We start from the raw sequence: 71,629 nt of genomic DNA on the forward strand, positions 1-71,629 counted from the left end.
AGTCTGAGATTTGAAAATGCTAACTTAAGTAACAAATGAATTTCATCCAAATCTCAGTCTTAAATCATTGAAATTAATTTAATGGTTCCAAACAACGAATTTGATAAAATTAAAATTTAAATCAATTATTTTTTAGAGAAATTTGAAAAATAAAAATATTTAATGAAAAGGCTTTATCACTTTTTTCTTAAAAAACTGTATCTTTTATCAAAAATATTTAAAAGGCCTCTGAGTTAATTTAAACTTGTATTAGCTTATAATTAGCTTAACCAAATAGAAACATTCTATTTATTTAAATATTTATTTTAAAAGTATAAAACTATTTTCACCATCTTATTGTATAGAAAGAGTCTTAAATAAAACAACAAAGGTAACTTTGAAAAATTAAAATTGTTAACTTAAATAAATGAAATATTTCTTGCTTGCCTTTGATCTAGGACTATAACAAAGTCTGTGGGCACATGGTCTTAGTTTGTTTAGAGCTCGAGTCGAGCTCTAAAATGAGGCGAGTTAATCTAATTTTTTGAGCTTGAATATATTATTGACCCGAGTCGAGTTGGAGTTAGCTCACTTGAGCTTGGCTCAATATTATATCTATAATATTAGATGCTCTCTCTCAATTTTTAAACCTAGAAGATCAAAGCCACTCTCGTCTTCATCGAGCTTCTTCTTCACTTCCCTCACTAGATTTTGCTCCCATTCTCACCAAGCATCTTCTCCTCTCTACCTCCATCCCTTTGTCAAATCTTAACAGTCGAGTCTGAAATGGTATTAGGGTTAGGTTTAGGGTTTTGGCAGGGACCTTTCCGAGGCTACGATAGAGGCTGGCGTGATCAGTGCGGTCGAGGATGGAGACTCATCGGCTTCCAGCGATGTTGATGTTAGTGGTGTGAGAGCCCTACAAAGTCTCCCCCTCCAGTCGAACCCTTCATCGCTCTACTCTCTAGTAAATTCTCTCCGCTATTGGTGAGGATCGAATCCTCTGCTTTCTTGTCGAAAATGAGCTAAGCTCGAGCCTTATTAAGCTAGATATGAGCTTCACCTAGGGGGGTAAAAGAGCCAAGCCTAAGCAAGCCGGCTCTTGCTCAAGCTCAGCTCAAAATTAATTTCGAGCCTATTTTGAGAATTAGGCTCAATTTAGCTCAACTCGATCCGCGCTAGACCGAGCCTGAGCTTAAACCTGAGTCGAGCTCGAGCTTGAATGAAGCATGTAATCAAGCCATACACTGGACTAGTCAAATCAAGTCGGTGTTAACCCAAGTTTGAAATCAGTCAACCACGAGGAGGTGGTGGAGGAGGCATACTGACAAAGGAGGCGACGACGACTTGAGGAAGAGATGGTGGAGGTTTGTCGATGGAGGAGGAGAGGAGGCGACGCCGACTATTGATGGAGGAGGAAAAGGTGGGCCAACGGCTAGAAGAGGAGAAAGAGATTGGTTTGGAGATCGATTTTGTGAATGTTTATGTTTAGAGTTTGAAAGATAATTTATATCAAGCCTATTCAGTCGAGTCTAAGTGAGCCTGCTCCACCTGAGGCTTGGCTCAACTTGAACGGCTAGAAGAGGAGAAAGGGATTGGTTTGGAGATGGAATTTGTGAATGTTTATGGTTTAGAGTTTGAAAGATAATTTATATCAAGCCTATTCAGCTGAGTTTAAGCGAGCCTGCTCTGCCTGAGGCTCGGCTCAACTCAGCTCAAGTCGAGCCAAGCTATGCTCAAGCCAAGCTCAAGCCGGTCGTTTATTTTGAGACCCCTAGCTTCGTCGAGTTAAGCTTTTCTAGCTCGATTCAAGCTCAAGCTGAGAAAGTCCAACAATCAAATTGAGCCGAGGTTGGCCCAGCTCACTCAAGCTCAGCTCGTTTACCACGCTACTTTAGATACCGGCCATTATGGTCTTTTTCAAGAGAAAAAAAAGGAAAAAGAATATAAGGTAAGGTTTTAAATCATAGAAAGCCCATAACAGAGGGGTTTTTAATGTAAAAGTTTGTCCTTTGACGGTAACCTTATTGGTTGGTGAGCGCACCTCCTTGTGCTTCCATTATCAATAACGTTTTTGTGGTCTCCGCTCCGCATGCGCGGGAGCGGCGTTCGGGTGCTCCCACCAGACACGCACAAGGGGTGTCCAGGGAACAACCACGTGGCACCTTTTTCCGTACATCCATCACATCTGGGCCATCCGTTCTCTCCACGTGGCCAACGTGGTGGCCGTCCAGGCCCGTCGCTATCGGCTTTGAAGTGGAGATGGGCTAATCATAGAGAGGGTGGGGGGACCCACTCTGGGAAGCTTTAGAGGCATGCCAAAGCTTATCCACTTAAGAGCTCGCCACTGCATCACTGGCCTATTTACCGAGTTTGCCACTACGGGTTACAGATACGCCCAAAATTACCAAATTACCCTCTGTGGATCCATGCGTCCCTCTCTGTCTGATGTGAGTAAGTTGATAAGCCATTATGACAATTATGTCAAAAATGATGTGTTACTTATTCTATATACTTTTTTTTTATTGGAAATTATCTCTAAGTCTCAGTTTTGCTAAAGAATAAGATATCCTCCTCATCCATGAATTAGAGATTTTTTATTCATGGTTTATAATTAAACACCAATAGATATATAATATAACTAGTACTTAATGGTGACAAAAATTGACCTGATCTAATAATCCAACATGATAATTTAATTTTTAAATGAGTTTGAGTTTTAGATTAATTGAGTTCGGATCGTACACAGTTGACCCGTTTATTGAACGGATTGTAATCGTGTTTATTATTTCAACCCGATTAATTTATTTATGACTCAACCGGCCAACTTATTTGTGACATGATAACTTGACTATCTCGTTTATGATCCGGCTAACTCATTTCTAACCTCGCTAATTTGTTTATAACACGAAAATATCATTTTCGACTCGAAAAAATTCATTTATAATCCAAATAAACCCATTTACAAACTGACTAATTTATAATTTTTTTGATAATATGTTACTCGATACCCCATTTATAATCAGGGCTATCAAAATAAACGAGTGGCTCGGGCTTAGCTTGGGTTCGGCTCGATTAGAGATGAGCCGAGCCCGAGCCGTTGAAATTGGCTCGAAATTAATATCAAGTTGAGTTTGAGCTAGAGTCGGCTCGATAGGCTCAGTATAAAAGGGGTGAAAAAATCCTAATTCCCAAATCACACATCCTCGCCACCGCCTCCTCCTCCTTCAGCAATTATAAGCCGCCGCGGTGCTAGCAAATCTCTAGCGTATCAAGGTGAATCAGCACCTCCGTCACGCAGCTCTCTAGCAAGTCCCCTAGCGCTGTCTCGCAAGCTTCGCCTTCGCCGTCCGACCCAACGATACTCGAGAAGACGACGCCCATGGAGGAGGAATCTTATAAGGCTAGATGGCGAGGCTCGGCTTGGGCTCGATATGGCTCGGTCTAGTTTGATTTGGCTCAGCTTGAATAAGGCTTAATAATAGGCTCATTCTATGCTTGAGCTCGACTCGAGCTCGGGCTCGGGCTCGACTCAAGTTGAGCTAAGCCGAACTTGAGCCCAATTTTAATGCTCAAAATTAATTTCAAACCGAGTCTAAGTCTGAGCCAGCTCGTTGGCACCCCTATTTATAACCTATGTAATCCGTTGAATAAACAAATCATGTTCATATTTGTAGTATCGTGACCTAATCCAAACTAGACCTGACTCGACATGAACCCGACTAACCTGAGTCGATTCCTACCCTCCTAGTACCATAGATACAGAGACTTTTTATCATTGCTTTTTTGTTCAACTTACAATGAAAACAAAGTGAGGACCCTCTATCCCAGTATTTGCAACCAAACATAACATATTCACACACACACACACACACACACACACACACACACACATATATATAGCTCTTTTCTAAATTATGGATGAAATATGAGTATAACACTATCCATAAGTTACCTTATTCTTCAATCAAACAATGCCTACAAATTTACAAAAGTAGAATAAATAGGGACAAGCACAAAGATATCTGTGGGTCTTACTTTTCAACGAAGAAATTTAGGTTTAAATTCTTACAATATGTTTAACCATATTGTCTAGCTTATAATATGCTCTATAATAATAATAATAATAATAATAATAATAATAATAATAATAATAATAATAATAATAATAATAAGGGCCTCCTCTGAGATAGAAGAATAGGGAAAATATGGGTTTTTTTTTCCATGTGTACCATTCCAAAATCTCTTATTTGTGAGCATATTTTAAGTTTATATATATATATATATTTGTCAAAACAATAAATTTTTATATATGAATATTTTTAAAACACTTATTTATTTATTTATTTATTTTGCATGAATATTCTTCAAACCTACTACTCTTTAAAATATAACCAATTTAATTATAAAAGACAAAAACACCTTTATTCTCTTAGGCATCAATGCAAAGAACCATAGAAGGGGTATACATGTTGATCCTCATTTGGATAAGATACTTTCTTTTAGGTGTGTGTAGAAGAGGCATCTTTTTTTTTATTATAGTTATATTATTCTTTGATGCTTCTTCTACTTCTCAATAATCATATTTTTTTAAATAGATTGCAGTTATATTCAATTAAATGGTTCTAATAAACTTCTCTGAAATTGATCCAAAAACTAAGCTGGCATTTATTATTCGGTTTAATCTTCGCAAATAGAGTTAAATTTAACCTAATAGCATCGGCAGAATAAAAAACACTCTAAGTTGTGCCCTGACTCAGTATTTATATTTATAATTAAGTTAACTAATGTATATAATTACACTTAGTAAAAAAAACTATGTTTTTTATTATTAAGCCCTAAGGTAGGGTATAAGTAATTGTAAAAATAAAATACAGTGTATTTTTGATCAATTTCTCTAAATTTTATTATTCAATTTCTTTTGCTTTAAGGTATGATATAAATATAAATAAAAATAAAATGCAGAGTGTTTTCGATTAATTTCTCTAAATTTTTATTATTATTTTTGTATTTTCTAATGCAAGTGTCTATATTATAGATAATTAATAGTAGCTTAGGAGTTTAATTAAGCAATAATCTTGAAAGAAGTTTGGCACGTGCAAGGCATTAGGATGGATTAGTTGGAGAAAATTACGGATCACAAGTAATTATATTTTTAGTATAGCGATGGAATCGATATATATGTTTGAAAAGAGAAGCAAGTCCCAATTGGATGTAATTTATTTTGACTACTATAGTCATCAATGCAGGAGATTATTATATTACACATCCTACTAAAATAGGGGCATTTTTTTGAAAAAAGCTCTTTAGTTTTTATAATAGCAAAAGTAAGTCCTTGTGGGCAACTCTTTTATCAATTGTATGCATTTCATTATTAAAAAAAAATTCGAATTTAATGTTAAAAATAAGTGCATTCAGTAGGTTTTTTATTTTGTCACCCAGGCCTTTTATTTTATTTTATTTTATTTTATTTATAGATGAGATATTTTCTATTTTTTTCTTTAAAGTTTATCATCCTGTCATTTTAGTATCTCATTAAATGCTGATGGAACACTACAAGAGAGAAGTGACCTCATACACTTTTTCTTCTTTATCTGCTTCTTCTCCTACTGTTGCTGTCGTTGCTTTTTCTTCCTCTATTTCTTAATCTTTTTCTTATTTTTTTCTATACAAGTCTTCTTTAATCGCTCTTTAATTAATAAACTAAGAGACTAATTAGAAAAACTTTAAATTTTGTGTAGTAATTATAAAATTTTTAAATTAACTATGTTCCTAATACGAAATCATACAATGAATAAATGATTGTCGCTTTCTATTAACTACCCGTAGTACTAATATTCTCTCTTTTGAAAGGTTGATTATAGTATTTAATTTTTTTTAGTCCTTTTAATTGGGAGAAAAATCTCATACACACTTAAAAAATTATGTTAAATTAAAATATTGCTCATAACAATTAGAAAGGTGTCAGTGATTATGAGCCAAAAATTTGAATAGAGTTGTATCTCTCTTATTTCTCCTCATCATCTTTCTTTTTATGATCATAATTTGTAGATAATTAACAAAATTCATAGTTTATTTATAAATTCCTTTTAACCCTACTCCTTTTCTATTTATTCTTATATATTTCACTCATCCACCTTTTTATTTTCATTGTCTAAGAGGCTTATATAAAATTATTTTTAGTCAAAAATAAGAATTAAAAAAAATATAGTAAATATAACTACATAATTCATAAATTAATAGCAAAATTTTTAGATTAATTGCAAAATTCGTAAAATTAATAGAAGAAGAACAGTAGAAGAGAAGAGAGTAAAAAACTCTATAACAAGCCTATTCAAACATTTATAGATTTTATACAAGCCTCCCATACAAGAAAAATAAGGTAGTGAATAAGTAAAGTATATAAGAATATGTGGAAAAAAGAGTAGAGTAAATTTTTTTATAATTTATTATAAATAAACTATGAGTTACATCATAAAAGAAAGATGAAGAAATTTCATAATCACTAATATTTTCTAATGGTTATGAACATTATTTTAAATCTAACACAAATTCTTAACTATAAATAAGACTTTCTTTTCCTAATTGAAAGAGCCAGGAGAATATAATGTTATAGTCAACCTTTTAAAACGAAGGATACAAGCTTTTTTTCTCTATTGAAAGAGCTAAAGAAATTAAATAAAAAAAATTAACCGTTCAAAAGAGAGAATATTGGTGCTGTGAATACCTAAAAGAAAGCGACGACTATTTATTTTACTACATGATTTCGTATTAGATATATAGTTAATTTTATAAGTTTTATAATTAATTTATAAATTTCCTAGTTAATTTATGAATTTCAAAATTTTCTAATGAGTCTTTTACTTTATTAATTTTAAAGTGACTAGAGAAAATTATATAAAAAAGAATAATTAGGAGATTGAGGAAGAAGAACGAGAAGAAAAGCAAGAGAATAAGATGAAAAGTACAATGCCACTCCTATCATCACTCCTTAGTATTTGATTAACATTTAATAAGACAATAAATGATGACAAGGGCAAATTTGAAAAGAAAAATAGAAAAAATACTTTGAAAGGAAATTAAAAATGAGCCTAAGTGACAAAATAAAAAACTGCACAATTTTCATATATATATATAAATTATTAATAGAATAAATTACTGTTTATCATTTCGTAATTTAGTCTAATAGTTACTTGCACCTATCTAATATATTTTAAATTTAAGCACTTAACCTTCTGTGCCGAGTTACACCTATTAATTAGCCATTGATGAAAATATAAAAAAACTTAATTACCCTCATCAAAATATAATATTGAGAATGGCGGAGTTAATTTATTGATTTAAAAAACTAACAGTTACACAAGGTCAATTGTAAGCCCTCTAGAGAGTCTCTTACTCTCATCTTAAAGCAGACAAAAGAGAATAAAATTAAGAAAAAAATGATTATATAACATTTTTCATTAAAATCTATAGTTTACAAGGCTAATATATGCTTTAAAATAAAATTGGGGAGTGAAAAAATTGAGGGGGGTCAGACTGTAATTGTCCCTTCAAATAATTGCTTGTACTTTTTGTAAGAAAAGGAGGAGGATAGGTTATTCCACTTATAGGTAAGTTAAAGTGAGGTCACCAATTTCAAGGCTAACCTAATTAGGTAACTTCCCCTCCAATAATTGGTTTCTTCCTTTCACCTAGAGTGTCATTAGCCATAGCTCCTCATGGTGGAAAGCCTACATGGTGTCCAAAAGAACCATCATTTGGATTAACAAGTCACTTTTATATAGTGTGAGTGTATATCATATATCATAAATTCATAGTGAGATACTTATCAGCGATTTTATAACTCATCTAGTATCATATTTAAATTTAAAAATTAATATTTTCTAAATACTAAAGAGAAGAATATTCCTCCTCCTCCTCCTGTGCAAGTAAAAATACCCTCGTCTCTCTCTCTTCATTATTGGATGGAGACCAAAAGAAGCCCAAATTTTGTGATCTACTCCAGAAGACTATAAGCTGTCTCAATTGGAGCTTTTATGGTGGGCCCACCCCCCTTATCATTCCTCTCATCATCTCACCACACCTCTCCATCCATCCCATTTCCAAAAGCAACTCATTCACCTGAAAAATAATAATAATAATAATAATAATTAAAAATTTATCTTATTTATCTAAACCCCTACCTACCCTTTTGGCCAGACCCCCCCTCACCATGTCCGAGTGAACTGGAACAAACTTTATCCCGATCCACCGGGGCTGGGAATTAGAAGAAATGAACGAGGGCATTTTGGTCTTTTCCCCGTCAAGCGAGGGCGTTGGCGGGGGTAGGAAAGGTACGTACGTGCAGAGTCCCCCCCCCCGCTCCCACAAAGAGAAGGGCAGAAAACAACACACTTGCGTGCAGGGCTTGTGCACTCTTCTTTCTGATTGGGATCCTCAGTTTGATAATTGGAATTCCTTTTCTTTTCATTTCACACCCTGGTTTACCTGTTTATTACTGTTTACTCCGTTTATCTTTTTACCACTTTACACTTAACCACCACCTTCTCCTTATGAGTAATTCTTTTTCCCTACTTCATTAATCATATGTACTAAGTGATTTCGATCGCGCGGACTTGAATTCTTGGGCTACTATTGTTGTGTTTTGAATATGATATCGTAGTAGTAGTAGTAGTAGGCTGGCATCTAATCCATGTTATCATACGTAGGGTATTTCTTTTATTTGATATCTTTAGTTAGGTTAAAATAATATTAGGGTTAGTGTCTACTTTGATAGATTAACTTTTGGTCCAATTGAGCGTATCGGAAACACGGAGTGATTTTTGGTATTTTATTAAAAAAAAAAAAAGGAACGCAGAGGTCGAATAAAAAGTAGTTAAAAGGTAGGGTGGAAAGAGAGATAGATACATAATGTAGGGTGTGAAATGAAAATAACTACTTGATAATTTCGTCCCTAGCGCGCTCTCTCTCTCTCTCTCTCTCTCTCTCTCTCTTTTGCTAAATTTATTAGTTTCTTTGGGTAGATAATGGCGTTCGCAATCAGATGTCTCTCCCATAACTTATTATTCTCCCTTATTCTCTCTCAGGAATCTTCTTTCCCAGAACCCATGAATAAGGACTTCCTTCTATCATCACCACATCATCCAGTTTATCCCTCCCCTTCTTCCCCTGTTCCGGGTCAACCCCTTGGGACCAAATAGTGTGGTTGATTTTCGGAAGTCAGATTGAGGAAACTGAGATTTTAAGCCAGATTCCTTGATGGGTTTCGTCTAGATTAGTCTGCTTTCTTGCTCTGTCCTTGTTTTGTTCTCCAAGCTTTGATCTTTTTGAGGTTTTTAGTTGTTTATCATATGGATTTTGATTGGGGGGGTGGGGGGGTGTTTACATGTGAGGTTGAGGGGTCCAAGCAGTGAAAGGATGTCAAAAGGTTCTTCCTTTGCTTGGGGAATTGGGTTTCGTTTTCAATTTTAGATACTTGGGTTGTATGTTTAGCTATGGGTTATGGGTATGATGATCTCTCCAATTTCTTTTCTCTTATAAGTTCGAATACTGTGGCTTAGTGTTCAACTGTGAGCTAGATAGGACTGTTTGAGATGGTCTGAGGGAGAAGTTTCCTTTTTGCATTGAAGGCTACTGTGGTGCACACGCTTCTGTTCCTCCACAGCCCCTTCCATTTATTAGCTGGGCTCTTTCTTTCTTTTTTTTAGTGTTCCATTGTCAGATTGGCTAACCACTTGGATCAGTTCTTTGGTTGAAGTATAGGCTGGATTCCAGTGTTCCTGTACCTTGTTTTAATGGTATGTTGGAGATCCCCATGACATGGTTCTCCAATGCTGAGGTAATGGAGAAGAAGACTAGCTTGATTACCAGTAGTAAGAGCAATCTCTGGGTGGAGTTGCCGGAGAAATTCTCGCAGAAAGGCTGGAGGAGCCATCTTTATAACCACTACTTCCCATCGAAAGTGGACAGAAAAACATGGTGGTGGAAGCTCCTCTTCTTGTGGGTGGTTGCTGGATTTGTGGGCTCTCTTTGGATTTTCTTGTTAATGAACTCCCAAGCTATTGATAAGAGGAGAGAGATCCTCGCAAATATGTGCGACGAGCGTGCCAGGATGCTTCAGGATCAGTTCAATGTGAGCATGAACCATCTCCAGGCCTTGGCAATCCTGGTCTCAACCTTTCACCATGCCAAAGAGCCATCTGCCATTGATCAGGCAATGACTTTTCTTGGCTTTTCCTTCTTTCTTGATCTAATTAGTTTGTGTTTCTTATATTGTTGCCAATATTAATGAGTAAATGGAACTTCTATTCCTTAGTAGTGCTTAATTCGGGCTATTTTCAGCCAAAATTCAGGAAATTGACTTATGTGATGCTAAATCCATGTCCTGCAGATGACTTTTGCAAGGTATGCAGAAAGAACTGCTTTTGAGAGGCCACTTACCAGTGGAGTGGCTTACGCGGTGAAGGTGCTCCACTCTGAAAGAGAGCAGTTTGAAAAGAAGCAAGGATGGATCATAAAGAAGATGTACTCCTCTAAGCAATCCCCGGTTCGGGGAGACAAGGCAGTAGCTGAGATCCAGGAAGCATCACCTGATGCAGAGGAATATGCTCCCGTTATTTTTGCCCAAGATACCTACAAACATGTCGTGTCTCTGGATATGTTATCTGGAAATGTGAGGCCCAAGTTAAATTTTTCCATGTGATCTTGCCTTCTGTTATACTTCATCATTATCATAATACCATACATGCAAATACCTGGAAGATTCTAGGTGGAATTCACCTGCTTTTATGAGCTAAGATGATTTCGTATACATCATTATCATTTCCTGGTGTTTACCACAATTCTTACTGTGAGTAAGTGTTTGATTGAGCCAAAGAATAGCTTATAGTTCAAGTCATTATCTTTCACCAGTTCATCTGTATTTGATAAAGTGATACTTTATCATTCAGCTAATTGATTCTCAATTTTCATTTAAATGTTCTCCATATCCTACTGTTGATCATTTTGCTATTGGCTCTGAAACTTTGTCTGATATAGTTCGGCTTTTCTTGTCATCTTATCATGTTTGATCATCAATCTAAAATGTCTATTCGTACAGGAAGATCGTGAGAACATACTACGAGCTAGAGAATCTGGGAAAGGTGTCTTAACTGCTCCTTTTCAGCTTCTAAAATCAAATCGTCTAGGAGTTATTCTGACTTATGCAGTATATAAGCCTGAGCTTCCTTCAAATGCAACTCCAGCTCAACGTATTCAAGCAGTCATAGGGTGAGTTTTATATGTTTCAAGTTTCTGAGAGGGTAATAAAGCATTCAGCTAATGTGTTCAGGACACATAAAGATCCATTAACTGTCCTAAACAGGTATTTAGGTGGAATATTTGATGTAGAAGCACTGGTGGATAAGTTACTCCACCAACTTGCATGTAAGCAGTCCATTATGGTCAATGTGTATGATACCACTAACGGTCAGATCAGCATGTATGGTTCCAATGTGACTGGTAACAATATATATCATAACAGCTCACTTAACTTTGGAGATCCAGTAAGAAAGCATGAGATGCATTGCAGGTAATTGATCTCATCTTTGATATAAATCACTTTTTCAGGAGAGCAAGTCAGGGATGTAATCTTATATAAATATTTATTTCAACAGGTACAAGCAAAAGTCACCATTGCCTTGGCTTGCAATTACGACGTCAATTGGAACATTTGTGATTGTTTTACTGATCGGCTACATATTTCATGCGACGGTCAACCGCATTGCAAAAGTGGAAGATGATTATCGAGAAATGATGGAACTCAAAAAGCGCGCAGAAGCTGCAGATGTTGCTAAATCTCAGGTATTAGTTTCAATATTTGCCAATTTTCATGAAAACTTAGTATCTGGTTGATAACTTTGATCTTTCACCAATTATACCTATTTGGCTTGTACTTCTAATAACAACAGTTCCTTTTCATGTCTGTAGTTCTTGGCAACTGTTTCTCATGAGATCAGAACTCCAATGAACGGTGTTCTAGGTGACAATCTAAAACTTCTGTTAGACCAATAAAAGTTTGGTGGTTTAGCATGAGATGGTCTTGACAATTCGCACCTTTCCAGGAATGCTGCAGATGCTTGTGGATACTGATTTGGATATAACTCAACAAGACTATGTCAGAACTGCACAGGCCAGTGGAAAAGCTCTGGTGTCGCTTATAAATGAGGTTCTTGATCAGGCAAAGATTGAATCTGGTAAGCTTGAGCTTGAGGCTGTCCCATTTGATCTGCGAGCAGTTTTGGATGACATAATGTCTCTCTTCTGTGGCAAGGCTCAGGAGAGTGGAATAGAGGTATCTAAGAGATCTCAACATCATGTTATCAAATATTTTTTTTTTTGTCTTCATAGTTCATCCCCTAACTTCATTCAGCTCTTTCGTATAATTTAGTTGGCAGTATATGTGTCTGATCAAGTTCCAGAAACTCTCATTGGTGATGCTGGGAGAATGAGGCAAATCATCACAAACCTCATGGGAAACTCAATCAAAGTAAGCATCTTCATTTGATGTTAACAGGAAACAAGGAAATTTGTATTCTTGAAACATTTGTCATTTACACCTCTCTTTGGCAGTTCACAGAAAAAGGACACATTTACGTGACTGTTCATCTTGTTGAAGAGGTGCTAGATTCATCAGAAACAGAAATAGCTGAATACAGCAATACCGTAAGTGGATTGCCAGTGGCAGATAGAAGGCATAGCTGGAAGAACTTTAAGATATTCAGTCAGGAATTATGTTCTTCTGAGCAGTCTTCTTTGTTAACCACCTCGTCTGATCTGATAAACCTAATCATATCTGTTGAAGATACAGGAGTGGGGATCCCTCTGGAAGCCCAATCCCGCATGTTCACTCCTTTTATGCAGGTGCGTCCATCAATTTCTCGCATCCATGGGGGAACTGGAATTGGACTAAGCATCAGTAAGTGCTTAGTCGGTCTCATGAAGGGAGAGATTGGATTTGTGAGCATACCTCAGATTGGTTCTACTTTCACCTTTACTGCAGTCCTTACAAGAGCTTATGCTAATATAAAAAGCTATAAAGTATCTGAATTTCAAGGGATGACTGCATTGGTGGTCGACCACAGATCTTCCCGTGCCAAGGTTACAAAGTACCATTTGCAAAGGCTAGGAATTCATGCTGAATTGAGCAAGGACTTAATTCAAGTCCTTCCGAGAATTATTGATGGGGCATTGCTTGTAAAGTTGGTGCTTATTGATGAGGAAACCTGGATAAAGGAGGCTAATTTCTATCCTTATTTTATTAGTGAATTGAGGAATGTAGACCAACCAGATATTCCAAAATTTTTTGTTTTAGCTAATCCTACAAGTTCTATCAAGAGTAGCTTACCTGGTTCTAAGGAATACAATTCAACTATAATCATGAAGCCCCTCAGAGCAAGCATGCTGCAGGTGTCTTTGCAGAGAGCTTTAGGTAGTGAAGATAGAGAAAATTACAGAAATGGAGCGCTCAGTAGTCCATCCTTGCACAGCCTGATTCATGGGAAGCAAATTCTTGTTGTAGACGACAATATAGTGAATCTCAGAGTAGCTTCGGGTGCTCTGAAGAAGTATGGTGCTAAAGTAACTTGTGTTGATGGTGGGGAAAAGGCGATCATGATGCTGAAACCACCACACTCTTTTGATGCCTGTTTCATGGATATTCAAATGCCCGAGATTGATGGGTATATATTTTACTTGCTTCATTTTGTTTTACTTTTATTAGCAGGGTTCTACCTAATCATACTTCATTTCTGCCACTTGGTTATATGTGTTAAAAGCTGTATATTTGTAATTGTTTCTCCAAATGGATTAACATTATTGAGGCGAGAGCCTTGTCTTATGAGATATCTTAACTTCGTTCTTGATATTCTCTTGTTAGATTTTAGAATAATGAGTTTCTGGTCTTGATCACACTTCTGAATTTTTTAACCAAGTAAAAAAATTTAACTCTCGAGTAAACTCTCTGATTTTCTGTCAGATTTGAAGCCACAAGGAGGATAAGGGAGCTGGAAGCTGATCTAAATGACCGCATTAAACAAGGAGAAGTATCATCAGAGACTTGCGGAGATTTTCTGCACTGGGACATTCCAATATTGGCCATGACAGCTGATGTGATCCAGGCAACACAAGAGGAGTGCTTAAAAAGTGGAATGGATGGATATGTCTCGAAGCCATTTGAAGAGGAGCAGCTGTACAGAGAAGTAGCTCGATTTTTCAAAAAGATCAAGTAGCCATATATGGAAATGATATTGGAGGATGTCAGCATGAGCTTTATCCATGGCGGGCACTCGTGGGCCTGATTAGGTGCGGGGCTTCTTCAAAGAGTAAGCATTTCTTTTAGTTCATTTCATTGCCTTAACAATTAATTTCATTCAATTGGAATCTTTTTTAGTAAGCAATTTGATCAATTCAGAATTCTCCATGTTAGTATTTTGGTCACACAAATTCACATTCCACAACTCTACAAAGTGACACGAAGAAACAGTGAAAGGTACAACATAGCAATACATATATAATTATTCTTAGAATGTCATAAGATGAAAAATGAGAATCAATCAATATCGATCGATATATTTAATTGAATATATTACGGTGGAGTTTGGTTCGTACATAAGGGATACTTATTTATAAATTAGGACTCTCTTAAATATATTTTGCAATCAAACACTTATTTATATTTTAGGCAAACCTTGTATAAGGTAAGTCAAGTTATTCAGAAAATTTTATCATAGGTAAAATGTGTGATAAAATTATGCATATTTTCTAAACAAAATTTTTAGTACAATACTTGTTCATAGTTAGTGGCCAAACACAGATTCTTATATAAATTTATTCAAGATAATCATTATATTTTACAACTAAACAATAAAATGTAAGTAAATTTATAGATATACCTAATTTACATTTAAGAGGTGTATATAAAATTATTCTTAAAAAACTTTATGTACGAACCAAACGAGACCATATGTTTCATGCTGCATGATAGTTGCTATGAACCAGCCCAAGGAGGTTGCAAGTAATTTTTCTGAATTGTCTATATTTATAAGATAAGTTACAACTATGTAATCAACATATCAAATTCAATCAAAAGAGAAGAATCAAAGAATAAGAAGGAAAAAAGAAGATAAGAGAATCATAATTATACTATCAAAACAAAGTATTAAAAAGTGTCAATAGTTTGGAATTAGCAAAAAGGAAAGTTACATCTTCTAACAATGGTGACTAAGCTTAACTCTCGACAACTATCAAATTAGATACATCATTTATCATATGCTTCCTACTAGATTCGCTTCTATTTGATATCAGAATCATCCATTAAACATTTTTGTCTGTTTCTTATTTTCTCTTGATAAATGAAACTCCACTTTTTTGATGTAAAAGGACCTAGCATTCTTTGATTATATAGTTGATGAGCAATAGTGGACCATATATTCTCTGCAACCCTAGCGGTAGGAATTTCCTATAGTCGAGATGCCAGTGATCGACAACAAAGTATTTAAAAAGTTAAAACACTGTTCTAACTTTCCTCATATTAATCCTTGAAAGGAGAACAAGATATAAGTCATATAAACAGAATAATAAACTTGAATATGTTCTATAGGCTACAATCTGCCATGGCTGCTGCCAGTGATTGACAACCAATGTAGTTAAAAGTTAAACACTCTGCTAACTTTCATCATATTAATCCTTGAAAGGAGGACAAGATATAAGTCATATAAACAGAATAAGAAACTTGAATATGTTCGATAGGTTACAATCTGCCATGGCTTCTGCTGTGAGACAGTTCTTGAATTATACGATATCAATCTGCCATTTCTGACCGCTACAGCAATTGCATAGTGATGACAAGGCAAAATCACCATAGCTGATGCCAGGACTGCTCTTTTAGATCAATGCTGGACTGTGCAGTTGCTCGTCGAGAAGCTCCATCAACTTCAGTTTGATCTACTATAATGAGATGAAAATTCTCTATCGCTGTTCCGTGTGTGCATGACTCATATGCAATTTGTTCTCTCATGTCATGCACGCTTTGCATATGTGCCATTAACACGTATCGGCCTTTTACTGGCAATCTACTGTAACCTTCTTTTTTCATTCAGGGATGATTTTGGAGCTGGAACAAGTATCTTATGTCTGGCATGCCATTTAAGAACACAGTGGTTGTAGTAGAAGACCACAAGATTCTTAAAAATCAATACTCGAAGCCAGACACAAACAGATTCAAAATTTGACCATCTGCAACATTTAGAAGGAGACATTTCTGAACCCAGAGTCGTCTAATGATATCCTCCATCATGTAAGATATACAAAAGGTTTAAAACTTTTCATTGCCAGGAATACGAGTGTACATAGAGAACAGTTCTTGACATTTTTCTTTTATTTGTTCAACATGTGAAGAATACATGTCCTTCAGCAAAGAAGGAATTCATGGTTGTAATTACACATTAAAATAAAGGTTTATGGTGTAATCATTTCGGATAAATTTATATCAAGGTCTCTTTCTCATTCTTTTCACTTGCATTTGTGGTTATAGCAATCATCCTTCCACCACAATAAAATTGACCCCCTCATCTCATCCAATTGGTACAAATAAAAGGTTTCAGCTCATAAAAGATCACTAAATTGTGACCTATATAATCTGTTTATCCCATAACAAATTTATGGGAAATTAATTGAAAACACCCAGCATTTATTTTACTTCTATTATCATTTACATCGTATATTATCGATATTTATCATTCGACTACTATATTATAGGTTTAATCCTCAAAACTATCCCAACATTAGTTTTTAACCGAAAATAACTGTATACATTAGTAAACTTAATCATAGGTGTCATTGAATATTTTTTATCCCTTTACTCTTCATCTGCTACTTATTTTAATAAAAAATAAGGGATAATTTACGGATATCAAGTTAATATTTTGAAAGATTAAAACCTATAATACAGAGTTCGAATGATAAATACCAATAACCTAGAGTGCAAATGATAATAAAATGTAAACTACAGAGTGTTTTTTTTTAATATTTATAATCTAAATAATATATAAATATCTGAATAATTTATATTTAATTAAAATTAAACTTACCCAATTCGACCCGATACGAACCCGACCCGATCCGATTGCCATCGGGTTCCCTAAATACAAATGATGCCGCGGATCCCGTCACCTCGTTCTCTCGTTTCCTCCTCGAGAACCACACGAACCCATCAAAACCTCGTGCGGCGGCGGAAGAAAATAAGGGTTTTTGTCTCAACCGAGAAAGGAACTACCACAGCCGCAATGGCGATGGATCCGGATTCCTTAGCGAAGGCTTTCGTGGAGCACTACTACCGCACGTTTGACCACAACCGCGCGGATCTCGTGGGGCTTTACCAGGATAACTCGATGCTAACCTTCGAGGGAGCGAAGACCCAAGGAGCGCAAGCCATTGCGGCCAAGATTGCTTCTCTCCCTTTCCAGCAGTGCGCGCATAGCATCTCCACCGTCGATTGCCAGACGTCTGGTCCTGCTGGTGGTGTGATCGTGTTCGTTAGTGGGTCGCTTCAGGTCGGCGGCGAGCAGTATCCTCTCAAGTTTAGCCAGGTTTGGTCCTCTTCTTTCTCGATCATATCTCGGGTTCTTAAGGTTTGGATGGGTTAAGGTGTGTTGTTTACTGATTTGGGTCCTCGTCAAAACTGTTTCTTTTTGGGTAAATACTTCAATGCCCGAGAACAAATTGTAAGTATGAGTTTGTATATGGTTATTTATTTGTACATGTATTTAGTATTCCTCTTTCTGTACAATGAAATATAAGTGAACTTATATGATAACATCCTCTATATCATTTTTGTGAAATTTCGTATTGTAAGCTATGCAAAATCTATTTGTTTGGTCTCGTTTACTCGGCCCAAGAATTGTATATCATGTAATATTAATTGTATGCTACTATTACATTCTTTGTCTATTTCACGTAGCTTACATTTGAAACCAGATATTTTATGTGTTGACTGTTCTCAATAATATTTCCTGTTTAATGGTAATAACTTCCTGACTTTGAAGTCGATAATTGGAATAGTTTTAAGTAAAGTGATAGGTGTTTATTTAGCAAACTTTGTAATTTTACCTGATCCATATCCAATGAATAATTGAGTTTATGGTTAATGAGAGAAATATCACTGGTTTTCATGTTATACAAAAGGTCCCAGTTTGCTGTGCAGTATGATTCTGGTGGCCTTTTTACTCTAGAAAAGTTCTTAAGTTAGCAACTCCTGTCTTTCAGTTCTTCCATGATTAGTGGAAAGTTTTTATTTATTTGTAAGCAAAGCTAGCAACTCCTGTCCCAGTTTGCTGTGCAGTATGATTCTGGTGGCCTTTTAACTCTAGAAAAGTTCTTACGTTAGCAACTCCTGTCTTTCAATTCTTCCATGATTAGTGGAATTTTTTATTTATTTGTAAGCAAACCTAGTTCTGTTCTATTGTTTTACGTCTCAACCTATTTTGTGCTTATGTTTGTAAAAAGATAAGGGGAGCCCAGCCTAGGTTAATCTAAAGTTCAGTTAATCAAAGAAGCGAAAAAATCTAAATTTCGGACATCTTGGTGGAGCTATATATAGAGATGAAAGGAGCTCTTGTGTTTATCTTGGTTGAAATTATCAGATAAAGGACTATTGTTGTTTAATATGCATTGAGATGCCAACGTGTCAAAATGATTAGCTGATATTCGAGAAATTACTTGAAAGAAATATTTAGCTGTTATCCTTATTCTAACAAAAGCAGTTATTCTACCTTGTATTATGTTCAAATGTTATTGACCCTAGGGAATATCACTTACCTCTCCCAAGCTGATGAGCTTTAATTTCTTTGATGCATTATAATGGTGCCTGATTGAAACCTATACAATCTACGATCTCAGTGAGATGAAGCCCTTAATTTTTTTTGTAAAACTGAAGCTAATAAGAGAGCTTATCTAATGGATCAGCAAAGCTTGAGGCCTTCCATCATTAGGCATATAAGTTTCATCTTTTATCAAATTTTATTTGTGGTTGGGATATTAAGTTTATATAATTGTTCATCTTGTTTGCATCTTGGTTTGCTAGTGATGGCTCAAGCAAACTTCAAGAATAACCTCAAATGTCTTCTTGTCTTACAGTCTCTCTCTGACTGACATTTATGATCTCCTCCTATTGGGGGATAAGGGTCAGTAGTATCTCGCTATCGTATCAAATATATTAACTTTTAGCTTAAGATTAACAGAGATTCAGTCTCACCCACCTCCTTTAGCTTAAGTAAATATATTTACTTTTACCTTTTTTTTTCTCTTTTTTCATTTTTTTGATAAGTTGAAGACGGGTGTGCCACAGATTGAAACCCAGTTTACATACTTGTTTGAGATATTTCATTTTTCTTCTTGGACATTTGGAATTTGTTGTTGATAAAAGTAGCATCTGGTTAAGTGCTCTGGTTATGTTCTGGTTAATTTCTGATGTAATAGATGACTTCCCTTTAATTTACTTATGTCCACTGCTGCAGATGTTCCATTTAATGCCAACACCACAGGGAAGTTTCTACGTGTTGAATGACATTTTCCGCCTCAACTATGCCTGAGATTCGTCACAACTATGCCTGGGATTCGTCACGGAACATGGCAGTGGCTGTAGTACCAAGTTACCAACCACCCACCAATACAAGATACTATCTTTTCTGATTAATGGAACCTGTAGTTCTGGTGACTGTTCTTCGTTATATCTGTTTGAAAAGATTGGTGGTGATTGAGATGCTCTCGTTCTCTAGTATTGAGACTGCCAGTATTTCTTATTAGATGCTCAGTTTTTCTAATGTAGTTTCTGGATGGTTGGTTTGCTGTTGGTCTTTTGTATTGCTACTGACCTTCATAAATGATCGTGCCAAAGCTTGATTAATTATTATCCTATGTACTTGGTTCTTGCTGCATTTTCTCTGCCATTCCATTGTTATCACATGAGTTTACTGCTAGATTTGAATGTATACTGTCATTTATTTTGGCAACATTCAGTTATCCCTACAATCTCCAGAAATATTAGAGTTGGTCTCATGTACCCTAAAAATTAGTTCCTGGATTACTCTGGATCATGCAATGCAAGACAAATCACATTAATGCCTTTAGCTTAAAACTAATAAAGATCGTCAATATGCAAATGAATCAAATATTGTATGTGAAAGACTCAAATTCTGGCACATTCACCAAATGCCATATGATAGAACTGTTCAGTTCTTTCTTCAAATCATGCAAGTCGAAAGCAAATTAATCCATGTGTTTGATCTTTCAAGACAACTATGTCAAAATATCAACATTCATGTTTCATTCAGCAATCCATGATATACCAGATATGCTCCAAATCATGAGAAATGATGCATCTACTGTGTAAGGACCTGTAACTTTTTCTCCATATAACAAGATAAAATCACCGTACAACTTCAAGATGAGTTGAGCAAGAAAATTATTGGAATATTATCAGCAAGCCCTACCAACTTATATACAGACTGTTAAACCTACAAACTTCTGCTGGGATTAACTGCTTGCAAGCAAAACATGATATAAATATGAAAAGCAACATGAATAATAAATATCTGGGTTCACAACCGAAATTTTAATCATCAAAATCAATGTTCATGATTTGGGTATGATTTGAACTACATGTCGGCATTTTCCAGTAAGTTGCGGATATCGTTGAATCTTGACTTCGCCTGGTCAAAGATCTGGTTTACCTAGGTCAGTCTGCAAAAGGAAAACAAGGAAATCTTTTTTCTTGTTAAAATTTGGTAATTAGAAAATGAGTTGAGGAATTGTTGTGGTTTGTAACTTTTCAGTTGTTACCTCTGCTTGTTGGTATCTCTCAAGCATCCGCCTGTACTGCTGCCGTGCTTCAGGACTATCTACCATAGATAGAACCCTTGAGACAGCTTGATCAACAATTGCATCAACTTTTTGCTTGCGGAAAACTTTGAGTATGTCCTCCTTTTCCTCTTCATCAATTGGTTCTGCTTCAGCTTGAAATCCTCGTAACCCGACTCCTCCCCGACGCCACCTGAGTATGAGCTTTTCCAGGACACCAACTGTCTGGAGAAAATCCTTGTACTTTTTCCTGGCTTGATGAGCTCTTACATGGGTCTGTGAAGGTTAAAACAAAAGAAAAAGAAAAATCTATGAGAAATAAGTGCACAACACCTTCAACTGAAGAATGAAATTACTAAGAACTGATCAGTACAAGGCTGTTTAGTTTAATGTATTTGATGACGTGCATCTAATAAATATAGCATGACACACGTGAATCATTCTATGGTTTAAGAATCCTCAAAATGTAGTCTCTCTTAGTACAAAGCCAGATCCATATGCAGTACACTGAAACCACTTAAAGTTGCAGAAAGGGAGGTGGTTTAAGGTTTTCTCTTATGCTAATTTCTGTTTTGGAGTTACAGAAACGACACCTTCAAATACATTAAAGACAATCCAGCAGGAAAAATCTTTGTCTATGAAATTTCCTAAAATTATGATATGATCGATCAAGCTCTCGTGCTTCAAATGCCACAATTTTCCAAGAACATGAAGTAAATTTGCTACTGGATATAAAAAATCATACATGAATCTAGGTACAATTGTGCTTGATATGCACATAATAATTGTCTTGATTGTTAGCACAGAGTCAATCAGACTATGGATGAACATAACCATTAAAAACAAACTAAGTTCATCATTGTTGGATGGCATCAAATATTACTTAACGGCCCAATTAATCTTATGAAGCTTGCAAGCAATTACAGCAGGTTGACCTATTTATCAAACACTATAGGCGATACTAGCTTTTCCTATAAATCAATGATCCAATAAGACATATGAAGCCTGCAAAAAATTCTAGCAGGTTAATCTTCAGTCAATGACGATACCTACAATTTCCTACAAACTTCTTAATATGAATTGATGATTTGATGGTTTTAGTGTCTCAACTGCCAAATTGTCTGCCTAACGTTCTGTAAGACACGGAAATTATCAACAACAATCAAGCCTTTGGTTCCAATTGTTTAGAATTGGTAATGTGTATTAATTTCCTCCATTCAACTTTTTACTCAAAGTTGAAAGGAATTGAGGATCCATTTTTCGTGGTCGCCTTGGCAAAAGTTTTACATCGCCTGGCACGCTGCCTAATGAACCCTTCTTCTTTATCTAGGCATGGGATCGCTATTGAAAGATATTACACTGAGCATGCATAAGTACAGTAACAAACTTATTAAAAGTAAAGAGATGAAAAAGAAACCCTCTTACTATGCAATTTTACATGCTCATCCAAGATAAAGAGAAAAATTCAGTTACCTGTATCTTCACAACATGCTTTCTTAGTGTTAGAAATTCTTGCCGTCTCTTCCAACGTAGATAGTTCTTCTGAATAGACAGAGCAGCTTTATCAAACTTAACATCAGAAAATCCAGAACTGGCCCTTTGTGACTTTATTGCAGATGAAAGTTGATATACATCATGCAGAAATTCACTTTGTTGCTTCTTTCTAAATGAGTATGCACGGAAGGCAACTTGTATACGTGCTGCAGCCTGAGCTGCATTTCTTATTGCAGCTAGAGAATCTTTTAGTGAAAGCTGTTCCACTGTCCCACCATGTAAGTGGGCTCTTCTCTGGGATATTCTATCAACGACTCCATCTATCTCCGTCGCCACAACAGAAGAACCCCTGTAAGTCTCACTTTGTTCTTTTGGGAGAGAAAATAAATGGTTAGTTAGTGCAGCTTCTGAAAGATATCCAGCAAGACCTGTGTGGCCATTGGCAGCAGCTACTGAAGCTGGTGTCCTGCCATCTGGATCAAGTGAAGAAGGATCCGTCACTGCTCCAGGTGAAGCACCGGCAGCAAGAAGAGTAGCCACCATCTTTTCCCTGTAAAAGTACTATTATCATATCTCTAATAAATGTTTCCACACCAAGATAGAAAAAGAAGAAAAAAGAATCATTTTCCTAGGTGATCTAATGGATTTCATTCCTTAAGTTCAAAGGTGACGAGAGAATATATAACATCACATGAACTCCCACAGTTCCAGTTACCTTCCAAAATATGCTGCCCAATGAAGAGCAGTCCATCCATTTGCATCACGATAGTTTATGCCCACACCAGAATTGAGTACTGGATTCAAGGCCCAGTCATATCCCAAGCCAGAAATTATATGTATAATGCATTTATCACTCTTAGACAGCAAATGATCTTCAGTATATTCCTGATGCTTAGATGACAGCCATTGCCGAAACTTGTCTTTTAGTAGCTCTTGCACGATCCAATCAATTCCCTTTTCTGGAGCCAGCTCAACTTCTGTTCCCTTAAGATATCTTAAAAGATCAAATTCCGATCCATCATCAGATTTAGAAATTGATGCACCAACAGGTCCACCTAAAAGAATCTGCACAAATTGTCTAAGCAACAATAATTCCTCATTGCTTTTAACTGACTCAGATTGGTTTATAGTGCTAGCATAATTAGATGCATCTGGATTTTCACGAAATTCAAATTCTCGTATTTCACTACAACGATCTCTATTGCCAGCTGTGATGCACAAGCTGACCTTTCCAGCAACATGCCAAGGAGTTTGGCAGCGAATTACACCTTTTTGAACAATTTCTAGAGGAACTTCAATGTCATCAAATAGCACTGCCCATGGATACTCTGAGGGGTTGCAAAGGAAGTCTCCTGTAATGATAACCTGCATTGCACATTCAGTTCTTTAGCTCATGTTCTTGACCTGTTTATTTGTTTGCATCACAATTGAGAAGCAAAGTTATTAATAGAAGTGTACAGAAAAATAATTCTAGCTTGTTTGGATTCTGAATGTCCTTTTCAATTTAAAGAAAAAAAAAGCCACTCCAAATAATTATCCATCATCATATTTTGTCAATAATAAAATCAGAGAAAAAGAGAGATAAATCAAAGTAACAAATATTATCATTTGACAGAACTTTTTCCTAGTAGATTCCTTGTATATACATACACTTTCTGGCACTTAACTCATGACTCAGCATACAATTAGCTCTCATCTAGTGAAATTTGGATTAATTTACTAGTCTAGCAAGCGTTAGTGACCAGTGTAGTTAATGTTAATACGATTGTCTTTTTGACTGACTTATGTGACAGGCCCTCTTTTCTTTTCTTCTTCATTTCTACTTCTTCGTAACAACTATTCAGGAGGCTGTTGTTCACATTGATTGGAATTTGCTAAGGCTGAAATATGCAACCTCTGCCTAGTTAGTCAGTTCCTTCATCTCATATTTATCACCTTCCACAACCTATTTAAGGACTCAAACAGGCACATCAAGCATGTTTAATTTCAGCAATTCTACTGCATAGTCACCTAGATTGGCTATATTTAGGGTGCCCATAATCATTCTACGTTTGTACAACAATCACTACAAGAACGGTTGTTCCCTTATTCTATGTAAATGACATGATTATTATTGATAATAATTTAACTACTATTTGATCTTTATAGAAGCACCTGTTTTAGCTTTTTCAAATGAAGGACTTTGAAGTTTGAACTTCTACATCATTGTTGCATCTTGAGATAGCTCAAGCTATGGTGTACTTGTATCTCACCAAAAATATGCCCATGATATGATTAGTCAAGCAAATATATTTGATAATAAGGCAGGTAATATACCACTTGAGCTTCATGTGAAGCTTCGTCCTACAGATGGCTTGTCATTATTGGATCTGACTGGATATAAAAAATTCTGTCTATCTGTGTACTTATGTATCACCAAAACAAATACCTCTTATGATGTTAGTAAATTAATTAGTTTGTGGCAACTTCTTGATATGTTCATTATGCAAAACTTCTTCGGATTCTTAGAAAGGTGCGAGGAACTATTACTCACTCTCTTTTCATGTATATGGATTCATCTCTTTTTCTTTGTGCTTATTTTGATGTCAGAAGAGTTGGCGATCCTATCATTTGTTGCTCTATTATTGGGTTTTATGGGTTTCTTGGAGAGACTCTTTATCTCTTGAAGCAACAAGGAAGGCGTTATCTCACTCTCTATAATTGAAGCAAAATAGATAGCTATGTCTATGACTAGGTGACATGAGGGAACCAACTCCTATGCTATTTAATCTTTCTTGTGATAATCGGAGTGCCATACAAATTGCTAGCAGTCTAGTACGTCTAGTACTTCATGAGAGGACTAAACATATCAAGGTGGATGCTCATTTTGCTCGGTACTAGTTTCTTGCTAGCACTATTAGTCAACCTCATGTATCTTCTACTAAGAAGATATCTGATCTTTTGAATCGGAGAGGGGTTGAAGAACATGTGTATTAATATTTTCTTATGTTTCTTATATTGTGTCCAAAGGGCAAGGTGGACAAAATACCATGTATACGTATCATGTATAGATTCACATTATGACAAGAATATTAGAGAGTCCTACCTTTCTTGTAAGTTGTAACAACATGTTAACTTAAACTTTTGAGTTAACTAGTTATCCAAAAGTTAGTAGAGCTAGTATTCTATAGATCATAGCTTCAAACCTCGTTTAAGTCCTAACTTATCCTTATCTATAATCTATTCTTGCACAGTGTAGAAGGCTACATGTCCTAATCTATCATTCATTATGATGCGTATGGATGATTTACATTGTTAGTTTGTTGCATAATAGTTTAAACTTTTAGGTCAACTGGTTATCTCACAATCTCACAAACCTCCCTATCATAGCTCTTCGTGCACCAAAAGGTGTCACAGTGTTCTAGTTTTTGAACCCCTCAATCCACAGCATCCTCATGGTATAGGCCTGACAATAATCATAACTTGAGAGAGGTAGTAAAATGACAGATCAATAATTTAGTGAAAAGAAAAACAGTTGTAAAGGATCAAAATAGAGAAAATATATGAGCTTGCAGGGGAGTATTATAAATATTGAAGCTCAATTAAAATAAACATCCATAATTTTTTCACAGGAGATTTTTGCTCCAGTTTATGGACTATATGGTGTAGTCTTGCAGTGTTCTGAAGAATTCTATACTAGACTACTAGTACATGTTCATGTTTGATAAGGAAACTGAGAGCACTGAGGTAGTTAATATATTTCATACATGGAGTACTATAATGAATTTCACATATACAGAATATAGTATTCACAGAAGGATGCTTGAAGATAAAAGCAACATGTTGGTAAGAAAGCAGAAAACATGAAACATATATACTCTCTAAGTTGTACCTTTGTAGTTTCAAGAGAAAAGGCCCATTCTGGAGAAATCTCACGAATCATAAAGCACTGTTTTTGTGCCATAATGAAATTTGACACTGCTCCAAAAGCAGTTTCAGGTTGATTCAGGTCTGTCCACATATCTTCAAAGAAGAAAGACTGTCAAATGTTACATCTTATCAAGAAGTTTCAGAGTAGTTTATGACATGGTATATCATAGCAGAACGATCTAAGATGTAAATGAAAAGTTGGCTAGATTCCATTGTCTTATTGATTATACTAATACTACAAGTTCGCTTTATAGGCTACATGTTGGCTTTATAGGCTTTATAGGCTATATGATTACTTGGTTTTTCTGCTTTTTGTTTTCCTTTTTCCTTTTTAAGAATGAGCACGGTAAACAATCCACTTCAAAAAGGGTTCGTGCCATTTTGCATTGTGGACAAGTTTGTTGCAAAAGAAACTTTTCTTTTTTGTTAGCCTTTCTTTAACACTGTCACAAGGATGCTCTTCCTAAATTCTCAAATCAGCATAAGTGAAGTAGGAACATTACACTGAAAGGGCAAAGTTAAAGATAAAATTCTTCCATATAATATGACTAACAATTAAGTGAGCCTAGTCCAGTAATAAGAATGTCATCTCATAAAGATCCAGCAATCTTGGTTAATCTCCACACACCTGAATTTTTTCGCATCTCAACCATGCTGGAACCACAATCAGTTATTTCAGTTCTAGTTTCTTCAACATGATCATTCTCCTTTCGTATCAATTCATCAAAAAGAGAGTCAAGCGTAGGTGCTAAATTGTTTGGCTCATTCTGACTGCAGTATGAAGGTGGTTGTCCAACTTCGTTCTCATCATTGTCATCATCATCCAGACTCAACTGAATTTCAAGCTTCCGCAGTGCTTCAGTGTATTCTGGTAGTAACGACTGCTCATAAGTTTCTATCCAATCTAATGTGTTAAGAGTTCTGTATCTTACCTTCCCTTGTAACAAACTGAGAACTAACTTCTTCGAGAGATCCTGGACTGCATGAGCTCTGACAAATTTCAGTTAATTCACTAGTTCGAGTAAGGTAACCCAGCCCTTGCTCATTACTAACACTGGTGTTCTGGTTGGGAGTTGAGAAGTTGAAACTTGGTCCAGGAAAATATTTTCCCTAATTATAATTAAAGGAGTGATGTAAAAAAAGCAATCCGATACCAATGAATGTAATACTAACCAAAGATGACTTGTAAAGCTAGCGTGACAATGGTTACAATAATAAGGTGACGGCAATTTGCTACCATAACTGTAATTGACATTGAAAGAGAAGAAATAGTGGTCAGCTGAAGTTTAGAATGCCTGGAGTAAAAAAAAATAGGGCAAAACCCCTGAGAGAAGGATTTTGAGAAGAGTAGTGCTCCAGGTGCTTCAGTACATCACTTAGGGGTATGACCGTACAAGTGTAATATATGGGAAGGTAACAGTATTAGTCTAAGTTATGTATGCAGTTATATCACCCCAAGAAGGAATCCAAGTCATAGAGATTAAAGGACTCGAAACATTTCCATTTTGAAAAGCTTACTGCAATAATATTAGTGAAGTAGTAAGTTTTTCTTCTTCTTTTTTCTTAAACCAAAGTTTGCATGAAAGTATCTATCATGTGTTTACTCTACTCTTTATGGACCTAGTGTTCTTTAAATGATAGTTATCAAACGGGAAAGCAAAGCCTAATGGTTGAAAACCTATAAGGATAGCAGTGCAATGTTAATCAAAGTAGTATCAACAAGACAAAACAAATAATAAGTCAAAAAACCCTCTCAAAATATTTCTCTGAACTAGCAATCTTAGATGGCCATGCCGATCAGTATGCACTGTGCCGACTGGCACTTGCTATGCTAGTAATGGCATGGCAGTTGGCATGGAGTGTGCCAGTGGTACACCTTCTTGCCAAGCCGTGCCAGTTATTGTGCTATGTGGAGTCTTTTTTTTATTTTTTTATTTTTATTAATTATTATTAAATTAATTGATCAATTGACCATTTAGAAGACTTAGATAAAATTGTTGATAATGATAGTGATGGTAATAATGATAAGACTTAGTCTAGTGGTGCTGATAGAGATGAGACATGCATCCTTATTACATAATCTTCTTAGAGAGGTTTTATTTTTATAGAGAACTTGAGCATATAAGTAGCGGGATATTAGAAGAGGTGCACCCACAACATAATATAAGTTCACCATCATTACTAGCATATCAATCACTCATCAGAGCCACAGCACCATTATTATACTCTATGTCCACAATTTGTATATGTTTATGATGTGTCTATGTATGTGTTGGTGCTAATCGTTCCCGTATATTTTCGATATCCATATCATATCATAAGAGAATTACGAAATTCCTATTTGTATGAAGACTATGTGAGACGTTATAACGAGCAATACTATTAGTAGATGAATTTTAAAAAATATCGATAGTATTTACCATGCATGTTTAATATTCATATCATATCATAAGAGAATTATGAAATTCCTATTTATATGAAAACTATGTGAAATATTATAACAAGCAATATTATCAGTAGATGAGTTTTCAAGAATATCAACAATATTTAAATGCAACAATTCTCATATTATTCTTGTGCTGGCAAATGAAGTCTTTGATTATCCTTGTCATTTTATGTTCCATTAGATATTAGTTTTAATTATTGAACTATTATCAATTAATATTGTGTTCAATTTTAGTATGGAGTATTCAATTATATTATCAAGTGTTCAATTATTAATATTAGTTTTAATAAATATATTTAATTAAATTATCTGTTCTAATATTTATATTTAACTATTACTTTTATCTTTAATAAAATAGGTCATTTACAAAAATAATCTAAAGAGAAAATACTATAATGTAGGTTTTAATACATATATTCAAAACAAAAATTAAAGATTGATATATCGAAGATTCAAAAACATCTCTAAATACCTTAAAAAGTTTATTAAAAAAATAATAAATGCGTGCCACGCTACGTGTCGCTCGACACACCCCGTGCCGATAATGGCACGACATGGCACATGGCGCTGGCAAAGCCATCGTGCTAGCAATATATTTACCATCTTGCCATTGCAAAAATATCACCATCATTTTTCATGAAATACATCATAAACTAAATAATTTTGATGGTCTTTTGATCGCCTTAGATGTGACCATTAAGTGAAAACTTTAAGTGGTTGTTTGGTTCTCCATATTGGTCAACATAATTGAATCAGTCGATTAATGCATCAGTGAGTAGTGAATTTGTGTTTAGTTTGACTTTATTGGTGGTGTTGTATCTATTGTATTGCTTAAACTCATGTAAGAAATTAAAATACATTGTACTTAAAAAAAATTAGGGTTTTTTGCTTAGATACCCTTCAAATATCTCTATGCCCCCTCTAAATTTAATATTTGCACGTAAACACATGGTTTTCGTATATATACTCTTTAAAACCTTTAATTTTACATGGATATCCTTTGGGGTTAACTAACCATTAAAATTTGATCAATTCAAGTACAAAAGGACAAAAATATCCTTATTCTAGTTTTCATCTCTTTATTAAGGGTATTTTTATCTTTTTCTATTAAATTATTGAGACTTAACTTGAAAAATAATCAGGTGGGTATGTACACAAATAACATATGTCTTGAGGGATATACATACAAATATTAACTTTAGGGGCACAAGCCAGCAAATAATAGATATTTTAAATATACATGCAAAAATCTGATAAATTATTTACACAATATGATTTTTGGCATTAGTAATTACTTATTTAATCATATTTAATTTTGTAGAAATGTGTAGTTATTTAGTAACTACAAAAAAATTAAATAGCAAACAATTCTCATCAATTGTAGTCATGTATATCAAAATATTTATTAATGGAAGTATTGACCACATTACCAAACTAATATATTAATATGTACAATTTCTAACAATAATCCCACTATTACATTTTTCTAGAACTTTATGTTATCGTGTGATCCAAGGTTGCCAATTACACTCGCCCACAAAATATGTGGATCAATGACAAAATTCTTGCTTAAAGCTTTGCCAGGTATAAAGATATTATGGTTTTACAAGTTATACAATTTGTATCACAACTTAATACTGTTAATAGTGATGCCACAACTTACAAGCCGTGTTATCTCTCTCTTGGTAATGTAGCAAAATTTGGTCAACCAACTGACTCGATCAAAACCTGTTGAAACTTTCAAAAATATCCTAGCCAAATTCTAATGACTATCAAAAAGTGATAAAATTATCAGCTCAATTAATCACAAATCTAGTCCAGTTTAATGTCTGGTATTTTAGTGTGGATTTTGATGTCTAAGGCTACCCTCCTATCAATATATTTTTCATCTTTTCTATCATAGCTCTTTATTTTTTTTACTTTGGGAGTTGTCAACCTTGCTCAATTGCCAACCATATGTGTGCGTGTATACATATATATATATAGACACACACACACATACACACACACATATATATAGAGAGAGAGATACACATTCACACCACCCACAAATGTGTATATGTACCATGGTTATTTTTGTGTAGGTAAAATAGGTAAATATTATGACTATGATATTGCAAAACTCGATGCAAATAAAAAGGCAACAAACCTCACGAACTTCTCTGTATTGGACAAGAGTTATGTGATCATATGCCCTGCAAATATGAAAAGAACAACATTTAGTAATAACTCTTATGTTTATGAAACACGAATACTTTGTTTACCTTTCATACCGGCATCTGATGTGTATCAAACCCTGATACGGTTTGATACATATTGGACATGGCTAGAGGAGTATCTGAATTAAAAAAAAATATTCCTCCAATACATATCTTGATTATCCAATCCTTCTTTTTTGTGCTAACAGACAATATAGAACATAAATTTTATAGGTATATGTTATCATCCAATCCTTCAAATACATTAAGCTTTGTTCATTTGATACATATAAATTCAAAGCCATTTAAAGATCCAAATTAGTATATATGAGTAGTTGAATTAGGTTTTAGTTTTTCACTAATATTTTGAGTTTATAATCAATATCTACTACAATATTATTCCAAAATTTTAGATAAGTAGATACTAAATCTGTAGCTTTCTTTCCTTTTATATTATCATTTTTGAAATATCATCATTTTCTACCATATGTTGTATTGGTTGACAATAGATTGAAAATATGTTATTAATTTATCTGTTGGTATATCCTTGTTGTATCTATATCCTAGTTTAAAAATTGTCATATCCCCATATCTAATTGATAGATCCCTATATCCTATATCTATATCCAACGATGGCCGTGCTGCGGCACTTGCCAGCCGGCGTAAGAGGAAAGAAAAAAAAGAGATACTCATCTTTGCTATCGCCGCTCGCCGCTTGTTGATCGCCGTTGTCCGAGCATGTCGGGTGCCCTAGCCCGAGGGAGAAGGAGAGACCGAGAGAGAGAGAGAGAGAGAGTGAGAGAAATTGAGAGAGAGAGAGAGAGAGATCGGTTAAAACTTAAATTGTGCAACTTAAGTTTTAACCGATCTCTCTCTCTCTCTCTCCCTCTCGGGCTAGGGCACTCGACGGCGACGGCGATGGCAATCGACAACGGGTAGCTCGACAACGAGGTCGACGGCGAGGGTGGAACATTTAGAAGGGGTGCCGTGCGGCACCCCTCGTGCCATGTGCCAGTATGCCGCCAGCATGGCAAGTGCTGACCGGCACGGCCATCAATGTCCATATCTGTGTTTCATAGGTTTCAATACTTCATAACTATTCAAAAGGTGTATAGGGAAAAAGTGGTTCAAGAATCAGTAACATTCAAATGGTTGGTTGGGATAACAAAAGAACAAAGTATTCTTTAGTCACATGTTTATGACAATGAGCTCTTTTCAAGAAGCATGAAAAATCATTAATCTATGGAGCTTCATATAATTGGACTTCTCCCAAGTAAAATATCAATTACTAAAGTTGCATTCCATACACTCAGTTTTAGATCTGCTTATTCTAAAACCTTTTGAATTTAGTTCTATTAAGTCAAAATTTCAAATGATATATCATCAGAAAACAATATGATCCATGGAGTGTAATGTTGAATAACCTTCATTGATTGTTGCATAATTAATGCAAATAAATAATAAGAAGGAACAAAATGATACCAACAGGCAACAGAAAAAAAAATACAAGAACAACAGAAAAGGATAAGTAGGGTTTTAAGTTTTAACAGTATCTATGCCTACATGATTATATCTATAAACTTTTTATTAACATCTATACTTACGGGTCAAGCATCCAATAACTCCGCCTCTGAAAGCATGGATCAGTTTCTCCATGAGCATAGTAACAACTTAAAACATCAACATTATCAACCTGGACATATTAAGCATTAAAAGGACATGATTTTAGTAGGGTGATTTTGTCAACATAAAGCATGCCTAGAAAACAGTATATTTTACAGGTCAATGTTTTACTGATTTACAAAGAAAACTCAAGGCCCCCAGGCGTTGGATTAAGATAGCTTCCCTTTTTTCTGAGACAATGGTGTTTTCAGTCTTCTAACTGTAGTTGATTAGGCTGCTACTTGTTCATATCTTCCAAAAATTGATGGCAAAAGATATCCTTATACTTACCACCTAAATAAATAATTTGAAAGTCAAATTTGTCTCACTTCATCTTTTGGAAGATTAGGTGGTGAATTTGTCTGTGATCGAAAAATGACAGGTCTACTGTAATTACATTATAAGTTTAGAACATTCATGATTTATCTGTACTAGTGAATTATTGAATATTTAGGTGCAACTACAGCAAGCAATCCAACACTCACAACTCATCATTCTAATATTGACATTACCAATTACAAGTATATATGTTATGAAAAAGACAATCATCCAATAAAGGTATGGTGCAATATAGGATAGTAACAATCGACCTGCCACTTCATGTTAAATCTCAGACAATATGACTTGCTCACAGAAGAGCTAGCCTTGCTCAAGAAGTCTACATGTTTAAGTTGCCTCTGAGCCAAGCTTGAACATCTGGAGCTTTCCCAATCTAATTGAGAGTAATTTTTCCTCTAGGTAAGTCTTAATTCTTTGTGTATATCAACTCTTTGCATATAGTCACAATTTTTGTTGAATGAAGAACCAATAACCTAATGCCCATGAAACCCCCTTATTCTCTTATAAAAAAGTTTCTTATGAACAAGGATCCTTCTGGTAAGAATTGAAGAATGTGCCACCAAACTCCTCAAGATATAGCTTAAATCACTATAGAATATAGACTGAGGATATCTATTCTAGAGTTAAATTGATTAAGAATGTGTTGTCTTCAGCTAAAAGCATGAGATTACTGTTATGTGGAAAAATCAGGACAGAGAACTTTCCATGATAGGAGGCAGGAATAGATAAAAAGAAAATCTTCATTCAAAGCCCAAAACAAGTTAGTCGAACAAAACCTTAAGACGTTCATGCGCTTCAGCTACACTCTTCCCATTTTTCTTTTTCCGCCACAAGTGGCCATCATTGCGGAAATAACGAAGTACTCTACGGTTGAAAAGGAACAAAGAACCACCTATTGAAAGTCACCTCCATACATCAAAAAAGTGACACAAATTTTCAATCAATCTGCAAGATAACATCAGTGAATTGAAAATATAGAAGACATGTATAATACTGGGTGGCTTTTCAGGGGGCCTATGAGTGATCTTAAATTTCTCATGATTCTGTAAGATGAACAAAACTTCTATAGGCTTCAACCAACGTATTTGAGCTTCTTGCTGCAGCTTATTCATATCAAAACCTGTCAAAGGAGAATGGCCAAAGAAGTAAAGAATAATAATCAGCTTGAGAAGAAAACCATGCTCTATAAATATATGCAAACAAACAAAAGTGCAAAAATTATTTTTAACCTTGATTTTATAGCAATTAGTAAATGTGGTCAATAGGAGTAACCTGCAGTACAACTATGGAATAGCAATCCCAGTATGCGCATTTTCAAAGCTCCTAAGGAAGGACTAGGAAAACACCCTATAAAGCTTGTAAGGGGATTCATACTGATTACATCAAATGTATACCACTAATGTCAAATAACAACTAGGTGCTTAATGATTCAAGGAGATCATTGGATGTATTGAAAAAAAAGATTAGCTATGAGCCAATGACCTAGGAGGATCAACCTAAACCCCAACAGAGTGACAGACTATCAGAATTTCGAGCACAATTTTCATGTCAGATTTTCCTAGAGAATTATAGACCAGTTTGTTGATATTGAAAGGTCTAGTCAACATTCAGAAATAAGATTTACTACATATCTACATTTATGGACTGTGAGCTCAAACATCTATAACTTTGCCATACAATATTTAGTTCATGTTTTAGGAGTCAAAATCAAGTTTCTCTATGGAATCTACAATAAGTTCATCGACCTCACTAATTCATATGGTTGGAGATCAATTACTTCCTCAAATTACCTGACTGAACCTATTTGTACTAATTGACAAGACTATAATTTTAAATTTTAACTAGACAAAATAGCAATAGACAAACCAGATGTTAGAAATAAGTTCTATTTAATTCGAATATATCGTGTAGTTTATTACTTTACTAAAATTTCTACCTCTTTCACTACCTGATCCATCCCTACTTCCCATCTTTTATCTTCTTAGCTTCCTCTATTAGAAAGTATTGGTGGAGTTATGAAGTTTGCTTCCTAGTCTCCCTCTAACCACTTGATATTTGCATAAACATTGCCACAGAGTAGAACTAATAAAGTCAAACCCAATAAAAATAGCCTAATTGGAAAGTTGAAGAAGGACAACAAAAACCACTTGAAACTTGTAAGTATATCATAACTAGGGTAAGGGCAACAAACCAATAAACAATTTGTTAATAACGCAATAGAAATACCTAAAACATAATAAACCAAGATCAAACGATCAAACTCCTGAAGAGCAACATATCACTTGAGAAGATCCTAAAAATCAAATCAGGAACAAGTACAATAAAAGGCAATTTAAACCATACTCCAAATCCGTTCCCAAGGAATACGAACTGGGTTCCTTAGAAAAGATAAAATTAGTCTTAACTCAGTGTCAAAATGAAATATTTGGATCAAAGAAGGCAACTTTCTTCAATTTTTTTCTCACCGGACAGCATCGCACCAGATCGAAAGAATCCAACTGCTATCCAAGAAGCAAATCGAGCTCAAACATACGCAGAGAACGAATTAAACTAACTCTTCACGAAAAACTAAAACACCTCCAAGATTTTCTCCAGGAAGCGGTATGGTTCACATATAACTCACATATAACTTAACTATCCAAGAATTGACCGGAACCCAAACGCGTCAATGGTGAAGTGAAGTACGGCATAAGCTCGATAAGTAATGTATATAAAATAATTATTTTTATTTGGTGATAGATTTAACAAAAGAATCTCATTTTAATAATTCCTTGGTTCGTATGGAATAAATTCAAATTTAGTACGGTAACTGAATAAGTTCCTTAATGGCCATAATCCTTTTTGGCCCACGTTTATGTCCTAGTTTTGGGACATAAACAATTACCAATTATCATTTATAGTAGGAGCCGCAAATCTTGACCCTCGATAACTCGCCTCTTAATCGGATTTATGTTTAAGGTAATTAGGTCTGGGTCATAAATGGGTTAATCCGTCTATTAATACGGGTCATGTTCAGGTTCATATAGCTGACTCATTTAAGTATATGAGTCAAGTCGGATCAACCTACTAATCTGCACCATATATACTGAAGTAATTAACCCTAACTACCACTGCACTCATATCCCTAGTCCCATTCATTCTCTCTCCACGCTACCACTACACTCATATCCCTAGTCCCATTCATTCTCTCTCCACGCTACCACTACACTCATATCCCTAGTCCCCACGTCGTTGTGGCTGATGACCTCATTTCTCCATGTCCCTACTGCCCTCATCTGTAAAAATAAAATATAGAGATCAAATGATTAGTATCTGTGTTACGAACCTGCATTGATCCGATCCGTAACGGTTTTGGACTATATTGAGGGTGTGACTTTCAAAGGAAGCTGCAGATAATCTAACGATTGAATCTTTCTGAATTTTGGATATGTTGTCGCCCATGAAAAGAGCTTTCCAACGAATCTAAGATCGTAAGGTTTGGATGGCTAGATTTTGAGATATTGGCCGAATAGTGGATGAAGGTCAAATAAACCCTAGGTTGTTAGCCGTCTAGATTGGTGCTAGGTTAATTCCTTGGTGTGAAGGGAAAGAAATTGTTATAGAAGAGAGGGATTAGGAGTTAGAAGAAGCCGATCAAAAACTTGGGCGGTGGAAGGAAGAAGGTGGAAAAGGGTGCTAATAGCTAGAGCAAGAATAAAGCAAGAAGAGAAGAAGATAAAGGCACAATGCCATTTTCAATTATCAGATTAAACTTCAATTAAGATTTTCTCCACATATTTATAGAGACTCATCCTAGGGACCTAAGTTAAAATCCTAATAAACCAACTAAACCGGTCTTCCTTATCTTCTCGGGATTAGTCTTCGTTTTGCTCCAAATAGATTCTGAATATGGAGAAGTCGTCAATACCAAAGTTGAAGATTCAACTAATTTGATATTATTCAAATATCTATAGAATATTCTGTGAATATTTTTTCAAAACTGCACAGAGCTAAATTTAGCTAATTAAATAAAATCCTAACCTCTAACTAAACTGAATAACAAATAAGATAACTAAACTCAATCCATTGAGCCCAATGTATTTCGAGGTGATCCGATCTAGTTCGAACCGCATCAATCTGTAAAACATAATGTGAATAATAATAATAAAGCAAAATGTAGAATGTTTTAAATAAATAGCTATTTTTTTACTACATCTAGGAAGCAAGTTGTTGGTATATTTTTAGAGTTAATAGCATTGCACTCCTAAACTATTACCATCTTTTATTGATACAAGTTGGAATAGTTATCTTCAAAAGGAGATAAAAGATTCATTTTAAGCCAATGGCACTTTTTTTTTGAAGGGTCTATAGACCAATTTCATTAAGTAGAAGGGGTACAATCAAAACTTAGAGGTGGATCAGTCCATTCCATACTAGTACAATCTCGAATGGCTAGACTGGCAAGAGAGTGGGCCTTAGTATTGTTACATCTGTCCGTAAAAGCTACCCTGATAGAGAAGAGAGAAGAAATCCACCTGATACACTCCTGCACTATCGAACATATAATCCAGTTGATATAAATAGTTTGATCATTCACAACTTTTACAATCATTTGAGAGTCGGAAAAGATCCAGCAATCTACGTCCGAATATGCTATCTTTTTATTAAAATTCGTGGACTTAACGAAGTACATTTGTCATTCTCATACTTATTTTGAAGCTTCATCATGTTTAACAAGATTCTAATTTTTGCATCATCATATATAGATCCATATTATCATCTATCTCTCTCTCTCTCTATATAAAATACCGACAATAGTAATAATACCATCCATTAGGCCTAAATTCTTTTCTTTCTGTTATCATCTTGAATTAAATTCGATCGAAATTATTTTAAGATGCATTAAAAAATTTGTTTTTAATCAGTATCTTTGAATATTTGATGTTAATATCAGGCAGCTTTCTGACATCAAAACTTTGTCCACTTTGTTCCCTTTTATTCCTTTTGTTCTACTGTTGTCCACCCTTTAAATTTAAAATTAAAATTATGTGTACGTGCTCCAGATTCACTTGTACAATAACATATATTTGGATGGAATCAAATGATGTAGCCCACTGAAGATAATAGATGTTGATAGGCCACCAAAAAAACTAATATGTGGCTCAAATAATATAAGCTTCTAAAGTGGACATCTTATTATTATTATTATTATTATTATTAAGATATTTTATAAATTAATACCCTATATTTTATCTATTTTATGATTCACACCTTCCTCCGGAACGATTCTATAACCTCTAACGTTATTATAATAAAAACAAATTATAGAAATTATAAAATAGATAAAATATATGGTGTAATTTATAAAATTCACGTATTATTATTATTATTATCTGTCCACTGGACACACTTATCTTATGTGTAATGTGCCAGATAATTTCTCCATCGAACGTGTGAACCAAGAAATTTCTCCTTCAAGTGTGAACCAAACAGAGAATTTTTCTTGGGAGTGTTTGGTACGAACATTAGAACACAAAGTCAACAAAAAGATTAAAAAGAAAAAGAAAAATTAGAAAGGTATTTGTACGAACGGCACGCAAATGTCAAAGTGTCAGGACAGCAAAATCCTGCTGATTTAATAAGACATCAAGAGCATCGGAGTACCGAGATTCTGATAACTTTATTCGACCTCCAGTTTATGCATGCATTCTAAGCTTCTTGACGGCGTAGAAATGACCTCAAATGGGGAAGTCATAATTTTGCCAGGAGTTAGCAGAAGTAAGATAAATATAGAAAAAGTTTGAAGCTAATTGCAGAGATCCAGGAAAGTTAAATTAACTAACAAAATCTTGCCTAATTCGGTGATGTTGTCTCGTGTGACTCTTTGATTCAGTCTGGACGACGATACCTGGGACTCTTTGTTTCAGTCTAGAACTTTTAATCAAAGTTTAATCAGACATCAAATGAGAAAATATAAGTAAAAATAGAAAGAAAAAGTTTAGAACATCGTAACTTTGTGTTTGATTTTTTTTATTGATTATAAAATATGTGGTTGTGAAGATATAAATTTGTGGAATAAATGCAACCAACTGGCTCTAAATCGCAAGAAAAAAGTTATGATAACTTCTATAAATATTATTTTTTATATTAATAAGTCGTTGAACAATTCAACGTTTTCTAAAAAGTAACGTACCGAACAGAACAGTTTAGTATTTTCTAGAAACAATCTAAATGTAAAAAACTATAATAAAACATACCTATTTTAATATTAAGTTTGAGAGTAATTTATTTTGAGAATAAAAGTGTAAGGAGATACAATAATTTGGTAAGAAAAAAGAAATAAAAACATCTAAGAACTTAGGCTCCAAGCTATATGCGTCATCGAATAATTATAGAGGCACTAGACAAAGAGCCAACCTTTTCTAGATATAGAGGCACTTAGGCTCCAAGCCATATGCGTCATCGAATAATTACTCCGAACCAAATTCCGTCGAGTTTTGCTCTAAATCGTTACGCTGTCAAGCGTTCCTCTAATCTAACCGTATTGTTGAACTATCGACCAAATTAATTTAAACTATTTACGTAGGATTGGAGACTTTGAATGGATGACGTATCAACATCTTTAAATATTAATAACCCCCAGTTTCCATCGCACGTAGATGTACAGAAGAGTCATGTTTTCAATGCCAATCAATGCCAGCATCTGTGAGAAAAGACAGAGGCATTATTAACAACTAAAAGGTTGTCAGCTTCCTACTTCCCAGGTGACAATTCTCCCTCTAATTATCGTATCACGAATCAATCAGTCGTCGTCATTCTTGACCTTACGCTTCGACTCTCCCTCTCCTCCACTCTTATCTGGATGCTGACTGATCATCCTTTATCTTCTCATGGCCAACAAATAGTACGATAGAGTTCGAATCATTCAGTTCGAAGATATTATGAAAACATACCGGAGGTTTTATATTACATGAGTTATTTGAGTCATAATTTAAATTTAAATTTTAAAAAATTTGTATATAACACTCTTTATTTTAATAAAATTATAATATATATTCTATATTTTTATTGTTTATATATCGAATCATATAATTTAACGAATATATATATATAAAATCAAATATTTGAGTTAAGCTGATTATATTGAGAAAATTATAAAAATAACTTTAACTAAATCATAGTAAGAGTATTTTATTTATTTTAGAAATAAAATATCTTCACTTAACGGGATATTCTCACGGTGTTAGTTCAAATTTAACACAAAGTATTTTCTACACATATTCACTAAATTATAGGACTCGATTTATAAATAATAAAAATATAAGATGTAAACTATAACTAGGTTATATAAAGTCTCGGTGGACTCAACTGCCCTAGCCTGGCTTGGCCTGGCCTTCTTTATTAGCACTCCATTTAGTGATATATCCATTAAGAGGCCACTTAGGCCTGTCTTCTAAATCTATTATGACATGTCAAGAATTTTTAACTCAAACTGATCATTTTATCCATCATGATCGATTGGAATTTGAAAAAGCTCGTTTTAGTTGAATTTATCACTCACCAAAAGTGAAAGTAAAATCACCGAGGAAAGTAAAATTTGTCAAAACAATCTTACATTTATTCTTTATTATCATACACACTGCATATTATTTGACCACTATATATTGCTTTTGCTCCTTAATGCTTGTTTTCTTGATAAATAATACCATATACGTGAGTTGAATTAACTATATATAAAATAATCTTATTACACTTGTGATACAATAAGATCCGACCACATAGGTTAAGTCAGTTGAGTCCAGTCGAGTAAAATCGAGTTAATTAGTTAGATTTATTATTGCTTTAAATTTTAACTAAAGTGGATATAAGTTTAATAGAGTGAATTGAATCCGACCCGCTATATTTCTACTCTTATAAATATAAGTGATCATGAGTTAATTATTAGTGTGGAATGAATATTGAATTTAGCTATTTTTTGTTTCAGTATTTACCATTTTATCATAGCCGTCAGATTAGTTTTACCTTCGTAATAATAGATCTTAAACTCAAGATTCATTCTAAGCTTTTAAACCCTAAATATCATCTTCCTTCACGAGCCACCCTATCTTACTATTACCTAGCACCACCTTTGGTCATCAGCTACTCTTCGACAACCGTCGCAACGTCGGATAATTACTGATCTATCCCGTTTCAATTTTTTTCCACTATTTTGATTACATCTTTTCAACTTAATCTCGAAAATCAAGTCAAACTAGAGCCATTAGATATTTAACTTACGAGGGTACCATCTATTAAATAATTAGAATTTTCTCACCTTGATTAAATTTTTTAAAGTAAAGGTAAAATATAAATAGGAAATCAGATTTTAAAATCAAATGAAAGATATTTTAGATATATTTTTTATTTTTATTTTTAAGGGTAAGGTAATATCATCTATTCTGTTGGTAGCTATTAGGTTAAAGTTAGCTCAAGATATCTATGAGGGTTGACATTAGAAGGGAAATGTAGAAGTCAAATATTAAATATTTATATGGGAGGATGTGAATAATAATAAGGATAATTATACTAAGACCTCCTTTTTAAAATTAAACGAGGGGCATTTTAGATTTTTTTTTCTTATTTTCTAAAGCAATGAAATATTGTTGATTTCATTAGTTACTAGTAAACTAAAGTTAGCTCAAGATTTAAATATTTGTATTTAATAATAAATACAAAACATAAGGTGGCCATTGATTTTTTTTATATTTAGAAACACGTGTTAAGAGATACATATTTTGATACGAATAGAGTTAGATCGAATCACATCAAGGAGAGATTAAACTTAATGGATTGAGTTTAGTTATCTTATTTGCTTATTTAATTTAGTTAAATATTAGGATTTTATTTAATTAGCTAAATTCAGCTCTATTTTGAAAAAATATTCTACAGACGCTGGAAGGATAAGATTGCCATCTACAACTTTGGTATTCACGACCTCTTCAGATTCGGAGTCTATCTTTGGCAAAACAAAGGATTAATCCGACAAAGATAAAGAAGGCCGATTTAGTTAGTTAGCTAGCTTTATTTTGTTATTTGAATTTTAAATAAATCGGATAATCCACATGTGGATCCGATATGGAATGAATCTAAGTTTAGCCGATTATTATTTTTGTCCTTATCTTTTTTTTTTTACTTTAGCCGTTAGATTGTTTTTATTTTTATAGGAGTAGATCATAACCGTAGACCTTTTTCAAGCATCTAAACCCTAACCACATCTTACCTCCAGCAACCACCCTACAATATGGTCGTCCACCACCACCCTTAGCCGTCTGCCACCCTCCGACGACAGCCACGACATCAGCCCTGACCTATCTTTACTATTTTATTTTTATCTTTTCATTCTGACATCCAATTTAAGTAAAACTAAGGCCATTAGAACTTTAACTCATGAGGCTACATCCTCTTAAATTTTCATAATCATCCTACGATAACATATTTCTCTCGATATTATATTTAGAGAAATAAATGACTTGTTTGGTTGATTGTATTTTATAGCATTGTATTTATTAAACACGTATTTAGTTAGTTATATTTTCCTAATAATATATTTAGTAAATAAGTACTCAATTAGAGGAGAATCGAAGAGAGGAGAGTAAAGATGAATTAGGGTTAGGTTAGGTTAGAATTGAAATAAAAGGAGAGAGATAGATTAGGGTTGGATTAGATGGATTAAATTAGGATGGCTAGATGGAGTCTTTTCTCATCTCATTTTAACACCTAACTCAATCCTAACCCATCTCTTTAATTAAATACTTATTTACTAAATACATTATATAAAATATAACTAACCAAACATGTGTTTAACAAATACAGTGCAATAAAATACAATCAACTATATATATATATATCTCCTAATATATATATATATATATATATATGTATTTCTATATACATTATTATGTTTTTTTAATAAATATTTCTCCATATTATTGTTGCTACTACTATTATCACTAATTTTCTATCGTAGCATTGTGATGGCTAGGAATATGATTTTAAAGTAGGTATAGGTAGAGCATCACTTCATTAAGATGTGGTAGTCTTGTCATATTCAATTTGTGTTTATCTTGACATATTTAATATAGGGAAAATTTTATTTTTCCCCTTCGATTTTTTTTATCTTATTTTCATTTCTATCCGTCCTTTTTTTTGTAATTCTAAATCTACAAACACTATTTTTTTTAATATATATTTATATATTAAAATATAACTTCTAAACTGCTGAAAGTATACATCGTAATAGGTGTAAATGAGCCTTGATCTAGCCCGGTTCTAATCAAGCTTGGATTGAAATTAATTTCGAGCCTGCCTTTGTGATTAAACTTGAATTGAAATAATTTCAATCCAAGCCAGTTTCGAACTCGAGCTAATTTCGAGCTTAAACGAGCTGCTCAATTAACAATTTTAAGCTTTATTAATTTCAAACCATTTTCGAGCCTGAGCAAGCTTGAATTCATTTAGACTTGAATCAAGCTTGAAATAAAACATAATTCAACTATAAAGATATAAATATTACCATAATATAAATTATAAGCAATAAAGATAAAAATGTTAAAAACTATAAGCAACCAAAATATAAATAATAAATTATAAAGATAATTATGTCAGAAAATAATGATCGGAATTCTAAATGGGTGAAAATGTTTTGATTTGATGGTTCATATTAGTTTGATATTACTCATATTATATATATATATATATATATATATATATATATATATATATATATATATATATATATATATATATTCGAGTCTTATCGAGCCGACGCGATCAAGCCGGCTTGGGATCAAGCTCGGCTTAGTCTATTTTCGAGCTGAGCTTGATCGAGCATTATCGAGCCGAGCTCGAGCCTGCTTGATTATTTTGACAGCCCTATATCATACTTTATTAGTTTGGTGGTCTCACGCGTTAGTAGATAGCAAATTAATAAAAAAACAAGGATCAATTTAGATAAACGAAAAAAATAAAAAGTCAAAACTCAAATAAATAAAAAAGGAGAGGGCAAAATTAAAAAATTTATAATATATATATATATATATATATATATATAATATGATATCTCTAAAAATCAGTAAACTTGATCAATTAGACACTAAAATTATACGTTATCATATTTTTTTTAATCAAAGTTATGGGAGGGTCCTTAAATAATTTACCAAGTTGACAATAAGTTACAAAATATGATTAATTTTTAAAGTTATCTAAAATTGTTGTACGAATCTAGACACAAAGTATTTAATCAAAACTTTGGGAGGCCCCTTAAATTATTCTTGCTATCAAATTTTGGGTGGTCCCAAAATTTATACCTAACACAATCAGTTACAAAATATAATAATTTATTAAAAGTTATAATTCTTGTATGATCATATGCATAGGTTTTATGAAGATTTATGACAAAACTCAAAAGATCAAGATAAGTTTCGCACTGTGATTTTAGTAATAAAGTAGGAGACGAGAGTGATTTTAACTAGTTTAAGAATAAGATTCGATAAAGAGAATTTTAAATCATCGAGCGTTCGAACACACCCTAGGGCGTTTGAATAACCATAGTTAAAAGATATATAAGAGGATTCTAACCTAATTTTAAAGCATCTTTTCTTACTTATTTTGAGAGAGTTTTGGATATCATCATGACTTTAGAAGCTTTGTAATAGTAAGTGTTGAGTCATATTTCCACGTCTCATCTACTTTAGATTTTGAAGAGTCCAGAAGGCTACTGACTGACACAGAATCCTCAACCTCTCGAGTTATGGAGGTTGGAAAACAAACATTCATGAGAAATAATATATCTTGGATATCAATGGATATCTTATAACTGCTATAGTTGATTTATATGATTAGTTCGATTTAAGTGGTTTTTGACATAGATTTTGAGATTTTTTAAAACTTTGTGTGCTTGAGTTCCTTATTTTATGCTTTAATATTCTACACTTTTGTTATTATTTTAGACGTTGTTTTTTTTTAGAAATAAGATCAATTTTTGAATAGGTATTCCTATTTGTTATTCTGAAAATGAGATCTTTATTATAGGAATACCTACTCTTATGTTCACTTATTTTCTAAAGTAAGAGTGTAATAATTGCTTTTAATGCAATATAAAGAAGGGATAATTCTCTTTTCACCCTCTAAACTATCACACATTTTCATATTGACCTCCTAAACTCTTTTTTGGTATAAACTGGTCCCTAAACTATCAGAATTACCTCACCCCCCCTGACGTCGTTGACAGAATTAATGAATTGACCAAATTACCCCTCCACTGCTTTAATCTCGATCATGATCCCTCCATCCTCTTTCTCAACGACTCTTGCGATCTCTTTGGCGATGCCGGGCTCGGAGAAGAGGGCAATAGTGACGCCAGTCTCTATCCTCCCCAACGGCTCTTGAGATCTTTTTGCCGATGCCAGGCTCGGAGAAGAGGGCAATGGCGACGTCAGACTCGGAGAAGAGGGATGCCAGGCTTGGAGATGATGGCGCGAGGCATTTGGAGAGAGAGAGCTCTAAGAAGAGGGCGACGGCGTTCCAACGGGAATGCGAATCTTGTGATGTATTCGAGCTCGAGCATGCCAGAGAGGAAGACGATTGTAGGCTGTGGAAGAGGTGACGGTGGTCAATGCCGTGGATGCGGTGGCTATGGCAGTGGAGGCTGCGGTGGGCTAGGTTGAGGCTGTAGTAATAGAGGGAGAGAATGAGGGGTATTTTGGTCCACTAAAAGTTTCTCATGACTTAGTATTTGACTTTCACATGTACGAGGGTAAAATTGTCATATATTTGTCAGGTGATTATCACGTGATATCTTTTGGATGGAAATGGGTAACGGAATCCTAACGAAAGGAATCAAATGAGATATTTCTGATAGTTTGGAGGGTCAGTATGTACCACAGGAGGTCAATGTAGAAATGGGTGATAGTTCAAAGGGTGAAAAAGTAATTATCCCTATAAAACAATGAAAAGATGAAAAATACGTATTTTTTATGAGATTACTATGAATACATTTTAATTTAAAATAAAATAGGTTAACAGAAAAAAAATTAAGAGTAAATTAATAATTAGGTTAGTATGTGACATAAGATGTAATCTGATAAATAGTATTTGTATTCTAAAATAGGATAATTATTATGATGTTTAGCCATCGTTGCTGTGGAATAAGAAGTTGCATTCGGACTATAGTAAATAAAAACAGATTTTCTTAAAGACATCTGTGCTCTCTTTCCCTTTCAATCTCTATAAATTCTTTCCCTCTCAACTTTCCTCACTTTTTCCTCTCCTGATAACAACTTCCACCCAGTTTATGGTTTTAATTAGTCTTCAGCTCTCTCTTACCCTCGCAAACTCTTTCAATCTTTCTCAAACTCTCTCCCTCTTTATCTATATCAACCTGTCTTTCTCCCTTTCTGATATTGCTTCCACTTTCTCTTTTTAATTTTCTTTTTCTCACTCTCTCTCTCTCTATCACTATACACCTCCACAGGGATTAACGTCGCAAGTTTGTTTTCTTAATAAAATTTTAAGTAATATCGAATCATTGTTCATCGATCTAGTTGTAATCTATTCTATATCATAAACCTATCGACCTAATCTCTCTATCTTAGAATAAACTGTGAGAGAGATCCATGTGGTTACTCCTACCGCTTTGATTGTTTAATCAAAACCTTCAATCGCATAATTAGTCTTCCCTCAAATCCAAACAAAGGAAAAGGATTATATATGATACCATACCAATCATGGAGTCTTCTCTAGAACCCACTTGAGAGAAAGAAGCTTCACACCCAACGTCTCTTTTGTCCCCCTCTCCACTTTCCTCCACGAGTCTATCCAAGCATGACGAGGAGGAGCAGTTAAAGGTAGCGTAGTGAGTGGGTCCTTTGCCTTTCCTTCCACAATCTTCCTAGCTTGATTCCCTTACCTTCTCTTATTCCAACCTCTCCTTTGCCTCCTCCTTTTCCTATTGGAAGACAAGTATTAGTATTTGCATTAGTAGTAGTAGTAGAAGTAGCATTAGAAGAACTAGAGAGAGGGGAGAGGGAGAGAGAGATGTCTGATTGGGGTCCAGTTTTTGTTGCAGTGATCCTCTTCGTCCTCCTCACGCCTGGACTACTCATTCAGATTCCAGGGAAGGACAAGGTGGTGGAGTTCGGCACAATGCAGACCAGCAGCGTCTCCATATTCATACACTCCATCATCTACTTCGCTCTCATTGCCATCTTCCTCTTGGCCATTGGCGTCCACATGTATCTTGGCTAGCTAGCTCTCAAGAGAAAGAGAAAGAGAGAGAGAGAGAGAGAGAGTTAATTGATCCTCTCATTTGTTTCTTTTTTTTGTTGATATTTTTCTCTGTTTGTTATTAATAATGGAAAGATGTAGTTTTGCTCAATAAATCAACTACCTGGCTTGAATTAATTAGACCTTGATTGGCTTTCTAAGTGTGATTCTTTATATTTTTGCTATGCAAAAGTGTAGTGTGATGGGAAATAGATTCTGAGGTTGGAGCTTTAAAAATTTAAAGACTAACTAAATTGATTATCTTTGCAAAAGCTCAACACAAATTTATAAATTTAAGGATTTATTTGTTCCTTCTCCCCATTCTTGCCTCACTATTTCCACCATTTCTAGTGCCAACTATTCCATTCAGGATCTTCGAATTGAGAGAGATTAAGAAAGAGATCAAGAATTCCTATGGGATCTTTTCAAGTCCCAGATTTGGAGTATCCTTACCTTTTCACATGATATCGTGCTTTGCCTTGACATGATTTTAGTTTACTCAGTCGTACATCAAAACTGAATCACCTTAATTATCTATGATCCAGATCAGATTGCAACTATTAATTTTTTTATCTAAGCCAAATGATAGTTTAGTGGCGCCAATATTTCTCATCATAGGTGCATTACTAAATGACCAAATTACTCCTATTATATATATATATGTATATATACACACACCTATGGGGATAATTAAATCTTTTTCACATCTTCATTAACTGTTGACTAACCGCTGCAACTCAATTTTGAACAAATAAAGTTAAGTATTTATTCCTTTGTTACAATAGTAGATTATAATTTATTCCTTTGTTACAATAGGTGATTACTTATACCATATCTTTCACTCTTATGTTAGGCCTCGTTTGGTTCGTGCATTAAGGATAACTTTATACACACCTTTTAAATATAAATATTGTACATCTAGAATTTTACTCGCATTTTGTTATTTGATTGTAAAACAGAATGCTTATCTTAAAGACGTTTACGCAAGAATTTGTGTTTGGTTACTAACTATGAATAATTATGTTAATTGTACTAAAAATCTTGTTTGCAAAATGTGCATAATTTTATCACATCTTTTATCTACAATAAGATTTTGTGCATAAGTGACTTTGACCAAAATATACATAAATAATTGTTTGGTTGTAAAATGTATGTAAGAGAGTCCTAATTTATGAATAAATATTCTTTATGTATCATTAATCCTACTCTAAAAGTAACCATGCCAAGGTGCTCTTCAGGATGATATAGAGATGGGAGGCTGCAGACAGAAGTTTTGGTAAAGTGGTTGGGTCGACACTCCAACAACGCTATATAAGAGCTTGAGTCCAAGATAGCTAAGCATTTTCCTAACTTCACACCTTGAGGACAAAGCGACGGAAGTGTAGTAGACTATTATGACCTGGCTTAGGAGAGGTCTAGTTGATTTGGTTGAGTCAATTTCTATTTTCTACACTATTTATTTCTGTACTTAGTTGAGTTTAGTCATATATTTCTACACTTGGTTTATTTGTGTCACTCAAAGTCGTGAGTCCTACACTTAGTTAGTTGGTCATGAGTACCCACTTAAGAGTGTGGTGAGCACTCAAGTAAAAATAATGAACACTTGCCCTAATTTCTCTCTCTCTCTCTCTCTCAAGCTCCCAACCTCCTCTAGCAGTAGCTGGTGACGCCCAAGAATAGCCTGAGCTCCACCAATTACCCTATCATACCCTTGTCTAAACTCTCCCCCTATCAAGGTCCTAATCTTCCCTTCCTTACTCTCATCTCTCTTCTTAGTAGTCTCAGCTCCTCTACCTCTAAACTAGCCCTCTCCACCGAGCTACTACATTGTTGTTGCCACCATTATTGCAGTTGTAGCTACACCCTCCTCCTTCCATGTTACAAACTAGATTTGAACTGATCTAGATATAAGAAATTTATGAAAATTTTTATAGTGGTAGCCTCACGAGTTACAAATTTAATAGATTTTGTTTTATATACGTTAGAGGTCAAGGTGAAAATTTAAATATAAAAGAGTGAAGGAATATTAGAATTTGGTAGATCGATAAATATTTAACACTGCAACGATTGTCAAAGGGTAGCGGATGATCAAAGTGGTGGTGGATGACTGTATAGTAGAGTGGCTCATAATGGAGGACTCAACCCTTCACTACTCAACCCAGCTCCACCCATCTCGTAACCCATTGTAACCACCTTCCTTCTCCACGGCCGTGACAAACATGACGAAGCCACAGGTTGGTGATAGATACTTTGCATCTGTGTATCTCTTAGAACTATTTCTCTTGTTATTTTTTGTTTGCATCCTTGAGCTTGATGTCTTATTTTTTATTATCACGATATTTATTATTATAAACAAGTAAAGGTCTTGTGTCAAAGAGATCGCTCTATCTTTCTCTTCTATTATGTATCAGGGTTTTATTTAAGGATTAAATAAAATCACCGCCTACCGGCTTTCTCTCTCTCTCTTAGAAAAGAAAAAAAAATACACGGCATCTCATTTTAACTTGGAACTTTAATACTACAACATTTGAAATTGAGTTGGCACAAAATGCTACTTGTACATGAATCACTAAGAAAATTGTATGTTTTTCCAATTTACGAATCTAATGTATGATTAAACCTCGAGAGGAGCATAAATTCTCAATTTCATTAGTTTTTTCAGGAGAGGAAAAATCAAAGTTCAATTCCATTAGTTTCTCTCAATATCTCATCAATATATACAGTACAATAAAACATTAACTTTGAACATATGTCCACTACTTATATTTTTGAAACATTTCAACCTAATATTCACATAGCAATGTATATAGTAGTGAAATCATGTCAAATGTAGGTAAAAATTAAAATGAATTTTAACACTCAGACCTAGGCTTACTTATGTTTTTCAGCTCAAAAGGCCTATATGCATTGGGGGAATGTAAATATGTTATCTTGGGACTCTTTTTTTTTATTTAAAATTCCTTTTGCTCATAAATTAAAAATTGTTAAAATTATCACTTAGCATAGAAAGCTAAATTTTTTTTTCATTTTTAATTTATAAGCTCTAATTTAAAAGGGCTCTAAAATGGAATCCTAACCTTAGGCTCCGATTTATATTGAGATGGTCCTCTTATATATATATATATATATATATAATGGACCAAATCATGTTGACATAGGTGGACCTGATTGTCTTGAAACATCAGAATTTAGGAATATAAATACATTTGTTAAGGTGTTTTAATTTGTAACCAAGTTTAGATGGAATTCAATTGATTTTCATTTGGAAATGAATTCGACTATTTGGAAAAATAATACAATTGAGACAAAATTGATCTAACGTTATTGCAAGTTTGTAAGTGTCGAGTCTTCATGTGGTCGCACCACAATCATGTTCAGGCCTTAACCCTCTTAGCTCTATATTCTTGCCGATGCCGAGTTTGTTGAAATCTTTTGGACTTGTAAAACCCTTGTTGTTTTATAGCGTTACAGTTGAAAACCAAGTGGAAGGCTTGTTTTCAAGCTCAAGAGTACGTGGGTGCCAAAAGTTATACTGGAGAAGATTAGATGAACAACTACATCCTTCTTCAGATAATGATGTAGAATGCATCTCATTGGTTGGGATGCAATGACCCTAAACAAGGAGGATGGTGGGCTGGTGGTGCGAAGATTAAAACTAATTAGGGCAACACTACTAGGCAAGCTAGCTTTCAAGGTTCTATACTAAGAGAATGTTCCTTGGGTTAATATTTTGATAGCCAAATATGGAGAGCTAGATCCTTGGGCAACCAAAGTGGCTCCAGCATCGTCGTGCGTCCGGCGGGCATTAAACCATGCAATGGACAGGATCAAAGGTGGTTGTAGAAAGTTAGTAGGCAATAATGGTAGAGGTACCAGAGCGGCGACTTCCCCTTGGCTTGTTGGTGTGTCATGGTGTAGACAACCGAGAGTCATTCGACTTCCCCTTGGCTTGTTGGTGTGTCATGGTGTAGACAACCGAGAGTCATTGGGTCTGCTTTGATGGACGAGAATCTATTGGTAGCAGACTTACTGAATAGGGAAGTGTGGATGTGGTAGAGAATTATCAAGGGAGGAGAAAACTTAGCCTTCCAAATAGCTATTATGCAAGGTGAAAGGGTAGGATTGGATGATAAATGGATTTGGTGCATGCATCCTTCGGGAGAACTAAAAGTCAAATTTATTTACAATTTTCTTAATAGCATTTCAAGTGAAAGATGGCTAAGCTAAGCTAGAGGAGGCTTTGCGGATTGTTAGTGGCACCGCGCATCAAAACATTATGCTGGAAGGTTTGCAAAAATGAGTTGTCAATGATGTCATATCCGCATACTTTACGACTGGCGTCGGATGATAGGTGGTGCACCCTTTGTGGCCTGGTCGTCGGTTGCTTGCCTTTTTGTTGTGCGCAAGTTTGGCACACCTACTCTTTCCGTGCCACTTTGCCATGGCAGTATAGGAAGAGCTGAGACAACTCTATTCGGGGATGTTCATCTCGGGTTAGGATTAGTTTGCCGAGGAGGTAGGTGCATGGGGAGCCCAATTAGAACCTCGAAACTAGGTGTTTGATTGCCACAACCTCGAAACTAAGTGTTCCAAGGAGAGAGTTGGCCCTAAGGTGATAGCGGCAAGAGCAACCTAGCTTGCCAAAGAATACGCTAAGCCGACCAAAGAGGCTTAGACCAAACCCAAAAACAACAAGAAATGAAAACCGTCAAATATAGGTTGGCTTAAGATCAAACATCAACGGAGCCTTTATAATGGCAAAGTGCCAAGGTGGGGGCAGGTGTGGTGATCCGAGCTGACAAGGGGGGGGAGTCGGCATTGCTAGCAAAATGTTGAGCAATCCAGTTGGGCATCTGATTGATTCCAAGAGGGTCAAAATTAATTCCATAAACAAACTCGATGGAGGCCTTTAAGATTATCAAAGAGGAGCCGAATACCTCGTGAAGAGTGAGGAATTTAGTAGGAGAATGCAGAATTTTGATTAATAACTTTATTTGATTTAAAGTTCAGCATTCCTGTCCAGTGGAGCAAGACACCGTCAATTATTAATCTTTAACACGTACATGGCGTAAAGGTCACCAACCTTTCACAGTAAAATGGAAGACTACAGCATAACAATCAAATGCTCTTCAAAATATGAGGTGAAAAAGATACAAGTAGATCATGTCAAGAATGGCAGTGAATTAAAACAGTACTCCTATCTTGTATCAAGCAGCATGTACATGTATACCAATCGCAACGAGGAGTATAGTTAGCACACAAAAGTAAAGGATGCTGTGAACTAGAATTGAGATACCACTGGTGCCCATGTTGCCAAACTCTACCACCCTTGTCCTCGCCGGCAGCTGGAAGAGCAGCCCCGGAGAAAGAAGGATGAAGAGGATCACTGCAACAATTATCGGGCCCCAATCAGTAGAGGACATCTTGATGTTGGTCTTTTTCTTTCCAGTTTCCTAGATTTGGCTGACTTATAGGTAGCAAAATCCATGTCTCGGGGAGGAAAGGAATGCATGCCATGCTTCAAGATTAAGAAATGAAAGAGGAAGAAGACTAAGAAGAGTAAATGTGGAGGAGAAGCTTTTTAAGGTATAATAACACTACTTGTGAAAGCAAGCAAGGCATCTTAAAAGATGTGGAGAAGGCTTTGGTTAGTTGTTTGTAGTGAATAGATGCAGATAGTACAAGAAGAAAGGAATAATTACATCAAGACCTCCCCAAGTACTATTTATTGGAATCCACACATTAACCTCGTAAACTATAGCAACCTTCTCACCCTGTTGATGATATTACCAGAAAATATCAAATAGTCATTTTATCATCTACTTTCCTATCTTTCTTTGCTCTAAATAATTCAAGGATCTAAAATTGATCGTCTGACAGTCAGCATGTTATTTTTCAATGGGAAAAATCTAACAGATAACTAACGAAATGGGCATTTGGAAAGTTCTTATAATCAAGAGAGTCGATGTGTTGCGAAAAAATAAATGAAAAACGTTATATAAAAATGAGCAATAGTTAAGGAGGTCAAGATATAGTTATCCTAAGAAGAAAAGCAGACATCAAAATGTAATTGCATGAGCAAGCTAATGAAAGGCCATCACAAACTTCTCCATATGATCATTGCATATCTTCCCACCAACATGAAGTCTAAAAAGGGGGAATATTGACATAGGAGAGGAAGCAGGGTAATAGGAGAGGAAGGTGGGTGAAAGGAGAAAAGCAAGCAGATTCAGAGAGGAAGAAAATAAACTTTTCTCGAAGAAAAATAAACCTGATCGGTTTTAGCAGAGTCAAAAACAGCTGTAATTTACTTCTATATTTTTTTTTTTTTTGGTTCCTTTCCCTAACGCAAAGCTCTCTAATCATGTGCTCCTGTAAACAAAGAAAGAACACAATAACTGGTTAGATAATTTGCTAAATAGCTCTGAAGTATTGAAAACAAGATGTCATAAATGCAGGACAATTTTGAAATATCCTTTTCCCTTCATCCAAACAAAAGGCTTCCTAAATCCATAAAAGATATCAATTGCTTCGTGATGTAGATTTCTGGTACCACTAACAAGTTCCACGGAGGAGAAAGCAATCCAGTAGTAATTGTCAGCCAACAGCATCAAACCCAGTTAGTTTTGAGCATCACAATTTATCAAGTAGAGGAATCAACAAATAAAAATTGGGCAGCAATGTGCAAGAACATTTTACATCGGCACGTGAATATCAGACAGAGTGTTATAGGGAATATGTTGCTTGTCTACATTGGTACTGCTGAACAAAACGGGGTGGTCCTTTAAACAGTGTAGGACCCATAGAAGGTACACCATGTAACCAAAATAAAGAAAAGTCGTCGATGATGTAGAGAAGATATCACCAGCATCAATTGAAGCAAACTCTGGGCGAGCTAATTAGTCCAGCCACCATAAGCCTCCATCTGAACCTACTTTTACATCTCATGCAACTTTAGATCTAAACAATTGGAAGTTTTGAGAAGAGCTGACCTGCAAAATGTGATTTATAAAAAGTGAGATATGCAAGTAAATTGGGGCAAATATCAGAAGTAAAAGTCCTTAGGCATACATTTAACTTGGGCTGGTTTTGTTGGCAGGCTTAGTAAATTTAATTGCCCAACACTTTTTTCTTCGTCTAGTCAACAAGCTTAGGAAATTTTGAGTGCCTAACAAAAGAAAATCTTTTCCACAAGGGGAGCATATGACAGCCCAATGAAAATGTATGAAGCTAAAACCTTATATTCAGATTCTAAAAGTTTTTACACATACATATTTTAAATCGGAAAAGGTTAAATTTTACCTGAGCATTCAATAATTAAAAATATTTTAAAAGAACACGGCAGCCAAACCATATCTGAGAAGCCCTACAAATATATACCCACAACAAAAGTAGGCTCCACAAGAGCCACTTCTTTTTATATAGTATGTATGAATCTAATGACAACACAGTTAAGAGTTCACTAGAAATTTCAGCTATTTTACTTCAAAATATTACTTCAAATTAAGAAGACAATAATCAGGACAAACAGAAAAGTCATCAAAATGAGAAATTGCAATTGGAGATGGCTACATCTCGAATCAGATACCACCTTACCACACCTAAATGTCTTCCATGGAAACTAATAAAATGAGATAAGAGTTATGGTAATTTACTAAACTCTTCTATTAATAGATATCTAACAATGCCAAGTGAAAGTATAAAATAACAGGACTTGCCTTCTGATGAAAAACAAATCACACAGAAAAATAGCATGGTGACAAGATTCAGAATTCAACTTGGACTGCAAAGATCTAGATATCTTTATTAGATAACACGCACAGCAATCCATAGAAATAAGAAATCTATGTAAGATGTACACCATCCATGATGTAGGAAAAACAAAATTAAGAAAGATCATAAACAATAAAATAAATTGATAAAACAAGAAAAATATGAAAGAAAACAAATCTGAACAAAAATTTATAACCAGGGAAAGAGCATAGCAAGCAATAAAAAGAAGGGATAAGACACCAAAAACTTCCAAAATATCATGATTACCACTACATTTTCAAAATATTATAATAGTCACTGAAATCATTGTAGTCTTTCAGAAATGTCATTATGTTAGTTTCTAACCAATTATAATCGAACCGAACTTAGATTAAAAATTCTATTTTGTCCTTGTATACATTGTTTAAAATGATTTAAAAGCTATCTCATATTTTACAATGTTACAAAACAACGAAAAATACCTTCTTCAATGGGAGACACAAATTATTGACAAATATTTTACATTCTAAACTTCAAGAAAGAAGGGCATTTTAGTAATTTACTTGTTTTTGTTAACTTTAATAATAATCTGTTAGGAATATTCTACTAAATACTAACCATAATAGCAACCTAAAAAAATCAAAATATTTTAGTGGCAATTATGATATTTTAAAACATGCAATGATGATTATGATATTTTAAAACATGCAATGATGATTATGATATTTTAAAAGTCTCCTTTGGCAATTACATAAAAATCCTAAAAAGAATACTAAATTGATATGATCATTTGATACAAAGTATTTATGTTTAGATGTAAAGATGTATAAATACAAAAGATGCTATTTCCTTATCCCTGAATAAACTTCCAAAATGTTCTCCCTTCTCCAGGTAATACAGAGAATGGAATACAATACATAACATGAGGATGAGTAACTATGAATCTGCCTAAACAAACTTCCAAAGAGTTCTTTTCATTCTCCAAGTAATACACAGAACGGACATACAATACATAAAGGCGCATAAAGGCGAGGATAAGTAAATACGAATCTGACGAAAGATGGAAGTCCCATCTCACATGTAGAATGCCAATAAATTATCTTGTCTTTTTGAATTACTCAAGCAGGATCATGGTTCGTCATCAAATTTAAAAGATTCAAGAAGGCCCTACTTTTATATACACCAAAATTTTGCTTGTTCTTTTCCAAAAAAACCTCAAGTGTATATATATAAGCTTTGGAACTTAAAAAACTGTTGCCAAAGCAGAAAAAGGATATCAATCTTTCTGTAGACAAATGGCACCTAAATGGCAAAAGATCCACTGTCTAAGTGGTTGGGGAGTACATTATCATCACTAATGGCACAGTTCTAAAGTATGAGGACAATCAAGCAACTTCAGAGTAAGAAAAGGACTAGTTCAATGCATCTGTATAAATACTTAACTGCTGACAACATATTCTACAACTACATGATTATGACAACTGATCGAACCATATTAATGGATATTCCAACAAACTCGTGAATTGGCATATAAACAATAATTTCCACGCGGAAAACTAAATTATTGTATTTTAATTTTTAGAAGCTTTAACTTCCATTAAACTCTAGTTAGAACAAGAAAAGATTTACAAATCAAGATCAAAAAGAAAAATTATGATATTATTATTTCATACAATTCCGTCATATAAAACTACATCAGCTTAGAATCTCATGGAGAGTTTAAAACAACCAATAGATCCCCGCCAAAAATAAAAGTTACAGAGAAGAAAATAAAGTACTTGGATCACGAATTTATATGTAATCAAGAAAAGAATCCTAACCCTAACCTGAGATCTCCTTCGGAGACGAAGGAGAATTGGGGCAGAGAATCGCCCTCCCAAATCCGGATATATTCGAAACGATCCCGACGAAGTAGAACACCACGACGAGCCCGATCACCCACGGCATCAGTATGAACCCGATCACGAACGTCACCGACCCGCACAGCATCATCGCCAGCGACGCCCCGAGGAGCAGCGCCGCGAAACCCGCCGGCGAGACCTGCGTCCTCCTCGCCGGGCGCCTCCTCTCCGGCGGAGCCGTCCTCTGCAGCGTCTGATCCGGCGCCGGGGCCGGCGACTCGTGAGGGGACCGGAGGATGGTGAGGAGGATGGCGCAGAGCTCGTAGATGAGCCGCGAGAGCTGGTCGTCGTCTCTCATGTTCAGATCGATCCAGAAAATCTAACCTTAATCCTAATCCTGATCCTAACCCTAACCCGAACCCTAAGAGCGAGCGAGAGAGATAGAGGGTATCAGAGGAGAGATGGAAGAAGCGGTGGAAGAGGTCGAGAGGAAACGGAGAAAGGAGAGAGGAGGAGGAGAGAAGGGTAATTCGGGGAATTGCGAGTTCGTTGAGGGAGAGTGGATAATAAATATATGGAAACAAGGCGAGTGGATAGGGTCGGTCGGAAGAGAGAGAAAGAGAGAGAGAGTGGGGGAATGGATAGAGCTTCTGATTTGGCATCGCAGCTTTGATTGACGTAGGAATTATATCATTTTTGTGTTTGTTTGTGAGTTAATAATGTCAGGAATGCTATGTAATAATATAATTCCTTAATCATGAAAGTTCATGTTCTGTTCTTATTGATGATATAAAAATTTTAACTAATAACTTTTAAAATTGTAAAATAAATTATGTTTTTAGAGAGCTTAGTCGTGGCTGACAGAGATAGAACTATAGGTTATAGTTGTACTTTGGTTGAGAGGTTTTTTTTGTTATCTTCTGTAGTTTTTAGCCGATCTCTTTTCGTTTAACTTTTGTATGTGTATGATATTTGTTGAGTCGAATTTTAAAGATGGACAATATTTTCCTATCAAAAAATATGAGATAAAAGAAAATTTTATTAGGAGGCAAAGCGAGGGAGAGGGAGAGGGAGACGGAGAGGCGGCAATTGTTCTCCCTCATTTTTGAACAACTATTTACTAAGGGGTCATTTGGTTTCACTATACAGTATCCGTAGTGTTATACAAGAAATCAATGTAAACAGAAGTCTTATATCTTTCCTCTTTCTTTCGATTAAAGGTTGAGAGAATATGTTTTAGCATTTACTTAATTAGAGTGGCCGCCAAGATGCTGCATTTAAGACCATCCTAGCCATTGAAAATAATATTTCATAGGTTTTATAGATTAGTAAACTAAATTTTATGTTATACTTTATAAGTATATATCTAGCATGCAGCTAAACAGCACCTAAGTATTATTAGAAAATGGAGTAGTCACTCTCCCATCTTGCTTGCAATGCTGTTTAAAGTATTCCCTAAATATATTGATTCTAAGTTGTACATTATTTTTTTCAAGTGTTTTATGATCACAAACTTACCATTACATAAAATTACACTCAAATGATATAAACATAGATCTAGATAAGTGCAAAACTACCCATCTTAAGTGCTAAATCTAGATTGGAAATTTGTAAAATTTTATAGAAATCTAAGTGCTAAAAAAAAATCTTATTAAAATCAAAGTAGAAATAAGTAAATCCAAGTAGTGCAAGATGATCATTATCTTACAAAATGTCAGTGCAGCAAGTGAGTCTGCAACTTATGGAAGAAAATTCAACAAATTTTCTTTCTGAGAATTAACTCAGTAGGCATTTGATAAAACTACAGTAAAGTTTTCACAAGAAAAGTGTATGAATCTAACATGGCTCTACACACATAGGACTGCCATTTGCTTGAGTTCATGGAAACTTGAATTCAGATGTATTTTACTTCTGGAGGTGAAGTGAGAGCAAGGACTGCAGAATTTTATCAAGATAGGAAGAGTTAAAGAATGTGAGCTTATGAGTGCAAAGTATCTGACACTATCCAATGTTTTTCTTTTTGATTGCCTGGAACTCCACTGGGCCATTTAGATTACATGATATATATACCATCAGTGGCAATTTATTCCTCCATTTCAGAGATGCACTATGCTTGCCTATAGTGTTACTATGTAGTGAAAATATATACAAAGTATTACTTATCTCACCTTGCTATTTGTCCCTCTCATGGTGTCACTTAACATTTGGACTGCAAAAATCAATATCAAAATGCTAAAAAAATCTCACAAAAACATTTAAATCTATCACAGTTTATCATTCATAATAACCAAATCTACTCTATTTATATAACCATAAGCTACCCAACTTATCATAATTTATTCTAATACCGCCGACGTCTATCTCCTGTGTCAAGTGAGGTAAAGAGATGAGAGAGAGAGAGAGAGAGAGTTGTAGCAACAAGCGGAGAAGAGCTTGTAGAGAACTTTTTCTCTGGGAAACTAGTAAATGCTTATGAAGAGCTTAATTTTAGAGGGTCGAAGAGCTTGTGAGCGTGGAGTGAGAAATCTAAATTTATAGATAATTTATTAAAAAATATTAAATAAAAAATCCTAACAGATTTATTTATCTTTTAAAATAAAAATAAGAAACCAAAAAAGAGTAAAAAGACCAAGGTCCAAATTATAAATTATGCCAAGGAAACCTTAAGATACAAGTAATTTATAAACAAACCATAGAAAGGACAGCTACTTGGCCCCTATAAAACTCTGGTAAGCCATTGGGAGAATAGGAGGTGCCCTGTTGCAATACCTACTGCATGCGTTTTAACTTTTAAGCTTCTTCTTTTTTTAAATAAAAAATAAAAAAAATATTTGCAAATCCAACCCTCATTTTAACAAATACAATACTTGGGCAGTTAATACTGTTAACTAAACTTAACCAAACTCTTACTTATCTTAATTATACTAAGAAGATAACTAAAAGACTCTAAGTTAGCTTCCACTCAATATAAATTTTGGTGGGCTCTAAGCTAGCTTCCTCTAAATGAAACTTATTGTGTTTACTATTTATTTAGAAAATAATAATCTGAAGTGGATGGAATACTCCCCCTCTCTCCCAGCAATGTTAGTGTTAATCTAACACATAATATTTTCTAAAGAATGGAGGGGTTTCGATTTGAAAATATTAAAAATTCAGGGGAGTAAAAGGCAAACCCTAATTTTGCCCAAAGTCGGTAGCCACCTCGGCGATAACTCTGTATAAAGTACATGTACTCCTCCTTGCGTTGTCCCTTTCCGGCTGGAAGACGTCAAACTGTGCCCCTTTAAACACACCGTCTCTTTCTCTCACTCTCTTTCTCCGTATTTCTTGGAATCTCTCTCCCAACTCACCGCCATCACCATCATCATCATTATCTTCTTCTTCTCTCTGTATGTCCTCCATGCATTGCCAGTCGCCTTTCGTCTCTCTCTCTCTCTGGAGCAAAAGCACATTAGAGGAAGAAAGTTCTCGCATTAACGGACTAGCAAGTGAGCAGGTAACAACATCCATCTTGTTCTTTTGATGTGGGTTTTAGTACTATCATGGTTATTATATACCAGGAGCATCATATGAACAGTACCGTTAAAGAGTAAAGATCGGTTTCCCAGGATTCAGGTTGTACGTTGCATGCAGTTAGCAAAATTGTAGGTAATTGTGGCATTATATATATATATATATATATATATATATGAGGTATGCTCATATGACGTTAATGTATCTCCTATAAACAACTTATAGAGATGTGTGTAGAGGAGAAGGCATGCATGATATGCTCCTTTCAAAGTTTAAAATGAGAGATGCACAGCATTTTTAAAACGGAGAGAGACACAGAGAGGGAGGATTCTAAGACTTTTAGTAGTGATAACAACATACAAGTCTTCTTGGCTTCCTTCATTGGAAAAGTTGTTATTCCTTTCCTTTTATATTTTTATTTTATTCTATTTTTATAGTAAGAAGGAAGCCAATTGCGTGCTTAATACTCTCCTCCTCCTCTTTTTTTTTTTTTTTTTAATTTTTAATTTTAATTTCTTTCACGGCCGTGGTGTCGTGCATGGCCACTCGGCGATAACTGATACCGTCGCATACTGGCACGTGTCGACACTTGGATGGGCCGAACGAGTCACCCGCTAATCTTGTGATCCCTCGCCGCACGACTCCTCTTCCTTCGGTTTTCTGCAACAGCAGCGGCTTCTCTATCTGTCATTGCCTCCTAAAAGTTCAAACAATTCACCAAAAGAGAAAAAGATATTAATGAGAGAGGTTAAGTTCTGTAAGAAAGCAACTCTAACAACCATCATATTTACAGAAGCAAGCAACAATGGATGAGAACAAAGTGATAAAAAAAAAGAGTTTAGATCTTAGTAGTTTGTTTCTTTCCTCTTTAATTTCTTGTTTCAGCCATCAGTTTTAGGCAACAAGCAATCTGAGGTCATGATTTTGTCATTTGAAGCTGGTATGTGACTGCATTTTTATGTCCTTTGATTGGAGTTGCAGCATGTTTGTTCCTTATCTCTGACATTTTTCTAACTAGAACAGTCTCATAATGTGAGAGAGGGTAAGGCAATTAGGTAAGAAAACTAGATGAGTAATATTGTTAGGTAGCAGTACTACTATATGGTAAATACTAGATACCCTAAGTTGTCAGAGACGCTAACATAACATATGACAAAGTATAGACAACACCTAGATGTAACTCCTTATAGTTAGAATTTTCTTCTATATCTTGATATCTAGGTGCCAACAGATACAAGATACTCCAGTTTTTTCATGGGTCCTTCACACCCACATTTGTTTAAAATCATCTCCAGCTATTAAGAAAGTGCATCGACTCTGTCGATGGAGATAAAATAATTTGGCAAGGGTTTGCACTGCTACATATATGCAGATGCCAGCATATAATGCTAAAACATGCTACCATACTTCTAACCAGCAGTAATCACTATAGAAATATGTATCTAAATTAAGAGGACATTTGGAACAGTTTAAAACTTTATTATACCTAAATCGGCAATGTGAATCTAGCAGTACAAATATTTAACTATTATATAGTTCAAGAAGCATATCCAATTACGTAATTTATTGTTAGCAGTTAGAAAGCTTGAGTAGTGAAAGTATACATGGTGAGTAAATTGAAACAAAAACATCGTGATAGTTAACATCAATTAGTACAGCACCACAAGCCAATATTTCTAGGAAATATGATAAGTGGAAAAACAAAAGTTTCTAGACTCCAGTTGATTGTAGGATTCATTACCAGAGTTTCAAGTAGCATAATACTATAATGCAGGAATGCAGGAAACAAAAATCCTTTTTATGTCAACATATATAATTTCTCATACAAGTGCTTAAATAGCTAGTTAGACTAGTCCCATCCATGCAATAAAATGAGTTTGCCTTGTACTGCCATGATTTAATTTGATAGAGGCTATGTCATATTAACAGGAACAGTGACAAAGTTTACATAGGAACACACAGCTTTTAATCATTTGCAATCTAGTTTATATATGGTATCCACTAACAAATATTTACCTCGACCATGTTAGCTTGAGATCAAAGCCCAAATCTACTAAAATAGAACTGGCTGATTTGGTAAATTTGGATCGACTATACAGGCTTTATACTGAATACGCTAGTTTGCATTTATCTTTCCTTTTCAAATTAGAGATTTCGTGTTTAACAAAGTATAATAAGCTGATATATATTAGCTGTATGGGACCAATTAAATGTAGACATAAGTAGATCTAACAATTTATCAGTGCACCAAATATAATTGGTGTTGCTTAAGCATCTGAGAAGAAATTAACCTAGTAGGGAGCCATCCATTATGAGTCCATGACAACTGAGAAGATAATTATGAACAATATCAATTGGATGTACATGAATTTCCTGTAGGATAGTAAATTGAGTACCGTCGTTATAACTCTGTATTGAACAGTTGCATTCTGAGTTAACAACACTCAAGTTTTACAACTCAATGTAGGTTCTACATGCAAGACTAATGAATTCAAGTTATAACACAGAGCAACTTATAGTTTTGAAGTCTTGTTGAATTGTAAATCCAAATCCAGACAATGGTATGATGCATTATTGAGGTTTGTTTTTGACATTAGAATCCCATTTTCAGGTTGTTAATAGGTTAGTTCATGAGAATGTTGATTGTCATATATATACTTCTTATATTGAAAAATAAATATCTGTTAGTTGGGCATAGCTATTATATTATCGGTTATGAACCAGCAGTATAAACATTATGCTGTCAGTAATAACCCTCACGAATTAGTACAAAGTGCAACATAAATCTGACCTTCCTTGATCTTGTCTTTGTTAATGCATCATGTAATACTTTCTCCAGTTGTCCAAGTTCATTAGCATCCAGCTTATCAACATTTATTTTATGAGACCTGCATAAACTTTAAACTTTAAACTGGTGAATTAGCATGTTATGTTGCAAATATTGTAGACATCCTTATATATACCAGTCAGAAATCTCCATTAGCTTGGTTTTGATATTTGAGGAAGATATATTTTCTTCATTGTTCTGCAATAGCACAAGGATATTTTGCAGAATGATTATTAGCTGGTTAAATCAAATAATACAAATTTAGGGGCAGGGTGGGAAAACAATTAAGTGCAGAAAATTGTTGAGTATTTCTCAAGAACAACTAGTTTTAACTAAGCTGGCATAGAGTCTGTGATAAGCAGAATGAATTTGTACTCTGCCACTCATTGCAGAGAAACAAAATTCACTTCCAGTCATGTCTTTAGGTAAGATTGCAATGAGAATAAGTACTATTTTTTCTTGCTTTATAATTTTTTCATACATAAGTAGAACAGTTTCCTGCTAGAAAGAAATGACAGATAAGAAATTTCATGGAATTAAATACTTATCATGATGACATATTATTCTTAATTATTATCAAACAGTTCACTGGTATTACAGTGTTCTCCTATCCACAAGCATTTGCATCATATGGATGGCAAGTTGAAAATTTTGCCAAGTATCTTGTGTCAAGAGGTATGCTGTCTTCTCTTGCTTATGATATAAGCGCCAATATGATGTGTCAAATGGCTTCATACTATCAAATTATTTGCACTAAAGCACACTAACATAATATGATGAACTGTACTTGTATCAAATCATCAGGCAAGGTTTTGTTAAGAGCACTAGTCTAAGTGGAAAGGACTAGTAAATAGTTGTTGAATAGGCTTTAGGCAAAGTTGCATCTCCACCAGATAAAAGACAACTAAGTAATGTTGTGATCCTTTATCATTTTGTTTCCCCTGCTTCAGAAAAAGAATGCTGCCAAAAGAGGCTAGCTGTAGGTGAGGCGGATTTGCTTGTCATTCAAAATTGAGGCTAATGGTCTAATTAAAGAGAAAATAACAAATGTTTATTTCAAATCATTCACCAAATAAACAAGCTATGAATTCAAAATTCAAAAACTGGAGCATGTTTCTTCATGAAAGATAACTGGAAATGTAAATAGGCATGTTGAACATTTTGTTTGGCATTTACAGGCCACCAGACTGTATTCCTGTTCAGTGGTGCAAATTCATTTTTTATTCAACATTCTTATACCATTAAACACTAGTTAAATTCTTAAGTTTATTAATTAATATTAAAAAGTATGAGATAAATTCTGTAAATAAAACGTAAAAGAGAAAAGTGATCAAAAAGAAGCTTTTACCTCTTTGTTGTCAATATGCTCTGCTCTTGTAAATTGCTGGTAACGCCTAACTGTGTCTCCAATGCTGGATGAGAAGTGTTGTGTAAGTTTATCACTGCTTGTAGTTCATAGTGGCTCCAATATAGAATATCACAATGTTTTATCCTTTGATCAATAGGAAACAACGATCATATGCATGGTTTGCAAAATTGGCCAATCCTGGATTGACCGATTTGGATTGGGATTGGCCATAACTGATATTGATCCTGATAGGTTTTGATATGGGATCAACTAATCTGTCTCAGCCATATTTGTTGAAACTTGTTTGGATCGGTCGAAACTTAACCAAAACGAAATCTTTTAAGATTCAGGTCAAATCTAAATAGATCTTACCTACGAGACATTAGTAATTAATACCCTAATTGTATTGTTTTCAACATTTTCAATTTTACTAATATTTTGAAAGATCGCATAGGTGGCGGGCGGTCACCCTACAGCCTAACGCCTAAGTGGAAGAGAGGTGACAAAGCAGTCTAGTATTTTTATTATAAAAATAATAAATAAATAAATATACATATTACATATATTTAATATATATTATACACTTATATGTAAGTTGACCAACACAGTATATACAAAAAATATGATAGTGCACTATACCAAAATACTAAATAACATGATCACAATTCACAACTATAATAATCACAACAATAATGTCCACAATCAACTGATTTAAAAATAGGAAGACATATCAAGTACTAATTAATTACTGATTTAAAAACAATAAAACAGTAATCAATAACTAATTGCTGATTACTAACTCTAGTTTATTCACATTTCAAATTCCTCTAATCAACAACTATATACTTAATTTGCAGGTAATTAGTAAATCCTCCAATTAATAATGCAAGATAGTGAAAAAAATAGTAATTCACCAATCTTAATACAATAATTCATAAACTAATTAACAATTAGTTTCTCTGATTAATTCTTATAGCCTCTTACTGTAGTAGATTAAGAGTAATTGAACATTTAAGCTCAAGATAATTAAAATTTAAAAATAGTAAAACACTAAAATTGTAGAGAGCGAGAGTGAGTGAGAGAGAGTGAAAGAGAGTGGGAGAGTGTGTGAGAGAGAGAGAGGTACCATCCATTGTGAGGGAGACTGAGAGAGTGGGAGAGAGACTGTCGTCACTTTGTGACTGGTCGCCACCTTCGCTGTTGTTGGCCGTCGAAGAAATTTTTTTTCCAAGGGTTTTGGTGTGAAGAATAGAAGAGGCGAGCGAGAGGAGAGCAGCAAGTGAGAGAGAGAGAAGCGAGCGATGATTTTTTTAGTAAAGATTATTTATTAAAACGCGACCTGCTTCACTTCGACCAGCATCAAGAAATGGCAGGCTGCCATTCGCCAACGCCAATTGGCTTAGTAGGGTAGATGGTGCACCGCCCCATTATGGAGGCCGTCTTTTTCGTCATTAAAAACACTAATTTTTACCTTCTATCTCACACTTCATTGAGCTTATCTGACTGCTGAGCTGGTGAGCCCTTCCGACTATTCTATATTTTGGTGAATTTGAATGAGTATTTTTTTCTTTCATTTTTTTCCTAATTTTTTCTCATTCTTCTTCTCTTTCTTACTCACTTTTTTAATTTCTCTTTTTTACTATTGCAAAACAAAAGTTAAGAGAAGAGAGATCCCTCTCTTCATTTCACTTTTGCAATAGTAATTTACAAACATAAAAATTCACCAAATTCAGCTCGAAATTCATCACAATTTTCAGTGAGTTTTTTCTTTGGTTATCAATGTGACTAATTATTATTATTTTATTTTTTTTAAATATTTAGAAATTTCCCTATATTTTTTAATAATATTTAAAATTTTATGTAATAAAAAAAGTTTGATCCGATACTGATGGTTAATACAACCGATATAGCGGATACGACCAATATGTATTGTTTTTTTCTAGCGGTTGTTTTTTGCCGATCCCAATTATGAGTTTTTAAACCTTGATTATATGAATATACTTTCTCATCATAGCCCCAATTGACACTATTTTTATATAGCAGGTTAAGATTATTCCTTCCATTGATATTGTCAAGTCACTAGGTGAATAGATTAAATTTGATCAATGAGAATATGTGCTAAAACAAGGGAAACTCAACCTAGAGACTAGAGAGAATCCAATATTAATAAAACTTGGTACATTGGAATATATAGTCATAAAACAACAACATTATAAGCAGTGTAATCATGGAAAGTTATCTAGGTTTGTTAAAGATTATAGAGTCTTCTACTTGAGTTACTGACTACACCCCCAAACTGGAAATCTACTTCAATCATCTTCCCTTAGCAATGAAAGGCTTCTTCCCTAATTTGTGGCATGTCAACACAGGAAGAGGACATCTGGTGATGAGGACATAAGGAACAAGTGAGTCAAGTAATTAGCTTCATCCTTCCTCCTCTCATTCTATTCTTGGGTTTCTATTATACAAATGACCGTGCCAACCATGCTGACAAGACGACAGCACAGTGGGTGCCAACAAGGAGGCAATTCTTTTTTCTTGTTTTGGTTTCAGTTTTGAAACCTAGAAAAAAATGAAAAATTTGCACCTAACAGAGTAGTTTTCAATTGACAACAAATTGAAATCAAGGCCAAAACTAGCATCTTGTAAGTTGGCTTGTACTGTTACACCTCAGATGGAACTTCAAATTGTCTTTTACTGTTATACTTACATCAGATACAACAGGTAGGTAATAGTGTAGATAATCATGCAAAACTGGTAAGAGCAATAACTTAGAATCAATATTCTTTTTTATAGATTAGGTAATTTTTGCTACATAATGAAAAAATTTCAAGTTATTTAATGTCCACATGAATACACTGTGTGTTCACTTTCTTCTCACTAGTTCATTACCATAGGATAAAGCCATCATTTTGACCTCTTTTGCTTCCTTATTCTCCGGTGGTGTTTCCCTTGGTAGGGCAAAAGATAAAATCTTGCCATTAAAAGCTTAATACAGTTGATTTTGGGCCTTCGAGAAGTAAAAGGGAACAAATCAACACAACACTAGCTAATGGGAAGAAAAGAGAGAAGCTCCGATGAGAAAAGAAGGTTATATACATAGGAGAATATACCGAACTGTAGGAAGGCTGTAGAAAAGGGAGATAGTAGAGATGAAGACGTCATAAGGAAAGCTTTTTAGTTTTTACATGTCCAATTGGGAACACTCAGATTTTTGGGGCTTATACACAATGCAGAGGTGGCATCTTGCAACTCCTATCGGGAGGTCTGTCTAAGATCTCTAATAACTCATGATGTGGACTGCAGGTTGAAGCAGAATGATTGTGTCGATCGGTACTAACCGTGTCGATGGAGTGTCAGTACTCAACACAGGGTTGTACCATGTGCCAAGTCGTGCTGATCAGTACGAGTGTTTGCCAGATTGGCACAACAACCTAGTGTCAACCCATGTCGGTCGGTCATGACCATTTTTTTTATGTGCACTTTAATAACTAATTTGGGATCTACAAATAATGGACGTATCTTAATTTTGCTAGTTCTATTATTTATAAGGATATTTCCGCATAGAACTAACATTTTGAATCAAAAGAAAATTTTGATTTCCAAAAAATTTCCCCAAATTTCAAAAAAATATGAAATTAATCTATCAAATCCACTTAGATTGGGTTATTGGTATAATTTAGATTAACTCCATACGAGTTGATCTGAATCCAAATTTTATAATTTTTAGCTAAAATTCCGTCATGATTAGATTTTCTCTAAATTTTTCCAAATTTCAAAAAATCCAAATTATTATGTTAAGCAATACGTGCTTTAGGTTAGTTCCCATATGAGTTCTCTAAGATTCAAGCAATGTAGACCATGATGAGCTCTCCCTAGGATGAAGGCTATTCTGATACTAATGCCTTCGGCATTTGGATAGCTATTCTCCACATCTCTTTGATATGAGCAAAATACATTCTTTCACGTCTTGTTCGACCCAAGCAAAACGCATTCTTTCACACCAAACCTTTTTGGATATTTATCATTTGACCTACATTTTGCCTTTAATGTTTTAAAAATATCTCAAAGCTAACTTCAACCTAACAGCAGCAAGTAGTTGATGGAATAGAGAATATTCCTATACTTTGAAAAATAAAGAACTAAATCTATAAAATACCCCACCTCTGACTATAAAATTCGTCTCCCTTTAATTATTACCTACAAGTTTAAAAACTTATTTTAAGAGTATTAAGGTCATTTTATATTTACAGTTCTTTTAACTAATTTATATAGTAATTATTCTTTAAGCCACTGTTCACTTTAGGAATAATTTTTTTGTTATTCTAGGATATATCAGCTTATTCTAGAATAATCATATTTACCTCATTTTAGAATATAAACACTATTTATTAAAATTACATCTTATATTACAAACTAACTCAATTACTAAATTTTTCTTAGTATTTATCCTATCAACCTATTTTATATCCAATCAAAGGGTATTCATAATGATTTCATAAAAAATAACATATTTTGCCATCTTTTTATTCACTTTATATAACATCCAAGATAATTATTACTCTTTTTCTAAAATACAAGTGAATATAAGAATCGTTATTCCTAGAACAAAGACACTCATTTTAAAAGTAATAAAAAGGAATACCTATTCTAATTGATCTTATTCCTAAAGTAAACGAGGCCTAAAAAAAACTATTGTTAAGGTGTGAAGCATCAAAAACAAAATGCAATTGTCAAATGATAAAAATCCATATGATCCAATGTGTATAATAGAAGACGCAAAATGTAGTTTGTGCAACAAATTTAGATACATACTAAAATAATTCTAAAAAAATTGTTGGATTTAATTAATAATTTGAAGAATTTAATAAAGTATAATAAGAAAATGTGAAGGCTTTTAATGCTTTAAAATGGTACATTATTTAAATATAATATCTAAAAGTTAGCAAATATGTCAACCACTAATCTAGTGTTCAATGAAAATATTTAATAGGATGTGATAAAAATTGAAATAATATTGTATATATATTTATACAAAATCAAATATAAAAGTATGGATAATAACCGTATATATCTCAAAATTAAAAACAATACACAATTATATAAGATTTATCTTATTTGGTACTTAAGAATATATATTTATACATAATTTAATATAGATATTTATCACAACGTGCTACTTGAGCATATTACCATGAGCTTCAGCAGATATTTATTTGTTGCATGAACATGAGGGTATTAAGGCCTTGTTTGGATATGGAATAAACATAGATTCAAACTAGTATAGTGAGGGTTATACTGGTTTAGATAGTCAAGAAAGAAGGTGTAGTGAGTTCTTTTACATTAAGGGGAAGGTCAAAGTTGGAGGAGAAGTTGGCACCTTTGTGGAGATCTTGATGTCTCTAAAGAGAAAGGGATTGCTTCTGGAGCTGCAAGAAGTGGCCCTTATGCATATGCAACATATAGTTATCATAACCAACGAAATATTCGAGAAAAAATAGAAACCTCTCATAGGCACATTTCCCTCAATACAGCATATAGTTATCATATGCATATGCAGTGTGGGCAGTTTATATGCGTGCCCTTATGCATATTCAATCCACAATTTGAACACAGTTTATCCAACAATAGTTATGTGGTTGCATAAGTAGCCTGTGCAATTACTTTTTAAAATTATGAATGGATGTTCTGCAAAAGCAAAAGGACGAAGATAGTAGATGTGAGCAATGTTCTATTCTCAAAATGAAGTTTTACTGCAACTCTGCAAGTATTGTCACATGGCCAAAGGGATTCATCAACCTCAATTAATTGGGGAATGATTCTACAAAAAATGATTACTTGTCATCTGATTTTATTATTGCTCTAGGTTTCTTTATTTGATAATAAATGGTGGAAAGAAAGTGGTAGAAGTTTCTAGTGAAGTCACCTTGTAGTAGGTACTCATAACCTAATTGTGTTTGATAAATATTGAAGGTGTTTAGAAAAAGTAAATAATTATGACAATTAATGATGACATACAATTAGGGGTGTAAATGAGCCGAGTTGGAGCGAGCTGGAAAAGCTCAGCTTGGCTCAGCTTTGCTCCAGCTAGGGGTGAAAACGGGTCGGATTAACTCCGACCCGACCCGCTATCCGACCCGACTTGGATTGGATACGGATTCGGATACGGGTCGGATATATTTTTCGGATTCGGATACGGATATCGGATATCCGTTTACCCGCATATTTTTTTAAATGATTTACAGTTTTTAGTTTGCTTATTTAAATAGTAAATATTAATATTGTTACTAATAATACTTTATATATTAGTTATAGAGATTAATTTCTCTAATTTTATATATTTGACATACAAAAAAATTATTTATTGTAAAACTTTTAATAATTTTGTGTTAATTATATCTAAATAAAATATTATAATTATTTTAAATTCAATTAATCTGATCCTTTCTCTGAAAATTATCCGTATCCGTTTAGTTAGGATATGGTTTTAAATTTTACTATCCGTCTAATATCCGTATCCGAATCCGTATCCGAACTAAAAATATGAATCCGGATATGGGTTGAGCATTATCCGATCCGTATCCGATCTGTTTTCACGCCTAGCTCCAGCTTAATGGCTCGTAAGCAATCCATAGGATGCAGCTCGATCCCTTGCTAAGGCAAACTCCTTCCAACTACTGACGGCGCGAAATCCTTTCAAGAAACTTCTCGCCCAGACTGGCACCAGCGAGAGCGATTTAATTGCATTGTCAGCTTCACTCGGAGATTCGAGCCAAACATTAGTGTCTAGGACTTTGACGTGACATTGAGTAACGTAGACTCGATGGCGAATCGAGAGATGTCGCCACAAGAGGAAAGGAAGGAAGGGGAGATCTCACCGACGAAACGGCTGTCAAAGGTGAGGATGGTGACGGACGTCCAATCGACAAGGGCTTGGCAAATGAGGCCAAGGGAGGAGATGGTGAGAGAGTTTGGGGAGGAGATGGTATTAAAAAGGATCGTTGGTTAAAGTTTTTGGACCTCAACGATGAAGCGAGAGATCTCGCCATAGGAGGAAAGGAGGGAATGGGAGATCCATCGACAAAGCGGCTGTCAAGGGTGAGGATGGCAACAGACATCCCGTCGGTGAGGGCTCGACGGAGGAGTGGA

The 71,629-nt window shown here is 34.5% G+C and overlaps 7 protein-coding genes across 13 annotated transcripts in view; 3 read left to right on the plus strand and 4 right to left on the minus strand.

The window, feature by feature from the left end:
* Positions 1-8,984: 8,984 nt before the first annotated feature.
* LOC140768149 (probable histidine kinase 3) lies at positions 8,985-16,523 on the plus strand. 3 transcript variants are annotated; one of them, XM_073108297.1, is made up of 11 exons: positions 8,985-10,192; positions 10,370-10,651; positions 11,078-11,247; positions 11,342-11,548; positions 11,634-11,820; positions 11,947-11,998; positions 12,081-12,310; positions 12,407-12,505; positions 12,589-13,697; positions 13,994-14,339; positions 15,856-16,523. In XM_073108297.1, the coding sequence occupies exons 1-10, from the start codon at positions 9,779-9,781 to the stop codon at positions 14,244-14,246; spliced, it is 3,003 nt and encodes a 1,000-aa protein (XP_072964398.1). In that variant the 5' UTR covers positions 8,985-9,778; the 3' UTR covers positions 14,247-14,339; positions 15,856-16,523. The 3 variants fall into 3 exon arrangements, with proteins under 3 accessions (XP_072964398.1, XP_072964397.1, XP_072964399.1); XM_073108296.1 differs by having other exon boundaries at positions 16,116-16,523; XM_073108298.1 differs by having other exon boundaries at positions 13,994-14,319; positions 16,116-16,523.
* A 666-nt stretch (positions 16,524-17,189) lies between these two features.
* Positions 17,190-19,927, plus strand: LOC140768621 (nuclear transport factor 2B-like). The gene is made up of 2 exons (XM_073108963.1): positions 17,190-17,603; positions 19,530-19,927. The coding sequence occupies exons 1-2, from the start codon at positions 17,301-17,303 to the stop codon at positions 19,602-19,604; spliced, it is 378 nt and encodes a 125-aa protein (XP_072965064.1). The 5' UTR covers positions 17,190-17,300; the 3' UTR covers positions 19,605-19,927.
* Positions 19,928-20,394: 467 nt separating this feature from the next.
* On the minus strand, positions 20,395-35,553 carry LOC140768113 (calmodulin-binding transcription activator 4-like). 4 transcript variants are annotated; one of them, XM_073108225.1, is made up of 12 exons: positions 35,385-35,553; positions 33,914-34,039; positions 33,696-33,811; positions 32,523-32,611; positions 30,870-30,915; positions 27,207-27,384; positions 26,903-27,142; positions 26,237-26,367; positions 23,081-23,730; positions 22,345-22,915; positions 20,854-21,147; positions 20,395-20,754 (listed from the first exon to the last, which is right to left on the minus strand). In XM_073108225.1, the coding sequence occupies exons 1-12, from the start codon at positions 35,392-35,394 to the stop codon at positions 20,728-20,730; spliced, it is 2,478 nt and encodes an 825-aa protein (XP_072964326.1). In that variant the 5' UTR covers positions 35,395-35,553; the 3' UTR covers positions 20,395-20,727. The 4 variants fall into 4 exon arrangements, with proteins under 4 accessions (XP_072964326.1, XP_072964327.1, XP_072964328.1 ...); XM_073108226.1 differs by having other exon boundaries at positions 33,914-34,038; positions 35,367-35,553; XM_073108227.1 differs by lacking the exon at positions 35,385-35,553 and having other exon boundaries at positions 33,696-33,825; positions 33,914-34,040.
* A 10,802-nt stretch (positions 35,554-46,355) lies between these two features.
* Positions 46,356-47,360, plus strand: LOC140768899 (uncharacterized). Its single transcript, XM_073109360.1, has one exon. The coding sequence runs from the start codon at positions 46,972-46,974 to the stop codon at positions 47,179-47,181; it is 210 nt and encodes a 69-aa protein (XP_072965461.1). The 5' UTR covers positions 46,356-46,971; the 3' UTR covers positions 47,182-47,360.
* Positions 47,361-52,214: 4,854 nt separating this feature from the next.
* On the minus strand, positions 52,215-53,139 carry LOC140768854 (uncharacterized). The gene has a single exon (XM_073109292.1). It carries the CDS (start codon positions 52,620-52,622, stop codon positions 52,407-52,409), a length of 216 nt encoding a protein of 71 aa, XP_072965393.1. The 5' UTR covers positions 52,623-53,139; the 3' UTR covers positions 52,215-52,406.
* Positions 53,140-53,880: 741 nt separating this feature from the next.
* LOC140768853 (uncharacterized) lies at positions 53,881-57,356 on the minus strand. The gene is made up of 2 exons (XM_073109291.1): positions 56,778-57,356; positions 53,881-54,191 (listed from the first exon to the last, which is right to left on the minus strand). The coding sequence occupies exons 1-2, from the start codon at positions 57,148-57,150 to the stop codon at positions 54,160-54,162; spliced, it is 405 nt and encodes a 134-aa protein (XP_072965392.1). The 5' UTR covers positions 57,151-57,356; the 3' UTR covers positions 53,881-54,159.
* A 3,260-nt stretch (positions 57,357-60,616) lies between these two features.
* Positions 60,617-71,629, minus strand: part of LOC140769017 (MADS-box transcription factor 51-like) — a 17,491-nt gene continuing 6,478 nt past the window's right edge. The window contains exons 2-5 of one of the 2 annotated variants that reach the window (XM_073109524.1): positions 64,481-64,544; positions 63,269-63,330; positions 63,097-63,202; positions 60,617-61,002 (exon numbers count right to left, since the gene is read on the minus strand). In XM_073109524.1, coding sequence (XP_072965625.1) covers positions 60,913-61,002; positions 63,097-63,202; positions 63,269-63,330; positions 64,481-64,544 — 322 coding nt within the window. In that variant the 3' untranslated portion in view covers positions 60,617-60,912. The remainder of the gene's footprint in view (positions 61,003-63,096; positions 63,203-63,268; positions 63,331-64,480; positions 64,545-71,629) is intronic. The other variant, XM_073109526.1, reaches the window with a different exon arrangement.

The sequence above is a fragment of the Typha angustifolia genome, chromosome 10 (genome assembly GCF_048772165.1).
Source record: "Typha angustifolia cultivar Huaian chromosome 10, ASM4877216v1, whole genome shotgun sequence".
Taxonomy (NCBI): domain Eukaryota; kingdom Viridiplantae; phylum Streptophyta; class Magnoliopsida; order Poales; family Typhaceae; genus Typha; species Typha angustifolia.

Bases quoted from the DNA above. Each gene is read 5' to 3' on its own strand.
- LOC140768899 (XM_073109360.1), top strand. From the start codon at position 46,972: ATGTCTGATTGGGGTCCAGTTTTTGTTGCAGTGATCCTCTTCGTCCTC.
- LOC140768149 (XM_073108297.1), top strand. From the start codon at position 9,779: ATGTTGGAGATCCCCATGACATGGTTCTCCAATGCTGAGGTAATGGAG. The intron at 11,549-11,633 runs GTAATTGATCTC...TTATTTCAACAG, and splicing joins AAGCATGAGATGCATTGCAG to GTACAAGCAAAAGTCACCAT. The intron at 13,698-13,993 runs GTATATATTTTA...ATTTTCTGTCAG, and splicing joins CAAATGCCCGAGATTGATGG to ATTTGAAGCCACAAGGAGGA.
- LOC140768854 (XM_073109292.1), bottom strand. From the start codon at position 52,622: ATGTCCTCTACTGATTGGGGCCCGATAATTGTTGCAGTGATCCTCTTC.
- LOC140768113 (XM_073108225.1), bottom strand. The intron at 33,812-33,913 runs GTATTATACATG...GACTTTCAATAG, and splicing joins GCCCCCTGAAAAGCCACCCA to GTGGTTCTTTGTTCCTTTTC. The intron at 32,612-33,695 runs GTTTTGTTCGAC...TAATATGTCCAG, and splicing joins AAGCGCATGAACGTCTTAAG to GTTGATAATGTTGATGTTTT.
- LOC140768621 (XM_073108963.1), top strand. From the start codon at position 17,301: ATGGCGATGGATCCGGATTCCTTAGCGAAGGCTTTCGTGGAGCACTAC. The intron at 17,604-19,529 runs GTTTGGTCCTCT...CCACTGCTGCAG, and splicing joins ATCCTCTCAAGTTTAGCCAG to ATGTTCCATTTAATGCCAAC.
- LOC140768853 (XM_073109291.1), bottom strand. From the start codon at position 57,150: ATGAGAGACGACGACCAGCTCTCGCGGCTCATCTACGAGCTCTGCGCC. The intron at 54,192-56,777 runs GTTAGGGTTAGG...CACATTTTGCAG, and splicing joins GTCTCCGAAGGAGATCTCAG to GTCAGCTCTTCTCAAAACTT.